Source organism: Vanacampus margaritifer, chromosome 4 (assembly GCF_051991255.1).
Source record: "Vanacampus margaritifer isolate UIUO_Vmar chromosome 4, RoL_Vmar_1.0, whole genome shotgun sequence".
NCBI lineage: Eukaryota > Metazoa > Chordata > Actinopteri > Syngnathiformes > Syngnathidae > Vanacampus > Vanacampus margaritifer.
In genome coordinates, this window is record NC_135435.1 from 30,150,758 (window position 1) to 30,207,841 (window position 57,084).

The 57,084-nt window shown below is 41.1% G+C and overlaps 2 protein-coding genes across 8 annotated transcripts; both read right to left on the reverse strand.

The window, feature by feature from the left end:
• Positions 1–319: 319 nt before the first annotated feature.
• Positions 320–5,352, reverse strand: lrrc28 (leucine rich repeat containing 28). 4 transcript variants are annotated; one of them, XM_077562991.1, is made up of 11 exons: positions 5,213–5,352; positions 4,599–4,619; positions 3,956–4,191; positions 3,825–3,865; positions 3,396–3,433; positions 3,148–3,285; positions 2,480–2,686; positions 2,295–2,397; positions 1,960–2,150; positions 1,579–1,738; positions 320–665 (listed from the first exon to the last, which is right to left on the reverse strand). In XM_077562991.1, exons 3-11 carry the CDS (start codon positions 4,121–4,123, stop codon positions 596–598), a joined length of 1,116 nt encoding a protein of 371 aa, XP_077419117.1. In that variant the 5' UTR covers positions 4,124–4,191; positions 4,599–4,619; positions 5,213–5,352; the 3' UTR covers positions 320–595. The 4 variants fall into 4 exon arrangements, with proteins under 4 accessions (XP_077419117.1, XP_077419116.1, XP_077419115.1 ...); XM_077562990.1 differs by having other exon boundaries at positions 5,209–5,352; XM_077562989.1 differs by lacking the exon at positions 5,213–5,352 and adding an exon at positions 5,051–5,177.
• A 742-nt stretch (positions 5,353–6,094) lies between these two features.
• Positions 6,095–56,621, reverse strand: igf1rb (insulin-like growth factor 1b receptor). 4 transcript variants are annotated; one of them, XM_077563046.1, is made up of 22 exons: positions 56,380–56,621; positions 55,620–55,739; positions 42,452–43,009; positions 25,764–26,067; positions 24,516–24,652; positions 23,484–23,628; positions 22,505–22,713; positions 22,062–22,188; positions 21,729–21,964; positions 21,391–21,558; positions 19,425–19,632; positions 17,966–18,273; positions 16,867–17,000; positions 16,565–16,724; positions 15,980–16,079; positions 15,656–15,726; positions 13,919–14,148; positions 13,732–13,839; positions 13,276–13,438; positions 12,926–13,055; positions 12,629–12,763; positions 6,095–11,981 (listed from the first exon to the last, which is right to left on the reverse strand). In XM_077563046.1, the coding sequence occupies exons 2-22, from the start codon at positions 55,708–55,710 to the stop codon at positions 11,483–11,485; spliced, it is 4,221 nt and encodes a 1,406-aa protein (XP_077419172.1). In that variant the 5' UTR covers positions 55,711–55,739; positions 56,380–56,621; the 3' UTR covers positions 6,095–11,482. The 4 variants fall into 4 exon arrangements, with proteins under 4 accessions (XP_077419172.1, XP_077419171.1, XP_077419170.1 ...); XM_077563045.1 differs by having other exon boundaries at positions 15,656–15,720; positions 55,620–56,621; XM_077563044.1 differs by having other exon boundaries at positions 13,276–13,435; positions 55,620–56,621.
• Positions 56,622–57,084: the final 463 nt, after the last annotated feature.

Consider the following 57,084-nt stretch of genomic DNA (forward strand, 5'->3'; position numbering starts at 1 on the left):
AAAGTAAAACACAGTTTGGCTTTAGCCCCTGATGTTAGCTAGCTAGCTCCCTAGCAGGTAAACGAGCACCATGGGAGCTAGCTAGGGAGCTAGCAGGTAAACGAGCACCATGGGAGCTAGCTAGGGTGCTAGCTAGCTAGCTAGCACCTGGGGCTAAAGCCAAAGTGTGACAGGGGTTTTACTTTCTGGACCTGGATTTGCTACCTCCGCTAGTGACGACAAGGACCGCACTAATACATGCACCTTAAGATGAGTTTGAAAGATGGCTAAGAAATGCTCGTCAATAAAAGCATCTTTTCATGGACGGCAGACGAAACAGTCAAAATTCAGTCAATGTTTACTGGCAAAGGTGACACAGTCTTGCACAAAAAAATGCGTCAACCAACACAAGGTGATGAGCCTGCTGTAAAAATACTTCTGGGTGGCGAAATAATCCCTCCCCCCCCCTCAAAACAGTTTTAAAGTGCTTGATTACTATTTCTTAGAGTTTAAAAAGTTATTCAGGAACCATGCAGGCCACGCCCGTATCCATTGTTTGAGTTGCCAAACAGTCGTTACGGTCAACATGGCGGCTCCAGAGTGGGAGGCGCCGACTTCAGCTTTGTAGGTCAAATCTCCGAAGGCAGTGGCTGGAGCAGCAGTACGCCACAAAACTGACCGTGGTCCTAATGAGGGGGACACAAACAAGAATAAAAACAAACGGTCGCACATGAAAAACAACAACAACAGAAGACGGAATTTAGCTCATTCTCAAAGTGAAATTAAATAGAATAAAAATATGTATTAATAATGATTTGATGATGAATGGACAGTCATGACTTTGTGTGTTTAAATGGGTTTGGGAGGTGTTCCCGTTTCAAGAGGTGAAATCTGGATTAAAAGGTTTCCCGGCAGTTGTTTCTGATCCTACGTACGCATAAAGGTTCACTTTCTTTAAACATGGAAACATCAATACAGTTTCAGGAATAATAATGTAGCTTTTAATTATTAGGCATAAAATAAAACCCTGAGGTTAAACTAATTGGATGTCTCTGGGTAAAAAAATAAATAAGATTATAAAAAAAAAAATCACAACATTTAGACAAAATAAAATAAAAATAAAAAGTGTATGCCCCCCCCCCCAAAAAACACAACCTTTTTAGTGATGTCAGCCCCCCGCCCCCCAATAAATAGATAAATAAATAATTGAGGGTGACAAAATCAAATCAAATAAATCCCTAAGGTTGAATCATTAAAAAAGGGACTTTTATGTTTATCATTGTTATTTAAAAAACAACAACCCAGTTGAGATAAAGTAAAATGATGATGTTAAACAAAGCCAGTGTATTATTTATATTTGATATATTTCAAAAACGTACATAATTTTGATTTCATTTTTGTGACAAAAAAATACAGGCTAAAATAAAATTACATTAAGAAATTATATATTATACAAAACATTTATTTCCCGTGATGGGAAAAAACAACACAAAACAAAAAACGTCCGGTTAAAACACATCATTATGATTGTTTTTAACGTTGATCCACTTTTATTTTATTTTTTTCGCATTCCGGGTATAAAAAGAGGTGTCATCAAACCTGCGGTGCACTCCTGCCAGGGCGGTGTGTCGCAGCGGGAAGAGTTTGGGGTAGATGACGGTGAACATGGCTTGAGTGCAGCGGTGACAGTGACCCAGCGGGAACTGCAGCAGATCCAGGAGACTCTTTGGCAGCGGAATGGGAGGCGGGAAGTTCGCGTCTACAAATACACCATTTTTATTATCATCCAAATGTATGCAATTCAATTTGCATATATTGACCACATGAATAGCACATTTACAATTCATTTTAATAGCTATAATTCCTTTCAAGTCGTATTGCGCAATACAACTGACAGCATCACACATCTGACATACCAGGTGCACAATGTACAACGCTATTGTGCCCATGTGACATGAGGCAAACATGAATGGGCCTCACCTGTGGGATGGCGGTGTTGTTGATGGTAGAGGCGGTGTAGCGTTCTCATGGCGAGCTCCTCCAGGGGGACCACGTTGTCGGCCTCCGAGGCCACCGCTTTGACTTCGGCCGGCAGCCCCAACAGCGCCTCGCTCAGCGCCTCATCCTGGCCTTGCTGACCCGCGTCGCCGCCCTGCAGAGACACGCCGCACCTGTGGACGCAACACAGAATGACACGAGTTGTCAGAAAAGTTCCAGGACTTGCGCCACAAAAGATACAAAACAACTTTTGGGAGCACCAAAACAGCATAATTAACAGCTAAAAACGCTGCATGTGGAATTGTCAAAAATGTTACCCGCTGCATCCAAAGACTTTGTTGTACAAATACGACGGCAGGCCTTTCAGATCCAAATTGTTGTCCACAAACACAAATTGCAGCTCGCGGGATCCTCCAAGATCTAAAAAAAGAACCAAGCGCAAGGTCGCGCTGGGTAGTTCCGGCAAAATAACGAGGAAAGCGGCGGGCGTGATAATGCCGACCTAGCGGCAGGAAGGTGAGACGGTTGGCGGCCATGGAGAGCTGGGTGAGGCGAGCCAGCCGGCAGAGGTGGCGCGGCACGTGGCTCAGCAGGTTGTGGTCGGCGCTGAGGTGCTGCAGGGACGAGCAGCGGTGCAGCCGGTTGGGGAGCGACGCCAGTTGGTTCATGGAAACGTCCAAAGTCTCCAGGAACTGAAGGTCGCCGATTTCTTGATGGCATTGGGAGACAATCGACATAAGTTACCTTCAATGGCTTGAAATGATTTCATCGAACTTATTTAAATTTCATTTAATAAAAATAAAAATGGTGTTTTCTCTATTTCTTTCTTTTTCATTGAACCTGTGTCTGTTTTACAAACCAAATGTTTCTGTGCTAAAAAAATAATAAGTGCTTAAAGCTAAACTTGACTGGCACTGAAAGTAATAATCCAAAAATGAGACATTAAAATATACAAATGTCAATTTTTTTAAAATAAGCCCTTTGACACTTGAGGTAAGCGACCCATAGGTTGTAAAAATGCAACACTGCTTCCCTCTACTGGTTCATCAGGCTATTGCAGTTTAAAAGTAATCCCAGCAAATATTATTATTTATTATATAATGATATCATAATGTTTTTATACCTCACACAGCACACAAAAAAACCTGAAAAAGGGGCACAGAGTCTTACCTGGCGGCAGGCTTTTGAGCTGGTTGTTGGACAGTCGCAGGTGTCTCAGAGACCTGAGTCGGCCAACCTCCGGGCAGAGCAGCTGCAGGGCGTTGCTGCTCAGGTCCAGGGACTGCAGCCGTGCCAAGTTTCCGATCGCTGAATACAAAGCCACAAATCAGCAACATTTCACTTTACATCGTTTAAATGTGGAAAATAAATTAACTAGCTCTTATTTGGACATATATAATGCAGGACGACTGACTCACTTCCGGGAATAATCACAATGTTGTTGGAGTGCAAATACCTAAAAGGAAAACAAAAAAAAAAAAGACAATCCACAAAGTAACTAAAAAGTCAGTTTCACTGTCAAAATGCTGTCTAAGGCTAAAGTAGGCGCTTTTGTTGTTTATCTTTTATTTCAATATGAAACACCAAAAAAACTTTTGTTGGAATAAAAAAAAAAAAAAAACTTATACTGTTTATGGAGAGACTTGCTTTCGTAGACAATGACAGTCTAAAAAATACATAAACAAAACTGAATAAAATAAAATAGCAAGGTCACAAATACATCAGAGACAAACAAATGGGAGGAAAAAAGTATACAGTGACAATGTCAAAATATAGGGTCCACTGTTATATATTTTTTTAACTTAGTATATAAGTCTGCATGTCCACATATATATAAAAATACTCACAGCTCTATTAGATTTGGTAGCTTCTGTGCAAGATTGTCAGGCTGAAAAAAACCCAGCAAAAATAATGGCATGAACGTCACCTGATTTTGAATGCAACTTTTAGCCATTTAGCAGTGAAATGAATTGTATACCAGCGTGGTGAGCGAGTTCCTCTTCATGTAGAGCCTCTCCAGAAACTGCAGGCCCTCGTCTTTGAGCAGCTCCGCGGGGAAATGGTTGAGATTCTTGTAGTTGAGGAAGAGGTTCTTGTGACGCTCCTGCTTGACCATGAAGATGGTCTCGCGGAGCTCACTGGCCATCTTGGATTCTCTTCTTCTTCGATGCTGCGTATGCGTCTTCTGTCCTATTCTACGCCATCATTATCGTCCTGGACAAAAAATAAATAAAACCGAGGGACAAAGTGAGTTGTTTCTTTGTTTGTTTTTTACTGAATAGAAAATTTGGTGGTGGCTGCCAACAGCTCTAAATCTTATATCAAGAAAACATAATACTGTATCTGACCAGTGTAACTGCAATGCGAAGGAAAAGCGAATTGAGTTTAGGATAGGACAATGAGGCAAAGCCAAAGTATTCAGTAGTATGATTTAAATAGACTAAAACACACTTTTTAAACACATCTTAACATATTTGAACACAAATTAACAAATTACAAGCATAAAACATATAGAAAATAAAATACTATATATATTGCTTTGTCAGCTATTTTTACTATATATAATATAATTGCTGTATATACCATACTTTCTACAACGTTTTCGTAATTTTCTTTCTTACCTGCCTCCCTCATCCGCATCCCTACAAAAAAAAAAGGGGGAGAAGAAGAATGAATTATTGTTTACTTATTTGTGCCAAAGCTAAACAGTAACAGTTCTGCCTCAATTTGCGGCAGGAAAAAATCTGGAAAATATCATCTGTGGCTGAAACGTGGAACAAAACAAGTCATTGAACAGGTGATTCATTAAAAGTAATATCCAATATTCAATGCTAATAAATCTAGCAGCTGGGGAAACGAAGACATGTCAACATTACGCCGTGTTTGGTTTCAAGCAGCGCAATGTGTGTACATTTTGAACCATAAATATACGATATTTTGCTGTACTTCTTTCAGGGCTTTATAACGTTAGCACGGCCAAGCTAAGCTAAATTAGCTTCTCTGTCACTCTTAGTACGACAACAAGGCGCGGAAGAAAACAACGGCAGCAACAAAGTAAATCGCTGCGGCTTACAGATACGGCTGTCAAGGTCGTCAAAATACAAACGTGAACGTGTGTATCAAAAACATTGAATTAAGCTAGGCTAATTTTATGCAGTTCGCTCGACTGTGAAAAACAACGTCACGTCACTCCCACTTCCGAGGCTTTCACTCAAATAATTTTATACTTACTTACATACTGTATTATTTATTTAAATGTCAGCGTTAGTTGTAAAAAAACTAGCGACACAAGATAGTAATCATAAAAAAAAAACGCTATATGCTTCTTTTTAATTTGGTCCTTTTGTGACGTCACGTCCGCTCTCGAACGTTGTTGTCCGGCAACCACGGACGTATGTTATTCAATTAAACAATACGTTTTCATGTACAATTTCTGTTAATCCATATTTTGGCAAATTATAAACGTGACACGTTAAAATATGCACTTTCCGCTCACTCATTACGTCAATAACTTCCCCCTCCCCCTTAATTTTTGTTTTTAACTTCAAGATAAGGACCATAGAAAATATATTTTAAAAGCAACAAACAGGGTTGTTTTTTTTAAATTATTTTTTGTATATAGCCTACAATGTTGACCCTGACTATATCACTCAACTCATCAAGCCCCCCCCCCCCCCCACATATTTTTTTCAGAGATTTTAACCTTACCTGGTTTAGAAGTCACTCCACTCATTTTTCCTAAGATTATTATTTTTTTTAAATTGCACTACATCACTAGTGAAAGTTCTGTGCGAGCTGTCAACAAATTGATCCTTTTCTACATTATTACATTTGGTTTTTTTTAAACTTAAGATTAATCGGGCGTAACACAATTCAAAATGCTCATTTTTCATTTCCATCATGTGTACAGTAAAATGACTCTAAACTATACCACATGGAGCCGCTGTTTGATATACTACTATATATTTGTGGGCATAAGAGGCCACTTTTTACATTACTGTATTAAACTTTTTTTTAAACTTTTATTTACAACCAGATTTCTTACTCTTTGTAGGAGTGTGAACATTTTTATTATTTGGAGATACTTTGCCAGAGGCTCAAAGAAGACAAGCAGTCATGACTTGCATACATTTTTATTTATCTTAAATCGTATGTAGAAAAACAAACAAAAAACAAGAACCAGAGAAACATTCTCTTTTTCCTTCAGCCATTCATCTTCCACCCTTCGGCATATATTTGAAACCATCATGTACAAAACAAAATAGGGAGAGAGAAAAAACATCCAAAATAAAACCTCATTCTAACTTTTCGTTAAGAAGGCTGGAAGGCTATTGGAAAAACGTACAAAACTATATTGGCCGTGGATGCAAGAAAATGACAAAAAATAATAATGTTTTTTTAGGCCATCCAGTGGTAGAAAAAAAACTAACAAACAAAAGAAACCAAACATCCTGATCCCATATTTCTGTCTCTATTGCATTTAATTAAAGCCAAAAGAACCAGCTGTACCTGGCTGTCACCATGGAAACAACAAGTCCAAAAAAGGCCAGAAAGCTAGTATTTTTGCAGTTTTCTATCTTTGAACATGTGACTTAACCAAACCAGATGTGGTCCGCACTGTTACAAAGTCTTCTCTTAATATTAATAATACCCCCCTGGGGCAAACTAAATATCTGCCCAAATATATACAAGTCTCAACAAGACGTTAAAACTGGCTTCAAAAGTGTACAGTCACGTATGAATGTGCCTTCACATACTCAATGTGCGAAGAAGCGGAAGAAGATGGAGTGCTGTAGTGTTTTTGCCACCAGCCACAGAAACATGGGCAGAAAAAAAAAATATGCAGAGATGTATTGCATTATTATTTTAGGTTTTCACAATAAATTGCACCCTTCTTCCCCCCCCTTTTGCAGCTATGTCATGATTCATGTAAAGAGTATTTAGGCCACATCAAAAGGAGGGAAAAAAGGCAATAAAGAAAGTAGTGACGTTACTTAAAATAAAATGAAATTGTGAGTCAAAAAGACTTTACCAGAACAAAGTCACAACTTGTACATTACAATTAAAGTTATAATGCTATGAGCATCAAGAAAAGTTGTAAATTTGCCAGAAAAGGTCAAATTAGTAAAGTAAGAAAGTTTCAGCATTGCGGAAATATCATAAGGAAAGACGTCTCCTCAATAAAACAAAAATAAAGTAACCACATTCCAAGAGGTAAAAAAATGAAGAAGTAATTTCCACGAGCAGAGGTGTACTTTCCCGTGAATCTACAAAAAAAAAGTCAAAAAATATGCAATAATTCATTTCTATAATGCTAAACCTTACTTTGTAACAGAAGAGCTCAAATGATTTTTTTTTGAAATAACATCCAAATATTGAGATAAAATCATATTATGAAAATGTGAAAAAATAGACTATCACAAAAAGATGGCAAAGTCAGAGTTTGTGGAAAGTGTAAAAATGTTTACCAAAAAGATGTAATTAGCAACTATCTATCTATAAATGTACACTCGCAACCTTTTTTTACATGTTCTGACCAATTTCCCAATCTTTTTTTGTACTCGAGACTTTTTTTCTGGTAAGTCAATGACTTTTCTGTCTTGTATTATAGCTTTATTTTGTCAAATATTTCAATCTTATTTTCACAATATATATTTTTACTAATAATTTTTGGGCTTTTAATCCAGGTTAATGCCTTTTTCTGTGTAATGTTGCAGTTGTTATGTCAACTTTATTTTCTCAAATATCTTCATACTTTTTGATGTGGTCCTAATACTCTTTTTATTAAATGATAAGACACGTTTTACTATTTTCATCTCGCTGTGCCAGTGCAACAGCGCCACCTACAGTTTAGAATCACACCCGAGTTACACTTTCCTCATCAAATAACACAATCCCCATGTTTCTGTGCTGCTGTTTGGTTTGTGGTTTCTAATTATGAAATTAAAGTAAAGCTCCTCCACATCATAATTAGAATATAGATATATATATATATATTTAAAAAAACAAAAAAAAACACCAATAGTGAGGTAGATGGATGGTTGAACGAAAAAACAGAAAACCTTCCCCCTTTCCCAAAAAGTAGCAAAGAACCCTCACAAATGTATCAAAACAAATAGAAAAAGTTTCCAGCTATTTCTGTACAGTGATTTACAAACACACAAAAAAACAACACCAATAAACAACTAGGCTGGCCATTATTTCTTCAATAAGTAAATTCAGCCTTTTACTCAGGGAACAGAAGCATCTTTAGCATTATTAGTTGACTGTATTCTGCCATCATTTTGCAGAGCGATTCAATGACATTAAGTAGTAGTGCATCAGGACTCGATGTCTTCATTAGCGCGACAGCCAGCTAAATTGAACATCAGCTGTCACGCAATAGTGTGAAAAAGTACAATTTACGTCTTTTCTCTAATGATTATCGTTCATGCACCGTACACCGCTAGTTTGTTGTGCTATTTTGTTTTATTTCTTTAGGTCTACCCTCTCTCGTTTGTTAGCATTAGCGAGCTAGCTGGCCAAATTTGACATTAGGGTATATTGGGAAAAGTCTAGGCTTGGACATAAACTGAAAATAATGCCATGGTGTGTTTATATATAGTAAAAAAACAAACAAACAAAAAACTACTTAAGTCTATTTTGGTTTATGATTGTGCCCAGTGCAATTTTGAGCATTAGCTAGCTCGCCAACTAAGTACAGTATAGCCTTGGAGATACAGCAAAAAGGTATCCGTGCCTTGGACGCTAGCTGAAAAATGTAGTATAGATTGTCGTTAAAATATAAATAAATAGCAATGTAATGTATTCATGTGATTGTACAAGACTTGGAAATATCATAAGCTAGTGCTGTGGCTATGTGAAAACACGAGGAATAAAATGCTAGTCATTTCAACTGTTGGTAAAAAGAAAAAGTGTAGTGTGTGTTTTGTAGTGTTTTTTGACTCACAAAAACAACTAGTGTGAACGCCAGTGAGGCGGCTAGAAACAAAAGCTGTCTGAAAACAAAAGGATAACAAAACACTTATTTCATCTCTGGTTGGTGACAAACTAACATCCATTTTAAGCGAATATTAACATTTGGAAATGTCAGGATCTCAAGGCAGCAGCTAGCATAGCAAGCTAGTGTGACACTTTATACGGAAACAGACTACAAAAGTGGATTTAATTGATGGTTGTTCAAATATTCATGTTACGTTATATAAGAATTGGAAAAGAGGGTGAAATGTAGAAACTTGTGTGACAGCTAGCAAAAAACGAGAGAGTACTACTACTGTGATTTGGTGGCCAAAATTCAGCGCAGTGAAGAAACAGACAATATAGTATAAACTTTGTGTACTTTTGATCTCAATCAAGAACTGTGTATTTATCTTTAGCAACACCGCCGCTATAATAACAATACTAATAAAGCCAAACCTGAGATTTACTTGGGACTCCTTACTATTAAAAAAAAAAAAAAACATCTTTGAAACCAGCTCAGTTACACTCAGGAAAAAATATAATAAACAAAAAACAAACAAAAAAACATGGCAAACTGCAGTGAAAACGCTCGTAAATTCAACCTGAAGGTCTCTTATATACTCATAAAGTCATATATATTTATATAGATCATCTATATTACAACCACAAGAGAAAATAAGGAATAGCAGCTTGTCTTTTCTTTTCTCTGTACAAGATGAACATGGGGACCATATAAAAAGGTAGAAAAAGTCACACCCAAACAAAAAACAAATTAAAAAAAAAACGTGTGTAAATGCTATTGAAAATCATAAGAAGAAAAAAGTACAACTCAATAACACCACCATGATTTAGTGTTTTGACGTCAATTGGCAACATTTTGCGCCAATTTCCGGCTCAGATTTTAATGTTAAGAAAAAAGAAGTATCAAAATGTCGTTTTGCAGATTTTCAAACAATTCGGAAGAATTTTTAGTTTTTTTGTGTGTGTCATTTTCACACCTTTTTGTTATTTTAACAGGCAAAAACAATGTATGTATGCCATGTATCCTGCTGAAAACCAACAACAAAAACTTGAATCACACGACCATGACTCATTTTGGAAGTGTTCTGACATGCGTTGGGCAACAATTTGTGGCTCAGATATTCTGATGTGAGGAATGAAAAAGTACCAACAAAAGGTTACTTCTCACAGCGATCGTTTTTTTTTTTTCTCTCATTCTTGCAGCATTTTTCTCTCTCTGCATTATCGTACCAATGAAAACAATAACAGCAACACAGAGAACCTCCCTTGGGGGTATCAAAATGTAGTTTTGCACTACATTTAAAAAAATAATAATTTTTTATTCATTACCGTACCCAGCACTGCAATGGCGGGAACATGGAAGACTTCCATCGGCGATGGCTGACCTCTTGGTGTAAAAGCTCTTGAAAACAACTGATCAATCGAGTCATACTCGTGTTATTGAGTGAGACTTGTGATGTCGATTAACAGCACCTTTGTGATGACTTTCAATGTCGACACAAAATGGAGATTCCAAATTTTGTTTTGTGAAGTTTTTTTTTGGTCGTTTTGTCATCGTTATCGTACCAATACGCAACATCTTGTCTCTGTCTCTGAAACACCTCGTCTTCGTTTAATGATCTTGAAAACCATCCCCAAAAATACGGTCGTGTTTTGAGGTTGTTGTTTTTTGTATGTTTTGATATAGATTTTGTAGCTCATTGTGGCAACAATTTGAGGCTCAGAAAACTGTTAAAGAAAAACTTTTGTGTGGGGAGATGCTCTTTTTTGTTACAAACTGGCAGAAACCTTGAGGACATCCCTCAGCCGAGAATCAAATGTTTTTACACGTTATTTTTCCCCAAACGCTTTCACGCCTATGCCTGTCATTATCGTACCAATCAGCACTATGTTGGCAGAGTAACCAGAAGTTGTTTTTCTCGTCACGTCGTTTCTCGTACCTACAAGTGTTTGCACCGTTTTGCATAATTTTCACGCTGTTTTTTGGTCATTTTTTCCTGTTCTCATAAATTCTCTTAAAAAACGACTGAAAAGGAAAAGTCATGGTCGTGTTATGAAGTTTTTTGTTTGTAAGAGTGTTTCGACGTTGATTCGCAGCACTCAGCGGTGGTTTGTGGCTCAGATTTTGATGTCAGTACAAAATGAATCATCAAAATGGAGACCCGAGTATCAAAATGTAGGGTTTTTTTTCACCTTGTTCTTCGTGCCTTTTTACGTCGTGTACCATATCAACCAGGAGAAAGGCAGCAACATGGAGGATCTCCCTCTGTAAATGCTTCTTCTCCCGTTAGGTATGCATCTATAATTCCTGTCCAAAAATGGACTGAAATCCTCGTAGAAAGCACTCCTTGTTTTACTTTAAAAAAAAAACAAAAGTAAGAAAGCGATTATAAAACAAGCAACTCCCTCCAAGGTGTTTTTTCGGCAGCAAGGAGGCAGTGTTGCATCTGGTAGAACAACAACAAAAAAGGTGGAATTACAGCAGAAATAGGTTTAACTTCTCACGAGTCTTTGCTCCATCCAATCAGCAGGCAGACGACTGAGGGAGGGGCATGGCACGCTGGTTTTTGCGTCCCCCGTTCATGTGTGCGTAGGGCGGCAGCTCGTCCAGGGTCGCCTGCATGGCAGCCACCGAGCCGGTCCCGTTGGGTGCCGCCCCCGCCGATGACGAAGACGTTGACGACGTCAAGCCGTTAGCCGCTTGGTGCCCGACGGGCTCCTTGTCCGTGCAGGGCCGGGTGGGCGAGCCGGGGGCGAGCGAGGGCCCGGGTGGAGGGTGGGAGCCGGGCGAGGGCGGCGTCTGCAGCGGTGTGTCCAAAGGGACGTCGTCCATATTATCTGGGTGTTGTTGGGGCGGGGGCGGGGGCGGGCCCTGGGCATCGGGCGGTTTGTTGTCGGCGCTGTAGAAGAAACTAACCTCGCAGAAGGACGGCTCCAGCTCGTCCTTCACGCTGCTGATGATTTCCACGAAAGACGGACGCATCTTGGGGTTGTACTGCCAGCACATGCGCATCAGCTCGAACCTGCATACACACGCACACACAATCAAATCTAATTAGGCTTGGTTGAGATAAGCATCCAAACACATTCAATGGGATTTACCGCATCTAAACGCACAATCTGGATCTAATCCAGATCAAACCATTTAGTAAATTTACGGAAGAGGATTAGGGCCAGTGAAGAGGGGGAAAAAAAGTTTGGCAGGATTCTCACTTTATTCTCAGAATTCTGACTTTAAGTGAGAAGTCTGACTTTGTGATGTAGTGCTAAATCAGAATTCTGAGATTAAAGTCGTAATTATCATTTAAAGGTCAGAATTCTGAAATTAAAGCCAGAATTCTGAGATTAAAGCCAGAATTCTGAGATTAAAGTCAGAATGCTGAGAATAAAGTCAGAATCCTGCCAACCTTTTTTCCCTCTTCAATGGCCCTAATCCTCTCCCGTAAAAGCTTCTGTTTCTACATACATTGCAAAATTTTACATCTAGTGTCTGCTTTTGTGACTGCCATGCAACTTTTTTTCTGTAATGGCTACTTTGACATCAAAACTGCACATGAAACAAACAAATACGCGAATATGTCACTTTGTGTCCTCTGTCATGACTGAGGCACAACTTTTACAACAAAACACACACATACTGGAGATCAAAGTAGCTGTTTTTGGGACTTACAGCATGTCGGGACAATTCTGCGGTTTCTCCAACAGGCCTCCCTCCATGACGAAGCGCAGCACCTGCTCGTTGGACAGGCCCTGGTAGGGCTGCTCTGCCAGTGTGGCGATCTCCCACAAGACCACCCCAAAGGACCTAAACAAAGACAAATGTGCTTTTGAGGGCTTATTGGTGGCACTGCATGAGGCGGCCCTTGAGACCCGAGCATTTAGGGGAAAAAAACAGCTTTTGATCAGCTGTCCACTGTAGTGGTTTGATCAAGACTATTTTCATATACAATAATGCAAGTAGACTCACCAGACGTCAGAATTGGTGGTGAAGACGCCGTCCTTCAGAGACTCGGGTGACATCCACCGGACGGGAAGCAAGCCCTTCCCGCCTTTGCGATAGTAGTCCGTCTCGTAGATGTCTCGCGTCATGCCAAAGTCTACACAAACACACACAGGCATCAACAGTTTAGCTTAATCGTCATCGAAAACAGTAAACGTCACAAGCTCTTGCATATAAAACAAAAACATCGTCACGTCAATATGAACTGTGGGAGTGGCAAACGGTTAGGTTACGGCAACTTTGACCATCACTCCAAAAATGAGCGTCATTAAATTCCTCCGGGACATTCCTGAGAAATTGCGTCCCGTCCCTCTTACCTCCTATCTTGACGGTGAAGTCCTCGGCCACCATGCAGTTGCGTGCCGCCAGGTCTCGGTGCACAAACTTGCTGGCGTTGAGGTAGGCCATGCCGTCCGCGATCTGGCCAGCCATCTGGAGCATTTTCTTCAGGGGTGGCAGGGACAAACTCGACCACTGCTGCTGCAGGAAATGCACAAGGGGAGGGTATCAATATGGAGACAGTGGAGAACAATATTGCAGCGTCCAAAGCAACATCTAACGTTAGCATGTGTGTGATTATTTTTGTCATTTGATTTTGCAAGGCCCACAGAATATTGTGTTCTATTACTATAAAAACATGGAACCTACCAAAAGAAAGATTAGAATTCTACCTGTTTCAGTTTTGCAGCAATTAGCATTAGCATTTTTTGGCCATTTTCGGTCCTCCACATCTAACTCTCGTGAACCTTTTGTATCGTTTTGTTTCTTATTACCTCTTTGGGTCGGAGGGAGCGCAAGTAGCTCTTGAGGTCTCCGCGTGTCATCAGCTCCATGATGACCAGGGTGGGCTGACCCTGAGACACCACCCCCAGGAGACGCACCTATCACAAAAGGAGTGTGACCAACAAAAGAATGTACGCCATGAAAAAGTGTGTAAATGTACTCTGTGTGTGTGCGCACCACGTGATGACAGTTGAACTCCTTCATGACGGAGGCCTCGTTGAGGAACTCGATGCGTTCCCTCATGCTGGCCGACTCGTTCACTGTCTTAATGGCCACTTGCGTCTCGGGTTCATCCTTCACCACGCCCTTTGCGATGCCCTCGTACACCATGCCGAACGAGCCCTGGCCCAGCTCGCGGCTGAGGGTGATCTTCTCGCGCGCCACCTCCCATTCGTCCGGAACGTACACTGTGTGCAGGGGGAGAAAAGCGGGTAGCCTTAAAACAAAGGCTCACCACGGGTTTTAGACTGTAACTCAACTCCCCAAGAAGCCACCCATATAGTAACTCAACTCTTTGACAGGGTCCGACATCGGGACTATCATTAGCATTGTTCCTCGCCACCATTCCATGGTCCCGTTGCCGCTGTTATTAATCTATTTAGTGGCTAGCTGAAGTTTTTTTTTTAAAAGCTATGTAATGTTACTAGGGATAGGCGAGTACAGATACCAGGTATCAGTATCGGGCCGATCCCAGGCCACATTTCATGGTATCAGTATTCGCAACGAATTTTGTCAGAGAGACTGGGGGGAACGAAAGTTTTGTTCCATCCTGTGTGTCTCTTTATGAGTTAACACTTGTTCATTTCATTACTTCCGGCAGCGCCATTTTGGTGTGCGTTACTGAGAATAAGTAAGTATTCTTGTTGCGAGTAATATCACCTGTATCTGTGGTTCAAAGTGTGTTATATATGTTTGCCGTCACTTCGCCATGTTTAATTGCCTCGTTTACGTTTGCCACGCGCTAAATTTGCCTTGTTAACGTCATCGAGCTGCGGTGCTAAAAATAGAACGCTGCCGTTTACGGCCATCACAGACGCAAATTATAGCTCTTATACATACTACATGATTATATTTGTAATGAACGGAGAACGTGAAAACGGGAAACGGAAATACAGAGCAGACTTTCAAATTAAAAGCATGGGTTTCAAAACAATATACAATTAAACATCACACACTAAACAATGTGAGGAATTCTTAACATGGTAGATATTACTAAATTACTTGAAGCCCTATTGTATTGAATTGAATTTGAATCACTTCACTGTATTCCTTAAAAATAAATTGTACAACCACATATTTTGATTGGACTTCTTTTTCTGGCCACTGGGTTATTTGTTTCATCTTATTTATTGATTTTTTTTTTAAATTCATTTGATTGCGTGCTCTTATGCAAAATGACTTTTATGAGCAAATTGAAACAATACAATTGTCATTAATTTCATTAAATTTTAAGGAAATTTGCTGCAGTTGGGATATAAATATATTTTTTGTTTTAAATTATCAGTCATTGTTTTTTGGGGAAATTTTATGTATCATAGGTACTAATGGTATTAGCACTTGGTATCGGTGAGTACTGAAGATTTGAATATCAGTATTGGTCTAAAAAAAAGTGGTATCAAACATCCCTAATTGTTACACTTTTTTCAGTTTAATGATTTGACAGCACCTTCAGACTCATCCCCATGTTTTTATGGTGCACAAGTACTACAAGATTTTGTAGGAAACGTTCAATCCCGAGTGTTTGCAGTACCTACGCAGCACACCTTAAAGGCAACATGAGCGAGATGGTTATTCACATAACAATGTGAACTGCATTGAAACCGAAAGACGTTCAGCATAGTTCTCCAATTGGGTCCTTAAGAAGCCGTCTTGAACAATTTGGGAACTAGCAGAAGGGGCATCCATCGTACTCACTTTCAGCCGCACTGAAGTATTCAGGGTTGACCGACGCGTACAGAACTCCATTTCCAAGCCGATCACTGTTTCTAACAGCAAAGAAACAAGTGTCAATCACAAAGCACACCAAATCAATAGTTGAATAAAATGTCAAATAGATGCTTAATGGTATGTGGAAGGTAAAAAAAAAAAAAGACATTTAACCACATTTACAGTGCTCATCATGAATTGTGCATTTTGTCAGAAAATAATATAGCCTACACAGTCAAATTAATATTCATGGAAAGCCTATCAATTTGATTGATCATTTGTCTAAACATGCTGCATTTCACGACGACGCACCTTTTCCTGTTCAGGGCGAAGATTGCACCGACGAGGAGGCAGATGACCAAGATGATTGAGATGGGGGCTAATATGATGGCGTAGATGAAGTTTTCATAGCCTGATGGGTCAAGTATACAGTAGTCAATATTTTAGCTGATACAAAGTATACTGACTATTAACTCATTCACTCCCAGTCATTTTCACTTCGCTCCCGGCCGGTTTACTGGATTTTGACTGATTTTGCAAGGCCCGCAGAATATTGCGTTGTATTGTTATAAAAACATCGAACCTATCAAAAGAAAGATTAGAGTCTCTTCTTTCATCAGGAAAAATGTATATTTCTATCTGTTTACGTTTTGCAGCACACCGGGGAAAAGCGCCTTTTTTCAACATGGCCCTGCTTGATCTCTTATACTCAGCTGCCACCTGCTAGACGTTTTTGTAATAACTACCAATGCTTTAAGCGTTTTATAAGCCTTCTGTATGCTCTAGCACAAAAAAACATCTACATATGTTTTGGGAACCATGGCAATATTTAAAATAGAACGTTTTGATACGTCTTTGGGAGCAAATGAGTTAAGAGTGTGTTAATGTGTGTCTTACGTTCAGCGACATAGAGAGCTATCGGTCGCGTCCAAGATCCGTTCCCAGCCAACGACGTCGCTCGGACCCTCAACGAGTAGTTGCCCGGACTTAAGTTAGACAGACGGATGCCACGCTGTGTCCGATACAGTTGACCCGACACGCACTCATGCTTCTCAGTCTGACACACGCGCACACACACACACAAACAAAAGGAAACAGACAGACACGTAACCAACCAGACCTTACATTGAAAAAAAAATTCTCAAAGCGGAACAGACTAAGGGCTGCCGCAGCAAATTGGAGTATATTATTGTCGTTACCTCTGTGCTCAGTTTAAACTTGATCTCGTACATGAGGATGAGGCCGTTGGGGTGAGATGGCTCCGGCCAGCGTAGGAACACAGAGTCTTCCTGGCCATCCCAGGACACCAGGCCCGGAATGTCATCCGCCTTTTCTGGAAGTGAAAAGAGCACAGACACTCAGAACCACGTCGGCTTCAATACGCCAGGGTTGGGCCAGGTTTGGCACGGGAGCCACATAAGACCCGCTCCATAATTTAATTTGGCCCACCAAGCATTTATATTATCAAGACTCCTATTGTAATTTAGCCGTTTTTCCACCGATGAAATTGGTTAATTATAATTAATTATTATATAACTGGTTATTATTGTCAATGTATAAAAATAACTAAAATCTTAGTGTAATCTAACCTTCTTATTGGCTTATATTATTTTTAACAAGCAATTTCACATAAAGTACTAGTAAAATAAAGAATAATTTTTTAATGGTATCAATTTTTTTTTAAATTAAATATAAAAATATACTTTACCATTCTACTATTAAAAATAATTACTGTATTTTACATAAAATACAAAAATTTGAGTAAGAATAAAAACAATTTATACATTTTTAGTTAGTTATGTAAAATAAATTATAAAGCATAAAAATTTGCATAAATTATCATTTTATTATGAAACTAACAAATTTTAACTACTACTAACTAACTAATACTAACTAATTTCCTTGTTTTTCTAAAAATACAACATTAACAACTTTAAATCTTATTTCACTCAACAATGTTTTGTCAATTATTGCAAAATTATTAAGCAATGCAATTAAAACCAAGAATAACTTCCTGTAATAAAAATCAACTAGTTTATAATAAAATACAAAAATAGGGATTTTACATTTTAATATTTTTTTTCTTAGGATTTTTGCCATAAACAACCAGTGAATTTGATGAATACTGTTAACCGAATGAAGCGTTTAAAATATAATATTCTGAAAATTTCTCTCCACAACTGCTTTTTTTTTTTTTTTACCCCATCCATCTAAATGTGGCTCTTGAGCAGCATAAATTTCCCTACCATTAGGTTACACAAATGACTAATAACTAATAACTAATTGTGTTCCACTAACCTGCAGGTTTGGTTCTGGAGAAAACAAACTCAGCGGCGCTGCAACGCTGCACCTGTCGATTGCAGGCGTGAACGTCGATGCGGTATACGGTGAACGGCTGTAAACCGAAGATCTGCAGCTCGCGTTCCGTCACTGCTTGTTCCACAAAATCAAACTCTCGCTCCGCCAGCTCCGGGTCGGTGCCGCTGCTGTTGGCGGCAGCCTGCAGGGGAGGGACGGTGCTAGTGTTGGAGTGAGGCCGGTGCTGGCGTCGAGAGTAGGTGGCGTTGGCGATGTTGAATAGATCTCGACGACGGCGATCGGGTGGCCTGGAAAGACAGATTTCAAGATTCAGCACTTGAGGCCATTTTTGGTAGGCCGTAATGAGTAAACCCACAACAAATTGATGAACCTGTGGTCTGAAAAGACACAAGAAGTCTGGCATTTTGGCACATTTTTGCTATAAAACAACATTGGGTAGGACGTATTTTGTTGTATCTATGGCCACCACAGTCACTCAGTCAGGGCGTGTCTTCAATTGGCTACATTCCGTAACATGGAGTCAAACAGCCCAAGAAGAGTGAAGATTTTAAATGGTAAAAATATTGAACAGATTCAATATTTAAGATGGCTGGCCCGACTCCTGCTCAGGAACAAGTAAAACCGGGACAAAAACAGCGGCTTTTCTTTATGTAAGGCGCGCCACCCATATTTTTCACAAGGGGGTGCCAGTTCATTCCTGCTCCCAGCTTTATTTATTTAATTTTGTGACACTTTGATCATGTTGCATGATTTCAATTTTTTTTTGTACATTTGTTTTTAGAGTGTGTGGGTGGGAGAGGGGTGTGTGCCATCTATGTCGGTACGCCAAAGGGGGTGTGTGGGTTAAAACGTTTTTGAAAGACTGATCTCTAGGGGAAAAAGGAAGTGGGTTGTTTTTTAAAAAAGCGTCACAGGTCTGTTGTTGGTTATTTGTGAGCAGATGTCAGATGCAGTGAGGTTTGTTGTTCACTTTGGATCCATGTTGGTCTCACACTAGTCTTTCAGTGTGCGTGTGTGTGTTCCAGTGAGTCATCGAGTTGTTTTCAATGCTTTCCAGCCTCAGGGGGGGAGGACAACTAGTGAGCATTTTGTAAATAGATTCACCAAAACAGCACCAGTCATTTTTGTGGCGGGTCAACTTTGACCAAGAAAATGAAAGCACATCTGCCTGCAAAATCAAAAGCAAACTGATTTCCTCTATCTTCCCATTGAAAGAAGCTGTATAGAGAATTTACACATACAGTCAACTCCCGTTATTCGTGGTGGATAAAGAACGAGACTTGCTGCGATTCAATTATGTGTGTTGGTCTATCACATAAAATCTCAAAAATATGCATTCAAGATTGTGATTGCAAGGTCCAAAATGTGGAAAGTATAAATAGTTTTTCAAGGCACTGTAAATTATAAAAAATAATAATAATAAAAAAAAAAAGCTCACCTGGGTGTAAAGATGGAGTTGTGCAGGAAGTTCTCAAAGACTTTCCGGTAGGAGGCATCCGCCGCTTCTGCCTCCAAATCCTCCACCGATTTGGGGCAAGGGCAGCAGGGGCCCTTGTCGGGACCATCAGGGTCTGATTTTGTGGGCTTGGTGTCTTCGTCCTGGTCCCCCACCCCGATTGCTGCCATCCTTATAGGAATCTTCAACTCTGCAGAGGAGGATTGTTGTCATGAGGTCAAAAAGTCCGGCCCTCCATCCATTTTTTTTTGGGCGGTTCCAGGCACATTAACTCTTTTACTGCCAAAGACGTTAAATGACGTTCTGCAAAAACCTACGGAGGAGCGCCAAAGACGTTAAAAGACGTCCTCACATTTTTTTTTTTTGAAACGGGTGCTGGCAAGGCTTGCGGAGCTGTCCTGAAAGTTTCAAGCGGGTCTCGTGAGCCTAATGACTATTTTTGGTCCCTAGAGGGCAGCGCTGACTCTCTTTTGACAAGATCGGGTGGGCGTCAGTAGAGGCGGAGCTAGAGCGTCGAGCAGGAGACGAGAACGTTAGACAAAGGAAAAATGGCGACCGGCTGCGGCAGCTCACGCCCGAGCCGTTTTTTTCAAATTCAAAAAGAATCGACCAACGATAACGAGCACATTGATGACGACGATGATCATCATCGATGATGATGATGACTCCGTGGTTGGAAAGCATTGACGCGGCAGTAGGAGACGTGGGGGGGAGAGCTAGGTGGCTGAGGAGGAGCACACGGAGAATGGCGCCCCGTTTGCAAGCAGCTCAACACTTACAAGACTAAAGGCATCGACCAACGCTAAAAGTGCACATTGATGACGACGATGAACATCATCGATGATGATGAAGGTGAATCCGAGCTTGACGGCGAAATTGGAACCGCTGACGCGGCAGCTATGACGGCGTCATAAACGCGGAGCGCATTCGAGCACGCACAGGCGGACGTTCAATCGGACGACGGACAGTGCCCCGAGTCCAATGCATATTCATCGGAGGAGTGTGTACAGTCTGCTACTTGCTATTTATTCCCCAGAAAAAAAGGCCGTCAAGAAAGTGTAACATTTGCACGCGAAACGGACAAATGCGAAAGTGAAAGTAAACTGTTGTGCAAGTCCTGGCGTCTCCTTGCACGCAGGAGAGCGTTACAAAAAGAAAAACTGTATTTGAAACATCCACATAATTGTAAATAGTACCACAGTTGCACACATTTGTAAATAGTTTGCGAAATTGTTTTGTTAAATTGTTACACTGTTGAATGGAAATAAACGTATTTTGCAATCTAAAAACACTTTTTCATTGGTGAAAGCGTTTTACAGAAGTAAAGCACTATTTAGGTGTTTGTGGCATCATTCATGGACAAAAAGAAGTGTACAATTCACTAGAGTGCATGAAATAACATTGTTTCACAAAAAGCTCTTTTTCTCCGCTTTTTGTTTCAAAACAGAGAATTTCGGTGAAAGTAACCATTTTCTATTGTTGATTACTGAAGAACGGAATAAGGTAGAAACAAACTTTTTTTTCTGATGAAAGATGAGAGTCCAATCTTTCATTTGGTAGTATGTGTGTTTCCATAGTCCAAACACAACATTTTCTGTGGACCTTGAAAGATCAGTCAAAATGCTTAAATCGGCTGGCACTGGCGACATCCCGTTTCTGAAAACGTCTGGCAGTCAAAGAGTTAATAAAAATAACATTTGACATAGCAACACTATTTAATAAATCCCCAATGTATGTGCTTGTACAATGGCGTTTGTCCCGGTTGATGAGGGGATAGACACCTGCCATGACATCAAACTGAAGGACCTTGGGCCTTTTTTTTTGCCCTGTGGTACTCTAAAAGCAGATTTGGTGGCCGCTGAGGCAAAAACTCGGCCTCCTCAAGTTCACCAAAATCTACCTTTATCTGATACTTGATGTATATGTATTTTATTGCAAGTGTGTATACCTTTGGAGCAGTAGTTGTGCTGGTACAGTTCTCGGTCTTCGGCCTGCTGCTGCCAGCGTACCAGGTAGTAGGTTTGATTGCCGTTGGGGGACACTGGGGGCAGCCAGCGCACCACCAGCTGGGTGGAGGAGTTGGAGTAGGCACGCACGTCCTGAGGCATGGAGGGGGCTGCGGACGGATAACAGGCGGCGGCGTTTTAAATTATAACAGATTAAGTGGAAACTGAGAGGAACAGGATGAAACAATGAAATGAAAATATACATCTTATTTGCCAAAAATATTTAGACAGATATTTCAGGCAGAGTACCATTAAAGACTACTCCTCCAAGTGGGTTTACCTGAGGGGCTTGTACGGATGTACACCACCTTGCTCTTGGCACTGGGCACCTGCTTGTCATCCACCATGAGTGTGATGGCTTTGACGAAGACAGCGTACTGCGTCCATGGCTTCAGGCTGGACAGCAGCACGCCAGGGTCGGTGTCCTTGTCCTGGTGCAGCTCCACATCCACCATGTTCCAGCTGTTGGAGCCGCAGCCGTCCTGCCCCTCAAACTCAGTGATGTTCTGATACGGCCTACGCGAAGGCAGACGGGTAGGGGGAGTTCGTCAATAATGAGTGCAACTGCACTGAGTGATCAAAAGAAGGGAGGAGACGGTAAATAGAGACGTACGCCTCTTTGTAGTAGACGATAAAGCTGATGAGGTCTCTGTAGTCTCGGGGGCGGTAGCGCTGCCAGGTCAGCTTGATCCTGGTGCTGCTGGTGGTGTTGGACTTGAATTGCAGGATGGTGCTTTCGCCTGAGGGGGTAAAAGACAGTTCTTGAATCAAAGGGAAATCTTGCATTGACCTTAAAAGTCGTGAGATTCTCGGGGGTCCTTGATGTGTTTTTTCCCCCCACTGCACAGTGCCGTCCGCAGCTCACTTTAGCTTTGTTTAGAGTATCTCAGCAGAGTGTTAGAATAAATGGAATTAAATATTGTCTAAGAATTGGGGAAAAAATATGACAAAATACAAAAATATTATATAGCTAAAAAAATATATATACGAAAACATTAGAGTAAACAAAAAAAAGTTCATAAAAACGGGAAACATTTGAACTGCTCTGGCACGTACAGCTGGCTCTGTCGCCGTTGTTTCGGAAGTCGCTTCCGTCAAAGCGCCCCGGAAGGCCAGTCTGCTCCCACATCTTCTGGATTTCCGACAAGCAGAGCTTGGGGTTGGCCCGGAAGAACAGCTTCCCGTTCCTGATGGTAAGGTTGTGCTGCTTCCAGTCCCACAGGTACTGCAGCTGCTGGTTGTCGAACGCCGAGAAAGCGTACATGCTAGCGGGGCAAGCGAGGAAGGAGTCATCATTCAAGTTGCATTTAAACTCCTTAATCAGGGTATCACCAGCTCAAAAGTAGTAATACAACCATTTCATGCATACCCCCCATTACTGCTTCTAGTCCGAAGGATTGAGTGAGCATAAGTAATGAGCAGCACATGCTAGGCTACATCAGATTCTGCAATCCTTTAAATCTGCCTTTTTATTAGGAATCGCGTCTAAATCAGCCAAATGCACCTGGTTGTAATGTGGATAATCATAATGGCCTGTGTCTGAGGGCGATGTTTTCTACATTTTGACAACCCCCTTCTGAGCATATGTTTTTGCTGCAAACAAATAAAGTCATGTGGCAACTCCGCAGCATTCTTGCTCATTACCAGACACATTCCAATCCGTTTCGTCACCATTAATCATGGAGCGCCAGCGGGAAAATAAGATCCGGGGAGAAGGGCAAGGGGGCGGGAGGTGGCAATGTGGCTTTTTATGATACGTTGGGTACCACCTAGACATTCAGGAATGACTGCAATGTAGAGCCTTGAGACAGAAAGATTCTTGTGAGCTCAAGGAGAAACAAGGGGAGGAGGTGGGGAGGATGTTTTGCTGCAGTGGTAAGATAGCTTCTTGATTTGATTGAGACGAACTTTACGGAAAAACAACTAAACCGGTAATATTAATTTGAGTAAAATGAAGCCAACTACCATTAACATAATGATGCTAAAAAAATAAACACCGGGTCTTAGCTTATTTGATTTGTTTGTGTGTTCTTACTCATCGAGGAGTTCCTCGCCGTCGATGTATCGCAGGCTGCGCAGGAAGGCCAGCGAGCTGAGCGTGTGCGAGTGTCGGATGCGCACGTAGCCCGTCACCCTCTGGATCAATCCCGTGAAGCTCTCCAGCTCGGCCACCATGTTGTCTGTTGAGACACAATGTTAAAACACACTCACACACTTAATATTTATCATTACACTTAAAAAAAAAAAAATGTATTTATGACTTAAAAGTTTGGAAATTACACGGTCCTCAGACTTTCCAAGATCCTGGTCTAGACTGCATATGACATCACTGCGGATTGTAAAAAGTGTTTTGCTCTCATATGTTTACCTCAGAGCCACCAACCGGGAACTCCGCTCCACTTCAAAAGTATTGGAACGGTGAGGCCAGTTCCTTTATTTTATGCTGTGATGCAACACATCGGTAATAGATGGTACGGCTGTTTAGCAGTTCTGAGGTTAAAGATGCGATATTGACTCTCACTCCTTATTTGGAGTTTGCATGTTCTCCAGATGCGCGCATGGGTTTTCTCTGACTTCCTCGCATATTCCAAAAACATGCATGTTTCGACTCGAAATTGTACATAGGTGTGAATGTGAGCATTCGTAGTCCTGTCTTTATGTGCCCTGTGATTGACAAGCGACCAGTCCAGGGCGTACCCAAATATGGGGCTGGGGTTGTCCATTAGAGATGATTATTTGTTAAATTGTGGCCTAATACAGTACAAATTATTTTTGTACTGTTTTCATGGTATAAAAAAAATCCCAGTACAGACAAAACCATTAACCTGGCCAACAAGCTGAATTCTCGCGGTAATTCCGGAACTAACCGACTTTGGGAACTACTGTACATGAGGGGGCACTTTTAATGGACTGGACGCTATTTTCTGTCCGTTAAAGTCTGAGTACGTGGGTTGGTTTTGGGTCCATAAAAATCGAGGTTCCAGTGTATATCTTCGCTATTCGTGCCGTGTGCTTTGACTGCGTATCAATTCGCGGTAAGAAGCCAACATCAATGTGGTGTACTTACGTCCTCTGCGGATGTTGATGTGCAGGTTGCCTTTGATAACCGTACAGCCTTTCAGGGATTGCGCCGCGTCCACGGAGTCAATCACCTTCTCCTCACACACTTTATCGCACAGGCCGTCGCAGGCGGTGCAGGACATGCTGGAGACAGACAGACGGACAAACACAGGACTAAAACATACTGTCCTGCTTTCAAATTATTATTATTATTATTTTTTTTTTTTTACTTACTAGCAGTTTAAAGTCTGAAAAAAAGGAGGTTCCCTAGCAACTAGCAATAGTGAGATATTAATACATCTGTAATATTTTTCACATGTTGACATGCTAATATTTCTCAACCAGAATGGAGAGTTCATTTAATTGGTTATAAGTAGCTTAGCCCGCAGCCCAAAAACAGTCAACACAATCAGTGACAGTCATCAAGTTAAGGTCACCATTATCAAAAATTTTCAACAAAATGCTGCAATGTTATACATACCTAAAACACAATTTTTCACAAATTCACAAAGATGTTAAAATTCTTGCACTCTTAAATGTACAGACGCTCCCCACCTTACGAACGAGTTACGTTCCGGACGATCGTTCGTAAGGTGAATTTGTTCGTAAGTTGCTTCAGTGCTATATTTTGTATTATAATTTATGTTTAAAGCCTATATAAGTATATTGAAGGTTTATATAAGTATGTTTAAGGCTTGTACAAGTAACCTGCATTGGTTTGTACTGAAAAAAACTTTTAATAAAATGGAGAGAATACGTACAGTACTGTACTGTACTACGTATGTTAGAGAGAGAGAGCGAAAAACACACACAGTATGTACATGTACGTAATAAGATAAATAAAATGAAGTTTAACTTACTTTTGGAAGATGTACTCGATGCTTAAGGAGATGATGGAGGAGGAGGAAGAGGAGGATTTTATATCATGAGAGATTCTTCGTCGTCGCTGGAATCGGCTTCAAAAGTTATTTCCTGCTTCATGGGGACCGGCGTTTCTTCCTCCTCCTCCTCGCCACGTTGCTCAGCCTCCAATGAGCTCTCACAGCGCCAATCGTCGGTATTAGCGGCGGAAAGAAGCACTACGCGCAATACAAAATCTAACTTACAGCATTTCTTTCCGAACATTTTTCGACATACTGTACGCGCAGAAATGTTCGTATGTACCGTTGTTCGTAACTCGAATGTTCGTAAGTAGGGGAGCGTCTGTAAATGCTAGGCGGGCTGGGCTAAGCTAGATGCAGTGCGGAAGGCTCACCTGTTGGGGGTCGTACGCGTATACCCGAAAGGGCATTCCGACATGCACTCGCCTTCGTGGATGACGAAGCTGTCGTAGTCCGGCAGGTGGACTCTGGAGCAGAGCTCGGCGCTGACGCAACGCCAACCCTCGAACTTGTAGGTGCCAGGCGGACAGTCGGCCACGCAGCGGCCCTGGTGGTAGTAGTGCAAGCAGGCGGCGCAGGAGCCGTCGCTGCCTGCCACGACGCAGCTGCCCAGGCACTGCGCGTGGCAGCAGTCGCCGCTCGCTGTGCACGCTCGCCGCCCGCACTTCTCAGGGCACTCTGATGGTGAAACACAGAAATGAAAAACATTTCAATGCAAAAATGACTTTTTAAATTGGCTTGTCTGCAAATAGTTGGGTTTCTGGAGTAACTGTAAAAATGTATTTAAAAACAGATGCCTATGTTTCTCACAGACATTTGCTGACCGAGCACTTTCTGACAACAATAAACTACAAACATCCCCGCTAAGTATACAAATTGTTCAATCTGCTGTAGTGAGGGTCTCCGCATGTTCCAATATGAGGGCAAGTAACGAATAAGAAGCATGATTTACAGTCTCCAGGCGGAATGAACCGATGCACAATACGTCCAACCTCACTTTGGAATTTGATCTGTTCGAAAAGACTTGAGATGAAAAATCTGTAGTGAAAATGATGTCACACGCTTGCATTAACCATGTGTGCATGTTTTGTGTTTAAACAGGCTGCATCGTGAAGTCATGGGAAATGATGTGCTGTTTAAGTGATGCTGATTGATATGACGCACATGCTGCCTCCAACACCCACTTGCGCTAAGAGTGTTTTATTTATCCTCAAGAAATATTCAGCTCAGTTCCTGAGGGAAACATCATTTTGGGAATTTTCAAAATGTAAAAAAAGAAAAAGCGCAGCCCTCGACACAAGTTTCTCCGACAAACATGAAACCGGATGGACATGGCCTATCTAAACAGGAATATGAAAAAAGTCTCAAGGATCCAAACATGACATGGAACAGAAGGTCTGCCATCTTCATTTGAAGTAAACATTTTGAGGTGAATTACAAGGCTTCACCCAAACAAGTCCCAATCAGAAACAAAGATGGACATAAATTGAACAATCTAATGTATGCGGGCCATGGAATCAATAGTCGGCAAGTAAAGTAAACTCAGATGTCACCACAACACATGTCATTCCTTAACATAAAAACAACACAAAAAATATTTCTATGCCAACTGAACCCACAAAGCCACCCGATGGACCTGCAGTCGGTCCAACTTGACGACAACACATCATCAGTCAGTGACCATGAGGTGACCTTCACCGCTCCACCAATCAGAACCTTCCAAACTGTGTGGTCCCATCAGCCATTCAGCAGGCTGTTTTTGTGGTCGCGCGTCTCTCTTTGGCACACAATGTTCTTCCTCTCCCCACGCCCACCCTCCCTTAAGCCTCCTTAAGCAACCCTGTGACCTTACCGTAAGTTTAAAAAAAAAAAAAAAATGGTGACTAAAGAGCTGGGGTAAGAAAAAGGGCGGGAACCTACTGCAATACGCAAGTCTGACAAATAATGGATACCAGCTTTTGTGCTAACGCGTTGCAGGGCTGCTGCGACGCAGGAAGAAATACGGGATGGGAGAAGGTGGAGTAAGGAGGGTGGAGGAGGAAAGTCGTTTCACATGGTAGGCTTGCCTCCAAAAACGCTGAGGGTGGGACTGCCAGTAGGGGGAGTCGGCAAGTTATTCTCAAAACTAGTTTCACCCCCATAGGAAATATTGGAAATAGGGTCAAACTGTCACCATCATACAACTTTCAGTAATCTTGCCATGTTTAAGCAATTCTAGCATATATAATAGTCATGCAAATAAAAAATGTAAAAAGTCAAAATTTATAGCGATGTTAACCACTAGAGATGACTGGTATGTTTTTTTTTTTTCGGGGTTGATACCGATACTGATTCTTTGTAGACAGTCAAGGAGGCCGGTAATCGATATTTGAAGCTGATGTTTATTTTCAGTAAAAGTTTTTTTCCCCCCGTGTTAACTGTGCGGGGTTGTGCAATTGCCGAAAAAAAATTCCAACTATTAACATTGCTGAACTGTCTTAAAGCACGTGTTTATTTACCATTTCCAAATTTGCTAAATTTCATTATCTTTTTATATCTTAGACATCGTTGTTTTAAAATTCTAAAAAAATAAATAGATAGATAAATAAATAAAAATTCAGGGAGCTCCCATGATCATCATGCATTTAAAAGTTAAATGAAAACTTAAACAAGTAAATACCGCAGCTCCCTATAGTTATGGTAAACTTGCATGTATCTTTGTTTTAATTTCAAAGAAAAACAAAAGATGCAGATAGTCCCCAGGATTAGCAGCATTTATCGGCCATTAGATTTCTAAAAAATGGCAGATATACTGATTATTGGCCCGGTTGATAATCCCCATTAACGACGCCTTAAAATTAAAATTAAGTAAAATTGCTTGCCCTCTGAAGAAAAAAATTCAGAACTCTCATACAAGTAGGAGTACTATAAAGCTAACATTAAGTAAAACGAGTCAGTTTCATTTACTGACTGCAAAGCTATTTTCTCTTTCTTTTTTTTCTTAACTGTCCTATTAGGCTGCGTGGTCATGCAGAATAGAGTATCTGTATACTTTTTCATGCCAGAACAGATTTTCTGTGGAACTGGGGAGTTTGATATACTGCCTATGTGTTTATTTCTACTGTAATGGGGTTTGATTGGAAAATGCAGTTGGTCAGAACGTAAGAGAATAGAAGGTTTGACAGTCATCAAGAATGATCAATGCAAAACGGTGCTCGCTTCTGAGCTTTATGGCAAAAGCTGCAATTTGGTTTTAATAAACTTTTTTCACGTTATCATCATGGAGTGTCGTGCATAGAAATTTGGAGGAAAAAAAATAATTTATTGCAATCAGTTTCGGGATAAGTGTGTGTAACATCAAAAGCGAGGGGTGGGGGGTGGGGGGGGGCTGTTGTGAAAAGTTTCCGAATACAAAACACTGTACAAAGCATGACTGATGCTCTGATTAGCAGAGCGTTTACCTCTTCCAGTCATTTGTTAGAGAACGGTGTGGATCAAAAAGGATTCAGTCACAAATGCCTGCCCGGCGGGAAAGTATTCTGGGAACTCCACATCGGTCGCCAGCCAAACAGCGAGAATCTTTCTGGTCCGTTGCATCCAAATTAAGCTATTGTCGCGGACCCCAAATGTACGGCGAAAACAAGCAGACTCTTGGTCCTCGTCGATGGTGGTCTGCGTCTTCCTAATTTGTTCATGCTTGGTTCCCATCCGAGGATGATTCCTGCCTGATGCTGAGCTGAACAAACCTGCCCTGACTAGAACGCTACACGAAAACGTCCGTGTGATTACTAGCGGCGATGGTGGTGGTGTTTTCCATTGACTGAGCTGCCCAGGTGATAACAGGGATGTGATTTGACCAAAGTGAAATTATCTGAAAATTTAGCCGGGGGTCTGGGGGCCGGGCCCGGAGCTCATGGGTTTTCCGTGTTTTTAAGTACTTTCAATGCACTCACATGACAAAGAAATAGACAAAACAACAGCATAAATTTTCAATGTATATTAAACTATCCCATATAAAATGGCAGTTTTAGTCAACTCAAAATCAGTCACATTCAAAAACATTGGACTGCCTTTGCTTTTAAAAACTATCACTGAGAATATCATCATATCTAACTAATGTGATTACTAAGTTAACACATAAATAATGTTGAAGAGTTCAAATTTCATGAACAAATAATTGTATCATGACCAAATGAAAAGTAACTCATATTAGAGCATACCACAAATGTCTTTGTTATAGCAGAAGTTGTTATCTGTCGGAGTCATGTGCATACACAATGAACTACTAAAAAAAACAAAAAAAAAAAAACGGAAATTTTAAATTTTTATTTTTGGAGATAAAAAAAAGCGGAATTCCGCGAATTAGCGGAAAAATCACATCCCTGTGATAAACACTAACAGGCCCACAGGGATTCTTTAACTTTCTATATGACCTGGATTGCAAATGAACAATTACCCTCCCTTTTTCCCCAAAGAAGAGCCGAGCCATTACATCTTAATTTACAACAGGAGTGATGTCATTTGATACCCCTACCTTTTCATGAATAGTTTGTGATTATTGATTAAACATAAGTCCAATAGGAAAGAAATGTACATTAAACTTTTACAGGTGAACCTAATTGAAACTTTTTTAAATTGTTCAATTAAGTATTTGATGCATAACTTTCTGTTCTACAGCAAGGAGCTAAAAGGCGAAATTTACAACAGGTGTTTGATCCATGAAATGACCAATGCATTGATGTTTTTTCTGTGTGTATGGCGGGGGTGGGGCATTTTGGAAAATGTATGTTGGGAGCTTATCAGCTGTTTGTTTTTTTTATAATTTTTTTGATTACAGTACATTTTTAATTTATTTATTGTTCCCAATGCATTTTAATGGTTGTCAATTATATGCGTATTCCCACTATTCCCTATCCCCGCAAACACACACACACACACACACACACACACACACACACACACACACACAAAATGAGGTCTCGCACTTAATGTTGGTTTGCTGTTCAGCAATTTTGTGCTGTCCTTGGCAATGGTAATTGTGGCCCCTTCTATCGTTTAAGTTGCCCATGACTGGCTTAGAGTGTCATCAGCAGGTTGCAACAGAGATGATCGAGTCCCAGAAAGGCACATAAGTTGATGTCAAAGTCACTGAACCTAACACATTTATTGAGCCACCCTTTAGTTTGGTCTGTTGACATCCGGAACTGTGACTTAGCTGTAGTCCAATCCCTATTTAATCGTGATGGTTGTCAAGACAATTTGGGAGAATTTTCCCGACTTTGAGCGGTCTGGAGATCGGTCTCAATCAAAATAAATGGGGCCATTTGGTTGTCTTGTCCCATTACTAAGACTAAGTTTCCACCAATACACTCCATTGTCTTGGGCAGATTGGTCCTGTGTAAATATTTTATGGAAGACAACAACATCTGTAAATCTTGTCTACAGCAATGCTTTTGTTTTTATCTTGGTATCTTGATGTTTGATGACTCCTGGCAAGCCAAACACAAACACACATTCCACTTGACAGTGTGTTACGCCTTTGCTGTCATCTTTATTGCTCGGAGCACTTTGGCGCCGCCGTCTCATGGATGTGACCCGCTCCGCCGGACATCCAGATGCCATGTCGTTCATCGGCCGGGTCGGTCATTTCTCGAGCTGCGAAATCACTTTAAATGGAGATCTGCGTCCTAATAATGCTAGTTGGCCTCCGCAGTTAGCAGACACGCTGCTGGCGGCATCAAACATCGAGCGGCCTTAAACACTGACAAACTGTCCGATGCAAACAGAGCCGGCTTTGTGTGGGACTGGAAACAGTAATAAGTGGGCACATTGTGTTTTCTGTCCATCACCAATGCTGTTGCAGTGTTTATGGAGACTGCGCCGGTGCTGTTTATTTTCCCAAATTTGCTTGATTACTGGAACACACAGAGAAGCAAGGGGGATGTGTGGTGATGTCCTTAACAGACCTTAGGGATTTGTACTTGGTTAAGTTTTAGCTCGTGAGCTGGTCCGTTTTTGTACTCACCGTTTACTGGAGGGAAGTACTCTATAAGTAAAATCTGGAGGTGCATGGATTACCAGCGAATAATAATAATATATATTTTTTTTAATCCATAAAGTATTGATGAATGACTACCAGCGAATAATAACTCTTTGACTGCCAAAAACGTTAAATAACGTTTAGTAAAATCCTATGGAGGAGTGCCAAAGACGTTAAAAGACGTTTGTTTCAAAACAGAGGTGAAACTAACCATTTTCTATTGTTGATTACTGAAAAACGGAATAAGGTAGAAACAAACTTTTCTGATGAAAGATGAGAGTCCAATCTTTCATTTGGTAGTATGTGTGTTTCCATAGTCCAAACACATAATTTTCTGTGGACCTTGAAAGATCAGTCAAAAATGCTTAAATCGCCTGGCACCCACGGCATCCCTTTTCTGAAAACGTCTGGCAGTCAAAGAGTTAATAATATATATATTTTTTAATCCATAAAGTATTGATGAATGACTTCTCATGCTATTTTAATGGTGAGCCATTGATACATTTAAATCTGAATCCGCCCACATCAGATTGAGTATGCAAAAATGTGTCTTAATGTAGTGTAATTTGCCCAAAATGGCTGCATCGATCGGTGTGTTTTTTACTGACAAGTTTTGATTAGAAAAGATGGCGAGCAGTTGAGTTTGCAAACGATGAATCAACAATCGCCAGGGGGTTCACTGTACTACCGACTGAAATCTCATCACAGCTTATAGAGATCAAAACTGAACAAGCAAAGATAGTTGACATTAAATAATGCTGTTGTTGGTGAGACAATCAAAACGTGAAGCCTGATAGACTTCCTCCTCATTTGGGTCGCCCACCGCGAGGAGGCCTTCCACGAGAGATCTGTTGTCTGAGGCTTCTTCCGGATAATTACAGTCAAAAGGAAACAGATGTGACGTGCTCTCGGACTTGAGATTCCACTTTGTGACGGCCATTTGAGTCCGACTGAAGGATTGCAGAGACTTTGGATAAAACGTCTTTAGTATCTGTCTGCAGGGGTGGTCTAACAGTCCATAGATGAACATAAATGCAGCTCAATTGTGGAGGTGCAATAAAGACCCCGTTACCGACTATGCACAGGACTCTGCACATTCGCAAATGAATAAACATTTAATATTCTTAAAATTTTAAAAATAAATAAGCCAAGAAACACTGAATCCAGGACATCCTCTGTTATCTCCTTGATGTCTTTGTTGATGCCATGCCGCTTGGTGGCTTAATCTTTCCCTGTAATTCCTTGTAGCCAAAGCATTGAAGGTGACAAAGGGAAGCTATTTTACTCAGGCTCGTCTAAACAGAGCCAGCAGTTCACCTTGTGGAACTTGTTTGGAAAACACATTTGTCAGATCAGCTGACACCACTGGATAACCGGGAGACAAAAGACATTCCTGGCATCCCCCAACTGACTGCCCTGGAAAAGACATGACAAATAAAAAAGTGTTGTTGTTCCCACCCAGAGCCGGCGGAGAAGGCAGACAATGAAAAAAGAGGGTGTGTGAGGTTTTCAAGAAGCAATCACACCATGCCCGTAGTCCTTTATGTTTTAAGATGCTAGACTGATACTGTGATATTCCAGTGTAACAGGATGAAGATAATGTGCTGAAGGCATCACGATAGTTTGCACACAACTGTTCACATATTATAGTTGCCACATTCAATGCTACTTTGAATCAAAAGCAGAGCATACAATGCTGAGGCCACCAAACCGGGCCCGTTCAACACTTTAGCTACGCCTAGAAATTCTGTCCAGAAATATTATAAACAGAAATGGTAATGAAGGGCAGCCTTGGCGGAGTACTGTAAACGGATCCTACCTAACGGGTAGAGATGTTACCCCATACATCCAGAGCACGCAACATGACGACCCCCAACCTCTGGAAACCATCACCCCGCCGGTTTTTAATGCAGTGCCCACCTGAGGAAATCAATGTTGTTTTTTGGCTTTGCTGCATACATTCAGATTTCTTCAGATTCTCTCAATCTTTTGATGATATTGACCGTAAATTATGAAATCCCTAAATTCCTTGCAACTGTACGTTGAGAAATGTTGTTCAAAACTGTTGGGACTATTTGCTCATCCAGCTGTTCACAAAGTAGTGCAACTCGTCCCATCCTTGCTTGTAAATAACTGAGCCTTGTGGAAATGCTCCTTTTATAATTGTGACTTTCACAATCGTGTTCAGTTTTGTTCCTCCTGTCGCAGCTTTTTCACGTGTCACAGGCATCAAATATAAAAAGACAGAATATTTGCACACACAAAAATAATACTATTCATCAATTTGAACATTAAAAAGGATTTGCCAAATTTGACACAACGCCCTAAACTTCATTGGAATTGTTGTTGGTTCATACAATGCTGCTGACTATTCTTTGATTGGATTCACACACACATTTACTTTTTTTGTGTTGACATGCTAAAGCAGACTGAACAATCCCTGGAATTTAATGGGAAGGACAGCGGAGCTGGCATATAAGATTCCCGTAAGGCCACAGCAGACCTTGCTGGCAACCTTAAAAGTCATGCTCATGTGCGACTTATCACAACTAGACTTCAAGGCCTGCTTGGAGCCCATCCAGTCGACCTCGTTGGCTCCGATAAAGAGTTTCAATTCTACACATGCAGCCATTGCAATAATTAATGCCAGTATCCACTATAACATTTACACCACAGCATAATCAATATCTGAAAATTATGGTATAAATTAAGTTGAGAAATAAAGTCATTATAAAATACGGGGGAAAAAAGTTAAAAAAAGGAAATGTAAATTCAGGTAAATAAAAATAAATACAATTTTATTAATTTTTTTCCATTATTTCATATCACATTTTTTTTTAAAACAACCTTAAATGTGCTTCAAGTAGAGACTACACGCAAAAGCACATGGTGTCCCCCGCTACATACTTTTCTCATTTGATATTTTGTACAACCACAGAACAGAAGGTGAAACTTTAACCATTCCTCTGACAAGACACTCGAGCCAGTCAGAGCTCATCACAATCAGACGGTGTTTCGCGGATCCCAATCAAAGGCCGCATAATTACAGTGGCCCAGTCGCCACAACCAAACCAGTAATGTTCTCTTTCAGGCATTCCACAGATGGGTGTGACTGTTCAATTAAAGTAGCCATGAATGTCCCTGCTTTACACAGTCGACCCTATCATTAGCAGCCCAATCAGCCTCTCTGAACAGGTCGCATGCATGTGGATTTGAAATACTGACAATGCTGAAGGATTTTTTTGGGGGATATAAAAACTGCGGACAAAGACAAAACCATAAAAATGAGCATTTAGCGGTACTGATGACAACTGGTGGATTGAATCAATCGCAGTTACTACACACACTGTTAGGTACAGATCAGCATCCTTTACCTAAACCCCTTTTAGACTGCCTGCAAAAGCTACGTTTTTCCAGGACACTCAATGGCCTACACGTGTACATGCATATACGACAAGACTTTCCGTAGCTTCCACTACTGCAAGACAAAGAGAAAAGATGTATCACTTCAACAACACTTCCCTTGAAAGCAATTACCACCTTCCTATCAGAAAGTGCTTTGGCCCCATATGGTGTCATCGTGGATACTGCCTGGCCAATAATCGGTCTATCCCTACTGCAAAGAAATGCCACAATCCAAATAAATTCAAGAATAAATGGAGAAGCAAATTAAATGACATCTACCAGTGTGAAAGCCATTACAAAAGCTAAAGCTTTAAGACTCAGGCAAAGCACAGTGAGAGCCATTATCCACAAATGGAGAAAACATGGAACAGTGGCGAACCTTCCCAGGAGTGGCCATCTTACAGAAATCACCCCAGGAGTTTAGCTATGACTCATCCAGGAGGTCACAAAGGAACCCTGGACAACATCTAAAGAACTGCAGGCCTCCCTTACCTCAGTTAAGGTCCGTTTTCGTGATTTAACAAGAAGGAAAAGCCTGAGCAAAAATGACATCCATGGGAAAGTTCCAAGGTGGAAACCACTGGTGAACAATAAGAAAACATAAAGGCTCACAATACACATATACTGCAACATGGATGGATGGATGAGTGTCTCCTAAATCCAAGCAGGAAAGAAAGTGTGAACTGTGCCAAAGCATGCAGAATGAGCAGCACAATGTACAATGAGTTGAATGAGAATGGGTGACAAAGTTTCTTTTTAATTCTATTCAATTATATCATTGATGTACCTTTTTATAAAGTATGATATTATAGAGTGTGGCGGTATGGTGGTCTACTGGTTAGCACATATGCCTCACTGTAAAGAGGCCGTGGGTTCAAATCCAGGCTGCGTGTGGACCCCCACCCCCACCAATTAATATTTTAATTAACTAAAAATTTAAATAAAATGATTTAAATTTAATATATATATGTTTTCATTTTAATTTGTGCATGCAAGTGTATTGTACTTAAAAAGTTAAATACAACAGAACTGTATGTCCACAGTTATTCTTTCATGTACCACTAGAGGGCGACCGCAACCCATTTAGGATGTTACTACTACACTTGGAGAATCACTGAACACTCGAACTGTCCAGAGGTGTGACTGTCTCTCACGCTTCAGCACACCGGTAGCCTAGCTGAAGATAAGCGGTACATGGATGGATGATGGATTATTTTCAGGGTGTTAGTTTTCTCATTAGAAAATTCCCATTGCAAAATTTTGGGCCCAGAACAGAGTAATGGCAGTTCCATGCATTTCAGTGGGGAGAGGGAAAAGATGATTTAAATAAGCATGGTTAAAATTCAAACTCATATCTCAAGGCACCGCTGCATCATCCAATGTTCACAGAAAAGAGAAGAAGCATGTTTATAGTGATCATTGTTCCTTCCCTTACTGTATCCAACGTGACTGAGCCGTGACCTTAAAACCAAGGTACGAACAAACTCAACCATCATTTTTCAGCATAGCATTACAGCCCTACTAGTATTACAAATAACAAGGACCGTGCCAAACAACAAGCCCAAAAGAGCGACACTGACATGCAAACGGCAGTAAATGAAGCTAATCGCAGGCTGAGCAACAAGCCGATCCCTCTGTTTTTATGTGTAGTCCCTGTGGGCTGAGGTTAAAAATACAAAAAAAAAAAAAAGAAGAAGAAATAAAATCCCTTTCCCGTAAATCCCAGAGGACTTCCCTTTGTACTTTAATGATGTGCTTTCATCTCCTCCTGAGATACAAAGTGCCGGAAAGAAGAAAAAGAAGAAGAAAAAACCTCCCATACTTTTTGGGAGGTGTTTACCCTGCATGCATAGACATGGAGCCCACGTCGTGAGATGGGAACCTGCCGAAATGTCTGTAACGTGAGAAAAGACACCGAGACAAATAGGGGACGTAAACACACAAGAATGCCGCCCTCACCACAAAATAGAAAAGAAAAAAAAAAAAACTTTCCCAGAAGAACAAACACACTTTGAAGCACTGTTTCTTTTTTATACTTGTCATACTTTTTTGAATGAGTCAACGTCAAGGAAAGAAAACAACACTTGTGCTTTTATGGAGCTGATGAATGGACAACATACTCTGTAAATAGAAATGACTGAGGCACATTCAGACACGAGAGCTCAGATAAAACCGGAGCAGCAAACAAATGTGCTGAATAACCACCAAATAGGGATACAGTACAAGAATGAGTATCAGTGCTTAGTAACAGTACTTGGTAATGCAGATACCACATGACCAGCCTGCAGGGATGTGATTTGACCAAAGTGAAATTATCTGAAAATTTAGCCGGGGGTCTGGGGGCCGCTGGCACCCAGCTAGGTCCAGGGCAGTGCCCTGGTGGGGGGACAAGGGGGGCGAAGCCCCCCTGAGCTCATGGGTTTTCCGTGTTTTTTTTTTTAAGTACTTTCAATGCACTCACATGACAAAGAAATAGACAAAACAACAGCATAAATTTTCAATGTATATTGAACTATCCCATATAAAATGGCAGTTTTAGTCAACTCAAAATCAGTCACATTCAAAAACATTGGACTGCCTTTGCTTTTAAAAACTATCACTGAGAATATCACCATATCTAACTAATGTGATTACTAAGTTGACACATAAATAATGTTGAAGAGTTCAAATTTCATGAACAAATAATTGTATCATGACCAAATGAAAAGTAACTCATATTAGAGCATACCACAAATGTCTTTGTTATAGCAGAAGATGTTATCTGTCGGAGTCATGTGCATACACAATGAACTACTACTAAAAAAAAAAGATTTTTTTTTTTGGGGGGAGATAAAAAAAAAAAGCGGAATTCCGCGAATTAGCGGAAAAATCACATCCCTGAGCCTGACATCCTGTAGGCTTTCCAGGTAGAAGCCATGTCAGACGGAGTGATTTAAATGACATGGATGACAACAATTTCAGACTGCAAATGACGCTCTTAAAAATGGCTTATTAACTCCATTTGGCCGCTGACCAGCGACCACCATCCGGCAAGCTTCGGGTTTTTGCGAGCCCGGCTGCCTACTGTGCAACATACTGCTCGAATCCAGCCGAGCCAGCCGCGCTCACGTCATGGAGTCGGGACGAAGGCGGCCGGGGCGGCGGGCAACAGGCTGTAGCACGGCAAGTCGAGTAAGGAGAAGTAAACAGTGTGATAAAAACGTTGGTTTCCCCGTCACCATTCTATTTTATGACTTATATAGTATTCAAAATAAGCAGTCTTGCGCTTTTTTCCCTCACTCAATTTATTTCGTAGTTATCCCACAGAAGTAATATCGCATCTAATTAAAACAAAATAATGTTACTCTAAAGTGTTTAATTACTGTATTTACATTCAGTGAAACTCATCATGTTTGTATTTTTGAACAGTTTTACCAGTAATACAAATAAAATATTACCCCCCAAAAAATCCCAATTGCAATCCATGACTAACTGTTATACGAACTAATAAACTAATAATCTTAAAGCCTAACAAACAAATGTGACTAATGAACTGACACAAACAAAGTGATCAGAATATCAACTGAACAAACGTGCGAACGGACTAACGAACAAATAAACTGATGTCCAAATATTCTGACAAACTACCGGTACCAAAGAAACATAAAAACGTGTGAATGAGCAAATTTACGTGTGAATTAACTAATGATTAATGAACCAACAAGTGCAAAATTGATAATGAATCAACTAATAGAGTAAAAATATACAAACATGTGAATGGACAACCAAACGTGTTGAACAAACAAAAACTGTATTTGTAAATGACCTAACAAAATTAATTAACTAACAAACAAACTAAAGAATTTGCAAATGGACTAATAAACTGTAAGTAACAAATGTGCAAAAGGACTAAAGCAAATCAAACAAAACTAAAAGATTAACAAACACTGTTCAATAATTTCCAATTTTTCATTTTGCTGATGAACTTAGTTTATTTTAAGCAAGCAAACAAACAAATGCCGAACTACTAACAAACTAACAAAGTTTAAATAGACTAACTATTGAAAAAACAAACAACAGCACACGAAAACAAACTAAGAAATTAGCCAATTAACACATTAGTCAAGAGTAACTAACAAAAAACTAACTACTGACAAAAGTCACAAAATAGCATACAAACAAAATGGCGCGCCGATGCACGAAATCAACAGCTCACAAACACATTAACGACTAAAAATGTGAACAGACAAACGTGCACACAAACAAATGGCACAATCACCATCACATGCTCCTTGATTGCTCCCAGGCCGTCTTTGAAGTTTTGAAGGATGTCGGCCATGAAAAAAAGAACGACATCTGGGTACAAATGGGCGCTTTCATGGTGCCCAATTAGACATAGCACACAAGCAGGTAGCCGCCACCAGACAACTTCAAACTTCACAGCCTCCTATTAAGCACCAAATTATTATTTTTTTTCTATTTGTCTTCTTCTTTAGTGCTGGCCCATTTGCCGTGCCAACAGACTCCCTCTGGAGCCCGGCAGACGGCGTCTTCACGGGGTCCTGCTCCACTTCCCCCCTACGTTTGGCCCACTTTGCAGTCGACTGACTAGCAAACAAAAAAAACGCCGTTGCGGCTGCAAGTAGCTCATCTGTAAACTTACAGTTGGCTTTTGATGAACGGCCACGGAGACGCCAGCTGTCTGGATGTAATGCACCACAGGTTACATTAGACACTAACCGGGTACACACAGACAATCGGGCCATTTTTGTCCCGTTTTGCCCCTTCCCGACAAAGGACGCTAAACGCCCGACTACCTTATGTTTTATAAGATTGTCCTACTATAAGTTATCCTCATGCCTGACGGGTGTTAAGAGTGGATTTGTCCCAGTAATAGGATGCAAAACCAGTCGGCCTGAAAATCTTATATTTTAAACGTGTTCAATATTTACGACCAAATATCTTCATGTGTTTAGGGAAACACTACGACTCTCGAGGACCATCTGACTGTGGACTGTGACAACAACGGAAGCGCCATGATTGACGATCAAGGACACACGCGGTTGTGAATGAAACTGAATATGAACTACCCAATGTTGTTTTTGTATATTAGTGGGTTCCCCAGAGGCCTTACAAGTATTTTCCAAAGCAAGTTCATTCTTTGCGACATCATTTTACAATGCTCTGAAACATCGGCGTGCCTGTTTGTTATTTGTTTTTAGATCCTGTGTGATGATACGAGATTTCTGCCTCGGAGGATTTGGCTTCAAGATTTCTGGTGGGACACAATCCTAATGTGTGAGGTGCTCTGTGTTGGGATTATCAGAGCAGATCACACACAATACAAACAAAATTGTTGAATACCTGATTTTTTACCTTTATGTGAGCTATTTTTTCACTGTAGGACAAACTAATTAACTAACCAACCGTCCGTCCGTCCGTCTTCTTCCGCTTATCCGGGGTCAGGTCGAAGGGGGCAGCAGGTTTAGCAGGGAAGCCCAGACTTCCCTCTCCCCAGCCACTTCAACCAGCTCCTCCGACGAGACCCCAAGGCGTTCCCAGGACAGCCGAGAGCCATAGTCTCTCCAGCGTGTCCTGGGTCGTCCCCGGGGCCTCCCGCCGGTAGGACATGCCCGGAACACCTCCCCAGGGAGGCGTCCAGGAGGCATCCGAACCAGATGCCCGAGTCACCTCAACTGGTAACTAACAAATATGCTAACGGTCTAACAAACTACGAAGTAAACTGACAACCAAATTGAAACTAACAAAAGGTGCAAATTGTAAATACAAGACGAATATTATTGCTTATTATAGCATGTTTCATTAACACTATTTATTGAAACATTTGCACGGGCATGTTTAACGTCAATGTGACAATCGGACGGTCTCCCATTCACAATAATGCGGCCATATACGATCTCACACACTGATGTGGAGACGTCAGTGCCTCCATCTATCATAAAGGATATGTTGGGGGTGGAAGGTCTTCAGTCTGTACTGACTGAATGCAAATAAGTGCCCTGTCCACCACCCATGATACACCAGAGCAACAAACAAATTGCACACCTGCTTGGAGGACATCTGCCAGTATTTCCATCCAATATAAGCGGTTCGGATAATGGATGGATTACGACAAACAACAAACGCAAGAGCTTTTTTTTTTTTTTTTTAAATAAACATGCAGGAATTTTATGTTCAATGAAGGGGATGCATGAACCAATGCACACGTGACCAGATGAAAGTCTTATTCGCACATGCTGAAAAACAGCTCACATTAGCGACCTATTTAGTCAGTGTCTCAAGCCCTGAAATACACTAAGAAAAAAATTAAATAATAATAATAATAATATTTAAAAACGCAAAAAGGCAAACAATCTGATGCGCTAAGGTACACTCTAAAAACAGTTGGTTAAAAAAAATAACCCAACTAAGGGTCAAAAATGGGCCAATCCTCTACTTGGGCCAACTTGATTCAACCGAGTCAAGAAATGGGTCTTTTAGTGGAAAACAACTCATAAATATTGGTCAGATCCTTTACTTGGGTCAAAAAATTGGGTCATTTTGTATAACTCAACTCAAACAGTTGGGTCAAATTGACCCATTAAGTGGATCTTTGGATAATTTTTGATCCACAATTGGGCTACTTTTGACTGTTATTTTGACTCCAGTTCATTTTCTTTGATTTATTTGCATTCTTGATTGTCGTGTCGTCTATAATCACCAAGATGGCACTAATAAAACACCACATTATTTTGACTCACAGAGTCAAATATTAAATAATAACCCCTTCGCCCCCCCAAAAAAACATTGTTTGACTGTTGCAACTCTTTAGCTTATTTCCCGACCTACCGCCACCTCAGACAAACATCACGGCCCATAGACTCAACATGGCGGAGTTTAGAGGCAAAAGATGCATTTATCAGGCGCCTTCCTGTTAAGTTTGACCTCCTTGTGTCTGGATGATTGCAAGGCAAAATATCGCTATACAACGGCGATATGAACTCAAGCCTTAGTACAGAAACTACCAGCCGAGAAGTCAATTTGGACAACAGTCCTGTATTCCAAACACAAAACAGTCGTCCAAAAGTTAAGCTCTAGTTCATCCATTTAATGCTACACACCTTTGTGTGTGCGACACATTTGCATCCCATGCAAACCTGAGCCTGCTCTACGACTCTTTCACGTCGTCACATGACCAAAACATCAACATGCTGAGTCCGCAAATCAGAGGCTGGTCACCAGGGAAACACTTGAGACACGCACACACATGCACACGCGCGCCCACACACACATCCGCTCTAGCCAACAGCAAAGCAAGTCACTGCGAACGCCGCAGTCATAAAAATGAATGGGCATGTTCATGTGAAGGTGACGATGACTAATAAACTAACTAACAAACATATGCTAACAAATGGCTAACAACTACACTAAATAAACTGTACTGTAAACATAAACGTTCACACTCAGAACATGTCCGCTGATAGCCAGGAGCGAAGCGATTCACGTAAAAGACTGCAGTCATAAAGAAACTCAAAGGGCCTCTTCACATAGAAGTGCTTCAATAAAAGCATTTTACTGCTTTTCTATTCCGTGTTGGAGCATCTGAGAACAACAGCAATATAAAAAAAGATGGCCGCAGCTTCAATTTGTCCGTCTTACCTTTCTGGCAGTGGTTGGAGTTCCAGCAGCGGAAGTTGTAGTTGTTGTTAAACATGGTCTTGCGACACTGCTGGTTTTTCTCCATGATGCCCGGGCACACGTCGCTGCACTCTTTGGACTGCTTGTTTCCAGCGATGAAGTTGTTGAACTCGGCATCCATGATAAGCGACCAGTCCACCGATTCCAGGTAGCACAGCTCCGGGTTCTTCTCGATGCGGATGGCGCCGCGGGTGATATTGCGTAGGTTGTACAGGCCGATGTCCTTCAGGCTGGTCATCTCGAAGATGACCAGGGCGTAGTTGTAGAAGAGGTTGCGGCCGCGGATCACGGCCAGGTTGGGAAACATTGTGCTCAGGCTGTCCAGGCCGGAGACCCGGAACAGCAGCAGGTAGTCAGTGATCATGGTCAGCTTGGGGAAGCTGAGCGCGCGGAAGACGTCTTGGTTGTTGTTCTTGTCGCCGATGAGGAGGATCTGCAAGTAGCCCTCCACCACCGTGCAGTTCTCCAGGCGTCGGAATTCGCTGATGTCGTTGCCGATGTCGATGCTGGGGCCGCAAACTGCAGGTGGAGACATTTTTAAAAAGACCATAAATTTACAGTGGATTTGGGATTAAACTACAAGGCTTTTATGTCCTATTGAGACGCAAATCATGACAGCATAGAGTCATGGAATCCTGTCCTCTTATATATATATATATAAAAAAAAAAAAAAGGAAATCAGAAATGTAACTCAATATCTATCGACTGTGACTCGAGCATAAATGCTAACCTCATTAAATACCCGCAACACTATAATACCGGGTGGACTTAAATATCGCAATAATATCAATATCACAATATTAAACAGTACAATATTGCATCGTATTATAATTATAAATTTGTGCAGCCCTAAAACAAACAACAAACTAACCGATTATCAAATTAATTTAGACACATTGTTTAACATAAATATTAAATATTCTTGGATTTCTTCAGGCCTCTACGAGAGCGGAATGATTATCTGATTATCTTTGTGTGTATTCATGATATGACATTTGCAAATAGCTAAAACAACAATCAACATTTTTGCCTTCATTCATTTTCTTACACGTTATGGACAAAACCATTAACTTAACTAAATCAATATAAATTTTAGTTTGCGGATTTTTTGCACTTTCAATTTGATTTTTTTATTAGCGGAATGGACATTTAAAAATGTTTTTAATCCAATTACTCTAAAAAAGAATACATTTAATTATTAATAAATCAGGGTTTTTCCTATGTAGAAAATTCAGAGGCGGCCACCTCCAGCCTGAGCCACTGATATCGCTCAACGCAGTGCTCCAGCTGTGTTGATTCAGCTCGGCAGCAACGCGGTTTAACTGCAGTTGCAGTGTTGCGCCATTATGGAGGCGCTATATCAACAGCAGTTCACCGGAAGGATCTGAAGCAACAACCGAAAATGAAACGGCTTTCTTGTTTTTCTTTATTTTAAACTTTAATGTACCGAAGAAAAAACAAAGTACAAATTTCAAAAAATGACTAACAAGCTCTAGCGAAGTAACTAACAAACATGCGAATGATTAATAATCTGCCAAACATACAGACCAAGAAACAAAAAAACATGGAAACGCTCTAACAAACTAACTGGTAAATTAAGAGATTAGCCTGAGAGCCCGGTAAATCCGTTTACCCCCAAAAAATAATTAACACACATTGAGAAAAGGATGATTATTGCACGCTTATTCTAATTATTAAGATTCTTCAAAACATACTGTAACTGTAGTTGACTCAACGTAACCCAAAGAAAACAATCAAGTTCATTCCTCAACTGCAGCACTATTTATAATGCCAGTCTTATCCAATACATTTCCCAAATATTGACAGTACACAGGCCCGTGGACTTGTTGACAGAACATGTTTGCCAGGCGTGACAAAATAAACACTTTGGTCAGGTTCAATTGGAGCGCTGGCTTGAAAAGTGCGGTCCTGCCTTGAGCTTATTGTTTCCCGTTAGCGTCCACCTACAATCACGCTGCTCTGTTGATTTACTGCGCTGGCTCGTTGAGATGTCAACAAGGCACCACATTAAAAGAAACGATACATCAAACCACCCCGCAGAACAAAATGGAAAAAACTAATTCAGGATTTCGCAACTTTATTATTCATGTAACAGAAGAGCATAGATCAATAAATGTATTGCTTAAGACATGCTCATACTTGAAAAAAGCCAATTGTGCTTGCTTGCATTTGGTACAGCAATGGGCCTATTGCAATTTAAAATGATGAGAGAATCCGTCTTTGAAAATTCCCAACTCTTATTTTCCTGCCAGTGTTGCATTGTGCACAATAAGGAGTGGGAGCTCATAGTGTTCCGAGCTGATACAAACCATTGCCCAGTTGCGAATTTGCTTTCCACACATTGCCAATTGCTGAGCTGTATTCTACTAACATTGAGCAAATCCAGGGGTGGGCAATATATTTTCCAAAGGGGCTATGAGAGAAAGCGGCACAGCTGTCGAGGGCCACACCAACATTCTATCCACAAATGTGTCCCATATTTGTTATGCTTTTATGTTGGTGACAGTCGCTAAATTGCATGGTTTTAATAAGCGGTTACTTGTATAGGCAACTAGGTATGTTATAATTAAATGTTAAAACTATTTTAACAATATAACTATTATAACAATTACAATGACATAGACATACCTACACATATTAAAAGGGGGAGTTTGTAATAAACCACCCCACCCCCCCAAAAATCCCCTTTTGTCATATTTGTTATCAAATTCAGGGTTTCTCCCAGCACTTTATTAGCCCAGGCTTTGCTTGAACCCCCCGCCAGGCTAAGCCCCACCCCACACCCAATCGCGCCATACCAACTCTCGCCCAATCGCAGAGCTGCTTTCTACCGAGACTTGCCCAATCACTGCGCTGCCTTCTACCATTATTTGTCCAATTGTTGAGCTGCCTTTAACCAGGAATTCGCCGATCACTGAGATACGCTTTACAAAAATTCTTTCAATTATCAATCTCGACTGCGTCAAGACGCTATACATCCACAATCCTGATACATACGATGTACTAAATTCTTAAGCTATTACGTGGCCGCCCATCCCTAATTTGCAGCTAGGGAGAAGCAAAGGAGTTGTCTACACAGTAATGCAATAGAAGACAAGTCAAGGCCGTAATTTAAACGTCACGACATCAAGACTTTTGTTTTATACCCTCTCGAGTATCATGATTCTATCAGGACAGAAGAGTGGCTGGTTCTTCAAAGTCAACAAAAAGCTGTGCACAGACACGTTCCTGCTTTGAGGCTTTGAATCACCGACACCCTCAGAATTTGCCACGGTGTGATGGTGGCGGCGGTGATGAAGGATGGAGTATTTCTTTTTATACTCCCACCTGCATGCGACGGTATGAACACGGGTGAAGGCCCACAGAAACACGGCGACCACAAAGTGATTTTGACTTCAAAACTTGAGGCCAGTGAGTCATGGAGCAGCTTTTCTCTTAGAATTTCTCTTCATAATACTACGTAATAGCTGATACAATCCCACCATCTTTGTGCATCTGATAAAATAAATAAAAACAATTGAAGAGCACTCGTGGAAGGTAAATATGGGAACTATTACAAGAGGAACTGGTGCCAAGAAAGCATGATATTCTGTTCTTCTAACATGCCGGATTTTCAACAGGAACACAAAACGTTCCCTTTTCGACCGGAGGCGGGAACACACTTTTTTTTCTCCATCTGTAAAGAACACGCCGAACCTTCTGCTGGCAGCCTGAACTATTCCTAAGTAAGCTCCTTGATACAATTTTGCAAATTATTATACTAGAAAAGATACATGCAACGCTTTGATAATCATTTACAGCCCGACCAAATGTTTGTTATTGTCAAAAATGATAAGTGACCTCATAGATGGATGTTGTGTTTTTCCATTCTTAAAGGAAAACAGAGTTTAGCTTTCTTCCAATTCATAGTATGAATTAATTTTGCCTTTCCCTGACACGGATACGGGGCAAAAAGAACGTGTGACCCCCCCCCAACATGTCACAGATTGGAAGTCGCAAGGCCGATTTGAGCTGGAGCCCAAAAAGCATTGACTGTGAAAATGATCAATGTTCAGATTTGGGATTCAAACACCTGAAAAATAAGTTAAGATGACTTTCAAGTTAGAATTGATTGATTGAATTTAGTGCCTTCAAAAAAGTGAATTGTGCCGAACACAAAATTTACCAGTTTTTTTAAAAAAAAATGCTAGAAAGAGAGAAACCAAATTAGTGTTGCTTGCTATGTTAGCATATAGCACTGTATTCCACCATGTTTGTTGGCATTTTACACAACGTTTCACTTGTGGATGTAAATGAACATGCATTCATATTCAGATATTTTTTACAGTAGGTAGCAGGAAAGGTTAGCATGCCTGCCACACAGTGCTGCGGTTCGTGGTTTGACTCTTTGCTCCGGCCTGCCTACATGGAGTTTGCATGTTTTCCATGCTCGTGTTTCCCCCCCCCCCGGATACTCCAGCTTCCTCCCACATTCCAAAAACACGTATGATAGGTTCATTAAAGGGTCTAAATTGCACTTTGGTGTGAATTTGAGAGCGAATAATTGTTTATACAAGCCTTGAAGTTGCGATTGACAGACAAGTAGTCCAGTCAGTGTGTACCCAATAAACCCAAAGTCAGCTGGGAGAGGCTCCAACTCACCATTAGGCGATACCTAATGATAATAAGCAGAATAGAAAATGGCTGGATGGATAGAACTTCTGGTAGCATACTAAGTGGAACTCATCTACTCTGAAAATAAAGTCAGTACAGCTCAGCCTCTGGCTAGCGGACGTCATGGTTAGCTTTAGGTGAATCTGTAGATTGCCAAACCATAAGTATGAAGGGGTCCATTGCACAAATTTCTTGTGCCAACGTAAACAGCGCAACACAGTATCACAGTAGTAACTGTTTTATTTTATTTTTTCACCAAAAAGAACACCTTGAACTAATAATGCACTCTCTTAAAAAGAAGTTGCACTGTTGTGATGTCACGCTACTTGTATACCTAAATCCACTTTTTGGAAACACAAGCCCGACTGGGATCTATCTTACTGTACTAGTCATTTTACCTCATTTCACTGGTTCTCAATGTTTCAAATTGTCTATTAATATAACTGTAGCCTCTAAACCTCCAAGCAGTTTCTGGGAGTCCCTCTCCTCAAGGATTCTGCTGCTGCCTGGTAGTTAAAGCACAAAAGCACATTTTGTCGCACTAAATAAACGACGCAGACAAACTGACCTCTTTCCACCCCTGAGCAGGCGAGTGACTTCAATGTGAAAAAAAGCTAACCGACGCCAGGCCTGGTGACTCACAGCGGGGCCGGTGCTCTGCTCAAAATGTTCTTAATGTGTATGCTCTTTGTTTGCATTTGCTCTTTAATTGGGACCAACTGGCTTTCGCACGAACGACCAGGGCGAAAAGCGGGAAGCTTCTTTTCTTTCTGCTTCAAACAGAAGCCGCTGAGAGTTTGGGTCTTCTCGGTGTGCTATCATATACTGTAAAATATACAAAAGATTTAAGGCGAGCCAGTGAGCTGGTATGGCAGCTATGTCTTTCTCTATAATCTACTTGTCAGCGCACATTGTCAACAGCCCGCATACCTGTCGAAACAACATTTACAACCGGACATGTGTGGAAAAGAAAGACGCCATGTTATGCCACCGTAGTCCGTCTTTCACGGGAACTGCTCCCAATTGCGCTGGATGGTGCTGAAAACGCACTCCAATTGTTGTAGTGAGGTAGGACCATAATTGACTTGCTCCCGGCTGTTTGTTTGTTTTTGCGAGGCCCATAGAATATTGTGTTCTATTGCTATAAAACATGGAACCTACCAAAATAAAGATTAGTCTCTTCTTTCATCATTGTATCGGTTTCCCAAACAAAAAAAAACAAAAAAATTTGGATCTGTTTCCCTTTTGCATATTAGAATATAGCTAAGTTAAATTAGTATTCACAAACCTGTTGAAAACACTGGGGAAAAGTGCTTGTTGAAACATGGACCTGGCTGATCTCTTATACTCTGCCACCACCTGCTAGCGTTTTTTTTTTTTAATAGCTACCATTGCTTTAAGCGAGCTCTTCAGGTCAGAAGCTGCATCAAAACCTTCTGTGTGCTCTAGCATTAAAAAAAACAACAACATAAAAACGTGTAAATACGTTTTTGGGACAGTGGCAATATTTAAGATAGAACGTGTTTAAATGTTTTTTGCGAGCAAATGAGTTAAAGACAATTGACCTTCCGCAAAAGCCCCGCACCCTCAGTTGACGCTTCCGGGTCTGACATCCTTCTGAACACATACAATGTAAATGAACAGTGAGCGTTTTTGGAGCAATTACAAGTGCAATATCTTCCAGATCAAGGCAAAGGGGTTTACAGTAGGCCTATGCAGTGGAAGGATATATACGTAATATTAAAATATGCAGGAAAGCGGACTTCACAACTCTCGAGGCTAAAGCATACACGTCTCAAGATAAGTCCGAGGTAAACAACGGCATCTCTCTCAGCGTGGAAATTGTAATCCCGCAAAAATAATCTCATTTTTTTATAAATGTACCTTTAAACTGATTACGTGTTTTTTCTCTGGAACAGAACGGTTGTTTACTCTGAGCTAACACAAAAATACCACATGAAAGATGAAAACAAAGTAAGTTCAAAGTGATTGTTATGATGCTATTGTTCCCTTTGTGTAAAGCGATGAAACGTCACAGAGCTCCCAGTATGAGACGTCGCACAAACTACGTACACTAGGACGTCAAGTTACACGTTATGGTCACAGCTTCCTTCTACAATCATGACTTCCTGTCGTTTCCATCAAACAGCATGATGCCGCGTTACGTCACAGTGGTCCGTCTTTCACGGGAACTCCTCCCAGTCGTGCTAGATTTGGGTACACTTGAGGGGTTTTTGGCGGCAGGCAGGTGTTGCAGCCTGATCGCTGCTCTTCAGTCCTGTCCAGCTGAGTACACAAGCTTATCTGGTCAGCCTTCATCACATATTTACTCCTGATAACCTTCTCTCCAGCTGGATTGTCCATGGCCAATCGAGAGGAAATCCACTAAGGAAGCGCTCCCAACGACAAATCAGTCACCGTTTAGTGATAAGAACGTCCCCAACCCCATTCCATCCCACTCCTTGAAGATGTGCTTTTATATATATATTTTTTAAACAGTTCTTCCACTACATGTCTTAAAAACAAATCAAAATACCCAAAGAAAGGCGAATATAGCTAACTCCACACCCTTTTTGGACTTTTGCAGAAATTAGCTTGTTTTGAGGGGGTGGTTCTATCTTCTGCCGCTGAGCCATTGCTCAACCATCCCAGTCTACTGCTGGGCCAATGCCAGGCAAAGTCTTTGTTACCATAACACCTCGGTGGCAGCGCGACTTGTTGAGCCTTAAGTCTAGAAGCGCCAGTGTGAACTTGATGAAGACAACAAAGTATGGATTGTATTTTTACTCTGGGAGGGCTCAGGCAGTGACCAATCACGGCTCACCTGTTTTCTGAAGCTGAGTCGTCCGTGATTGGTTGTTGAACCCTGAGCAACTGTGTAGTGCTGTCCTGATTGGTATTCATTAATTATTACATAATTATATATAATTAATTATTTCGCACTTCGTATTCGTATAGTGATTAACTCTTTGACTGCCAGATGTTTTCAGAAAAGGGATGCCGTGGGTGCCAGCCGATTTAAGCATTTTTGACTGATCTTTCAAGGTCCACAGAAAATTATGTGTTTGGACTATGGAAACACACATACTACCAAATGAAAGATTGGACTCTCATCTTTCATCAGAAAAAAAAGTTTGTTTCTACCTTATTCCGTTTTTCAGTAATCAACAATAGAAAGTGGTTAGTTTCACCTCTGTTTTGAAACAAACGTCTTTTAACGTCTTTGGCACTCCTCCATAGGATTTTACTAAACGTTATTTAACGTTTTTGGCAGTCAAAGAGTTAAAAAAGGGGGAACTGATGTTGTACTATGTTACTGGTTTGGTCGTTGTTTTCCAAAGTAAAATTAGATGTTTGCAAATGTCTTATTTTGATTAAACACAGAACATAATCAGTTTTCTTTCATGTAGGACTACAGAAATCAATAAACAATTACTGTTGATATGCTGAAATAAACGGATTTGGACAATTTTCAATTAAAAAAAAATGGCTCCAAACGTTAACTCTAATTAAAACAGTTGTCGAGTAACTTGATAATTGATTACTTATTTTGACAGCTCTGCAGCTCTGATATCATTTTGAATCAACAGCAAGTAGTAAAATGGCCATCCCTGAAATAGATTTAAAAATGGGTGAATTTTGCCTCATTGCTCCTATTCCACAAAAGCAATATTATTCAGAATGTGGTGGCACTTACAACATACTAAAGCAAATTTGGGGTTGATTTCCCCTTTAATATTATAGTGTTTTCATTTAGTCCAGCGGTCCACAAGTCACCCGCAAAGAAACTCTCTGCGGAGCGGTATTATGAAATGTAGTCAAAGGGGATTATCCCAATTTGACGAAATTTTGAAGGGCCCGCTTACAAACACATTTTGGGAAAGAGGAAACGTACAAAGGATTTACTTGGTTGTGCAGTTTACAACTTGATGGCTGGGCGAACACTCCAGAAAGCTCTTTATTCGTATGAATTCGTATGCTTTCACATCATTTGCATTTTAAGCTTGAAAAATTGCCACGTCACCAACAATTTTGGATGAAAATGGCTTAAATGTTATATAAATGCTGCCCTTTGAAGACCCCACCCACCCGGGACAGGAACTTTTTGTACCTCTTACCTCCGGAACGAGGTACGGGAGTATCAGGACTCGCACCAACAGACTGTTGCATAGTTTTTTTTTTCCAGAGCGGTGAATTGCATCACCCCATCTCCAAATATACTCACCCTCCGCTCACCTTAACCCCTGGGCGTTATTTGACCATTTTTTGGCTTTTTGTTGGTTCTGACCAAGCCATTTCTAAATAAAATAACGCCCAGGGGTTAAACTGCAAAGAGCCACATGTAAAACACTTTAAAAAATATATATATTGCAATATCTGCTTAGTTTCACAATTCGTCTGCACTTTTTAATTATTTATTATGTAGTCTAGTTTGGTGTTTTTATACTTTGTGCCTTTTTAAATTGTGCCGAAAGCTGCTGGGACAAAATTTCGTCATGCTTGCATAATGACAATAAAGATTCTTGATTGATTGAACTACCTTGTTTTCAGCATATACTCAAGCCTTCACAACACCTCACGAGATCTCATTTCAGCCAGCACCAAAGGATGGGGTTAAGTTATTAATCGAGCGGACCCATTTCAAGCAGAAAGACTGTCGCCGTGTCCACGGCGAGCGTGTCAGTGTCATGACTGTCTGAGATGACTGCCAGTAGTCGAGTGTCACTTCTGTTTGTGGTTTTATTTTGGTAGGTTTCTAGTCTCTACTCTATGTTTTTGTTCCCATTCCCGCCAACTTGATGGGGCTTCTCAAACCCACTTTTTGTAGTTTGCAATACATTTCATTTTGTTTTACTCAATGTTGTTATTGTTTTGTATTCATATTAGAGTGGTTAACCTCAGCCTACCTACTCTTGCATAGTCAAGACCTGCCTGTAGAGTTTTGATGAATGTTTTATGATGTCGACACTCTGGAATTAATCATTCCAGATATAATTGATCCCTATGGCTCACTGTATGGCGGGAATGTTTAAGAGCGTATTGGCACACAAGGAAGCTTTAGCCAGAGATTTAGACTCATTAGCGCACGATAGTGACAACAGGGGGAGAAGGTTTGTCCTGTGACAGCAGAGGCTCGTGGCAAAAGGCAGCAACGCAGCGTTTCACAGGCTCCTCACTCTTTCCGATCAACAGAACTCAGTCTGTTTTGTGTGCGAATGTACTTTGGCTTGTTCTATTTTAAAACCCCCATACCCGAGTTCAACCCCGCCAGCCCGCCCCTCCCCAATATGCCGCTGAGAGCGGGATGAGGCCCTGGTTCACAGTATGGATGGTAACGTGGAACATATGCAGAATGATGTGCATCAAAACAAGTCCCTTGTAATTGATTGGCTCTTCATTCTTCACATCTATTATCCCTACCTGTTCTGCGTGTAAGGCGGCAAGAGGGTTTTGACGTCGACATGCCGTTGCAGAGGCGTAACAGTGGCAAAGCGAGAAGTTGCAACCATAGCAGAAAATAGCGGGGAGGATACAGAAGTTGTGGAATAGCGGGGATAGAATTAAGTCACTTTCCATAACAGGAGGTTGGAGGGAAGTGGCGAGCGTCCTTGTGTCCCCCATAAGGCAAGTGTCCCCAGGGTGACCCTAACTGGGAGTAAGCGGAAAGTAATGACCATAAAAGGCGGTGATAACAGGAATTTGTAACCCTAACAGGTGGTAGAGCGGAAAATCGCAACCGGAATAGATGGGATAGCAGAAAGTGGCGAGCATAAACGGGGTATAGCGGAAAGTCGAAGCCGGAGTAGGTCTGGCTCGACCACACAATAGAATGAAAACGTTTTCACCACTAGATGGCACACGTGGCTTTATTGCACTTATGGTCTTATACTTCCCTATACTACTGTACAACGCGAATAATTGCGGAGTTGGAATAAGATGTAGGACACAAATTATATCTAGCTCAATAATAGATTTAACATTTTGAGTGATTTTATTTGTTGTTATGCACTTTTTTTTTTTACCAAGTGCTACCACAAAGTGCTGTTCAGCATTTTGCGCCGTCCTTGAATAGTGATTTTTATTCACTGAGGGGAAAGAAGAAGAAAAGAAAAAAATCACTGTATGTGGTTATTTTGTTGTTTGCTTCAAACCCTTTGCTGTAACAATTTGTACAACTAGTGTCAGTTTCGGTTTGAGTGTTGCTACAGAATGTGTTGTTGCCACTTGAAGGTGAACCGAATTTATGGTGCGATGTTTCAATCGGCTACCTGTTCATTTCTAGACTTGTTTTTTTGTTTTGGTTGGTCTGCTGTGGCGCTGCGCTTACGGATACCTTCCACGTTTTTGTGGATGCCGCTTCACCACACAGTGAGTCAGAATCAACAGAGTGGTTTTCATCCGCAGCCTGACTGACTTTCTCCATTGAGTCACTGGCCAGTCCGCTCACTTCATACTTCGCAGGGTACACGACCATATGGGAAGCCATATGCGTCGTCACAGATTCTTTTCATTTACCATCATTTCCTTTGGACTTGTACGAGACCGACTTGGGAAGTGATTATTTTTTACATCCGATGGAGAGGATTCCCTAAATTTGGGGTGCCTGAAATGGGTTGAAGGGCACTTTTTATCATCAGGTCACAGGTCAAGAATGTTGTTGATGGACTTTAAGTCGTATAACCCAAAGCGTTTCGCAAATTTTTATACGGTATGTGTACGTCAGTTTGAATCATTTCCTGTGAAAATGTTTCCCCATATTTGGGGTCAAAAAATCTTGCAGGCCTTTTCTTTTTTCTATCAGATAAACGTTTTGTTCTACGCCTTAATATGAACCTCAGTAATCACTTCTTTTTTTTTTTTAACCTTCAAGCTAATTTAATTTTAAATTTAGCACCCCCAAATTAGTTACTGGTCTCCCCTTTTCTTTCTTTTTATCGCATTGGTATTTGCGTTTTATTTGTTTTTACGTCTAAATACCGACAATATTTGGACAATTCTACGAAAGCTTGACTCGGGAACAAATTGGTACTATTTTCTATTAGTTCCTATGATAAGGATTCCTCAAAATGGGTCACAGGTCAGTTTTTATCAGTTTTGGTGGTTACAGGCTGCTTGCTGCCTTTTCTGCAGACAGACAGCACAAGTCCGATACCCAGCCACTGCCGGTTCTAAGTCAGGGTAAAAAAATAAAAATAAAATAAAGAGTGGGCTGGTTATGTCAGGAAAGGTATCCGGCATAAGAAAAACTCTGCCAAACAAATCATGTGAGTGACTCATTGTGGTACAACAATAGTTTTTTATATTGTGTAACATCTTAATGTCAACAGTGATTAACTTATTTTTACACTTGACTGGGAAACAGATTTTTGCCACAAAAGGGGTCGCACGACACTTTTTATCAGTTTGCCAATTGATGAAAAGTGGATAGAGCGGTCGCCCCAAAAGTGCTGGATCACAGGTTCCAATATCACTTGTACTTCTTTTTATTTGTCGGAAGTTGTAAACCAGCTGTTTTTGTTTCACGTGTTTATTGAAGAATTGAACAGTTATTAAATTTTCCACATTTAAAGAAGTAGAAGATGCAGATGCTGCATTGGAAAAGACACAAATACACCTGATAACCCTGCTCTGAGGGTTATGGTTAGGCTGATATTGCCAACATCAGCCTATTTTTGTTGGCAAAACAATTTGAAAACTTTGTAAAAATCCACAGGAGGTTGTGATGCGAGGCAGGAACCACGCCCAGTGAATGACTTGGTTCGGAGATTAACCATTCAGATCTGTTCACAAGTCGCAAAATAATGGTAGCAGGAGAGTTGATGGTCACGGCAAAATAACCACTGTCTGCCCAAAATGAGTCGTCGGACACTTTAACAATTTACCATGAATTGACATTAGTGTTTTTGTTGTTATGACAGAATTGACATTAGTGTTTTTGTTGTTATGACATCTTATAATTAACAACCAGTAACATTTACACTTGCACAACAGTTTGATTATTAAAGTAATGACTTACTATAAGATTAGATAAGTTAGTTTTGGTTAGTTTAGGGCCCCCAAAAATTGGTTGCAGGACACTACCAATAAAAAGATGTTTATGAGCCCAACACAGGTTGCAGGTCACTTCAAAGTAATACTTTTGTCGGTTAACTTGTCCTTTGTTGTTTCTTGCGGAATACTGTATGACGAAGACAATGAGCACTAAAGCGTGGCTCTCTGTATTGGCACAATTATTCACGTGAAATGACAAAATGATTAAGTATGGCAATGGAAAAACGTGACTGTTTGGGGATGAAACCACAACTGTCGAGTCGGCAGCGCTCGCTACTATAACGTGGAGTGGACCACAGAATGGTGTTTTTTCCAATGATTTAGCCTTAGGTTTGTTGTTTAGGCCAATATGCGAGATGCTGCTGCCCTTGAGGTGAAGCAAAAAGAAATAGTTTAGACTTACTCTCTGTTGCGGCGGGTCGGAGTGAGGACGACACGGCCAGCATCAGACCCCAAAACAAGGTCAAGCGGCTCCTTTCCATTCGAGCCCTCATTCCGGAGACGTAAATCCTCCGCCGTAAACCTGTAAATAAATACGTCCGTCGAGTGTGTGTAAGAGGGGGGATGAGGAGGGGGAGAGGGGGTCCGTTCATCCGTGTAAAAAACACTAAGGGTTATTTTGGGGTGACGTGTGAAGGTGCGGCAATGAAGCCTTTTAAATCTTCAAACAGCGCTTTTTAGCCGTTAGCCGGCTAAATGTGCTAATGGGCTAGCACCCACGAGCTAGCTCGCGCTCCCTCAGTCACGGAATCCCGCTCGGAAAAATCTGCGTTTCGACACCCGCCCCGGTGCAAATCCGTTCATATCGTTCTGAAACGCCGGTAAAAGGAAGAGCGCGTAGGCGAGGGCGGCGGGACAGATACGGCTAAACGGGGAGCGGCGGGGATTCCTGTGTAAGCCGCATCTTCACGCTCCATGTCGTGGTGGTGTGGGGGGCGAACGCATAACGTCCCGCTGGTGGTGGTGGAATCATCCGGAATCAAATCTTCCTATGAAAGCTTGGATTTGAGAGGGGAAAAAACTGTCTTGAGGCGAGTTTATCAGAAAAAAAAATTCAGCAGAGTAGCGTGTGCGTGTGTGTTTTTTTTTCCTTTATAGGAGACCGCAGTCTCCCTCTCCTCCTTCCTCCTCCTCCTTCAGCCGCTCATTATGCACGGACTCACCGCGTTGTTGTTGTGGTTGCAATTCATCCTCTCGTGCGACTACGGCGCCAGGCCGAGGCCGCTATATGCGTTCAAACGTCCTTTGACACCCCCCTCGGGTGTGCCTGCGTATCGATAATGGCCCTCCGTCGGTAGACAGCACGTTATAGACCGTCGCCAGACGAGATTAACGCGGCGCAGGTACGCGGAGTGTCTCCTTGCCTCGCTTCGGTCTGCAGTCTGCCTGTAAACACAAGCGCCGCTTGCGAAGATCGTGTCTTGAGATGATGAGAGATCACTGCGGAAAAACTGGCACTTAAACTATGGTTTAAAAACCATTTGGGTCCAGGAACTTTTTGTACATGTAATATTTAAAAAAATAAAAGAGGTGCCTGAAAAAATATTTCATTGTTTCATGTCTATCATAAAATCAGCGCAAACGGTCGCACGTCGTCACCGAAAATCGAGAGAGAGACGTACGTCTCAATTTTTACCATATCTTTGCTCATCACTCTGGTCTACGGTGCGGTGCGTTGGAAATCCGGGGCGCCGATCCAGGAGGAGCAGGCTTGTTTTGCAGCTCCCTCCCTCGCACACACACAACGCGCCGCCAGTCAAATTAGAGGCATTACAAGTCGTAAATGCGGGTTATGTAAACCGCAACAACAAATACGATTTTCAGTGTGGGAAACTTGGGAGTGCTGCCACATTCGCGTGCATTTTTTT

What these genes read in the sequence shown, in the direction of transcription:
- lrrc28 (XM_077562991.1), bottom strand. Translation starts at nt 4,123, where the DNA reads ATGGCCAGTGAGCTCCGCGAGACCATCTTCATGGTCAAGCAGGAGCGT. An exon ending in GGAACTCGCTCACCACGCTG is followed by an intron (nt 3,866 to 3,955) that starts GTATACAATTCA and finishes GGTTTTTTTCAG; the next exon opens with CCTGACAATCTTGCACAGAA. An exon ending in CTACCAAATCTAATAGAGCT is followed by an intron (nt 3,434 to 3,824) that starts GTGAGTATTTTT and finishes TTTTCCTTTTAG; the next exon opens with GTATTTGCACTCCAACAACA.
- igf1rb (XM_077563043.1), bottom strand. Translation starts at nt 55,809, where the DNA reads ATGAACGGACCCCCTCTCCCCCTCCTCATCCCCCCTCTTACACACACT. An exon ending in AGTTTAAACTGAGCACAGAG is followed by an intron (nt 16,725 to 16,866) that starts GTAACGACAATA and finishes CGCGTGTGTCAG; the next exon opens with ACTGAGAAGCATGAGTGCGT. An exon ending in ATACTTCAGTGCGGCTGAAA is followed by an intron (nt 14,149 to 15,655) that starts GTGAGTACGATG and finishes CCCTGCACACAG; the next exon opens with TGTACGTTCCGGACGAATGG.